The sequence below is a fragment of the Calypte anna genome, chromosome 1, assembly GCF_003957555.1.
Source record: "Calypte anna isolate BGI_N300 chromosome 1, bCalAnn1_v1.p, whole genome shotgun sequence".
Classification (NCBI taxonomy): domain Eukaryota; kingdom Metazoa; phylum Chordata; class Aves; order Apodiformes; family Trochilidae; genus Calypte; species Calypte anna.
In genome coordinates, this window is record NC_044244.1 from 10,387,793 (window position 1) to 10,459,881 (window position 72,089).

At 36.3% G+C, this 72,089-nt stretch overlaps 1 protein-coding gene across 2 annotated transcripts; it reads left to right on the top strand.

The window, feature by feature from the left end:
* Positions 1 to 234: 234 nt before the first annotated feature.
* Positions 235 to 55,347, top strand: HGF (hepatocyte growth factor). Of its 2 annotated transcripts, none has more exons than XM_030457898.1 (18): positions 235 to 397; positions 11,254 to 11,419; positions 15,809 to 15,921; positions 16,507 to 16,621; positions 21,720 to 21,862; positions 23,682 to 23,802; positions 28,392 to 28,510; positions 38,351 to 38,525; positions 40,464 to 40,591; positions 42,037 to 42,139; positions 44,150 to 44,289; positions 46,316 to 46,354; positions 46,818 to 46,914; positions 49,352 to 49,426; positions 50,014 to 50,160; positions 50,758 to 50,864; positions 52,667 to 52,812; positions 54,887 to 55,347. In XM_030457898.1, exons 1-18 carry the CDS (start codon positions 322 to 324, stop codon positions 55,055 to 55,057), a joined length of 2,181 nt encoding a protein of 726 aa, XP_030313758.1. In that variant the 5' UTR covers positions 235 to 321; the 3' UTR covers positions 55,058 to 55,347. The 2 variants fall into 2 exon arrangements, with proteins under 2 accessions (XP_030313758.1, XP_008491337.2); XM_008493115.2 differs by having other exon boundaries at positions 21,735 to 21,862.
* The last annotated feature ends 16,742 nt before the right edge of the window (positions 55,348 to 72,089 follow it).

Sequence of the window (72,089 nt, forward strand, 5' to 3'; positions counted from 1 at the left end):
GGAGGGAGGGAAGGATAGAGGGAGGGATGAGGCGGTGGGAGCCCTCTCCCTGGGCTGCCTGTGGGGCGGAGAGGAGGCAGCTCCTGGGGAGGGGAGGAGGAGAGGAGGCAGAGAGGGGATGTTGTTAAACAGTTTCTTACCGTAAGAGGGAGTTGGGACCCAGATCTTTCCAGTTAATCACACAACAAACTTAGATCATCGCAATAAAAAGCAGATCGGCTCACTCTGCCTCCTCTAGTGACCGGCTGTACACAGGGTCCTTCCGAGGAGCCCTCTCCTCTTCTCCTCCCCTACAGCCGCCGGGGGGGCCCCGCCGGCACCATGTGGGTCACTCAACTCCTGCCCGCCTTGCTGCTCCATCAGCTGCTGCTGCTTCCCAGCACCATCCCTGTGGCAGGTCAGTGTTTCTATCACTTCGCTAGTGACATCCCCCCCCTCCCGCCTTTTCCACCTCACAGCCGCATCATTCTCCCTGTCGCCGCTGTGGTGAGGGTGGGTGCTCGGGGCGGTGCAGCGGGAGCAGCCCCCGCAGGTGGGGCAGGCGGGGAGACCCCCGACACCTCCGGCGCTCCTCAGCTCCTACCTGCCCGGTGGGGCCGGCACTTCGCCCGCAGCCGGCATCCGGGAGGGGGCTGAGGTGCGCCAGCCGCTGGTTCCCGCCCAGTGCCACCAGCTCGAGGAGGGGTGCGGAGCGATGCGGTGCGGAGCTGCGTGGAGCGTTCGGGAGGCAGCGCAGCGGGTCGGGACATGCCTCATTCTGCCTGCTGCAGGGTGTCGAGGGGGCACTCGGAGCTGTCTGGGGACGGGGAGCCCTGGAAGCCCTGAGAGCGGGGAAGGAAACATCGTTTACCCCTAGATGCTCCCGGCAGTTGTCAGGACATGAGGAAACATGTGTCCTTAATTTCCAAGTGTTAGAATAAATTTGAAATAACAGAATTTGACAAGGAATACCCAACGAATATCCAGGACAGTACGTTGCTGAGAGGAAATACCCTTGATGAAGTTCAACAGCATGAGCATGCTATTTCCAGACCGAAATACTTGTAATTTCATTAGACGTTCCCGCTGAAATCCGGGAGGTGGAGGGGGGAAAGGAACAAACAATAAGTAATCAAGTGCTGGAAGCTCTTTAGCTGAATTTCTTTCCTGAAGTGTCCCCCTTGGACTGGATATCTGAAGAGCTAACTCTGTGTTTCTATTGGCCCCCTGGGGAGACGCTTAAGGGAAAAAAAGTTTGCAAAGGTTTCTACAAACCTTTCCTTCCTTCCGCCAACATTGTTAGGGTCAGACCTTTGAACAGACAGAAACAAAAGACAGCCACAATTCAGGGAAAGGATCTGCCAGGAGTGGGTAGAGTGAGGGCAAGCGCACGCAGCGTCTGGGACCTGGGGCAACGCCTTGAGGGCGTCAGGCGAGGTGTATGGCAAGTGATGCTAATGACTCGAACACACATCTTCATTTTCTAGTTTAAAAAAAAAAGTTTTTTGAAATACAGTAGTAAAGTGAAATATTTTGGGATCTGAGAGGCAAGTAAAAAAAAAAAAAAATATCATGTGCAGTAAAATCTGTCTTTTCTCACCTACAGCAAGACTGTGGTTGTGTGGGATGCTGAACATCTCATAAGAGCTTCTGTGTTCAGTCTGCTCAGAGATAATTTTGTTTTTGTGGGCATTCTTAGCAGGTGACACAGTTACAAGAACTCTGCTACTACACTTTTCTGAACTCCTTTTCCATGTACAATGCCATTTACATTTTATGGACATGTGACTGCTCTAAGAAGTGATGACTAGAGCTGGTTAGGAATTTTCTGAGGAAATGTTGGGGTTTTTTACTGGAAAATGTTGACCATCAAAACTTTACACAAAAATAATACCTTTTAAGCAGAAGCTTTCTTTGGCTTGGTTCTTCACCCAAAAAATGAGGGAGAAATTTTCAGCACGAGACATTAACAATAGCTCGTGGTACCTGCTGCTGAGGAACCTTCACCTGCCAGGGAAACTTAAAAAATTATGGACTAGTTTGACTCCTCCAACTTTATTCCATGGGCAAAAGATATAGAAACTGGTCCATAGCCAAGTTCAAAAGAAGCTTGGTCATGCTTACTCTTTTGGTAGTCAGGACATTTTTCTTGAATGAGAAAAAGTCCTTGTTCTCCCTGACTGTAGGCTCTTAGTGCTGGTCTGTAGTTTACCAAGCTCAATGAATATTAAATCTCTCTAATCTTCCAACAGGAGAGATTGAGAGATAGCCTTAGTACTGCCATTATCAGTAGGCTGATGATTAGGGTTGTGCCTTAACCAATGGGTTCTCCAATTTAGGAATGGATGGTTCATCTTGATGTGGAAGAAAATTAGATTTCCAAAACTTCAGAATCTTTCACAGAGTAGAACTTGTTTTCGGGCCAGCTTTCATAGTGACAGTTTCTTGGCAACCCTCTCTTTCTTAGCTTTCCTCCCCCACCCGTCTTAATATTAATCAAACCCATTGTTTGCCTTATGGGTAAGAAAGAGGACTCTTACCACAAGCTGCAATTGTGCTTACCTCGCTTTTAAAAAATATATGAATTTAAGCAATAAGTGTTTAAATTTTAAAATTTAGGCAAGGGGAAGCAAGGCCATTCCTTTATGGAGAAATATTGATTTATTTCTAAACATATATTGTATCTCTGTACAGGATGTTGAACTCTTTTTATTGGGATGTTTTTAAGAAATATCAATATTTAGCAACATATTAATTATTTTTATATGTGAAAAACAAGTGATGAAAACAAAATTTAAAAACAGGAGAAAAAGAAGACTTTCGCTAGTGCACGTCCATACTTCATCTGCTACAGTTCTCTTAGAGCTATTTGAAGCTATACCTAATGATGAGTGGATTTCTTCTGTGAATGGATCTTTTAGGCTTGGAATCCCAAGTCCAAGGTTCTGTGTGAAGACAATGCCCAGTGCTGCCAAGTTTGCTAATACATGTTACATTATATTAATGGATAAAGAAAAAGAGGAAAGTGAAGAAAACTGAGAAATTTTCATGTCAGCAACTTGTCCACACTGAGTTCCTTTTTAGTCTATAAAAGATAAGACTGTGATTGGTGAAAGATCAATGTTCAGTGTTCCTATAGACTACTTGCCCAGCCATTATCAATAGTCTGTAAGTCTCTGTCATTTCCACAAAGAAATTAATCTGTAGATAATAATTTTATCAGGGAGTTTTCTTCCTTTTCCAGATATTCTTATTATTTAGTGTTCTTAGACAGTATCTCCCTAATAATAATATTCTAGTGAAACTAAAAATGACTTTTTAAATCAAAACAAAAAATAGAGTAGTATATTCAAAAGAGTGAGTTTTAAAGATGTATTTAAATTACAGATATATTTTTTCATGAAAAGACTGTCAGCCAAATGGGTTTATTCAAATTTTGCAGCACTTTCTGGAGCTTGAATGATTTGAAGCAGTTGCTAATGAAGATGTGGGAGTTACACTTAGTTCCTATAAATAACTGTTGCTTAAAGAATATAATATAAAATCCCATAGCCATAATCGATGTGTGAATGTTGTGTATTCCTGTGGTCTGCATAGCTAAGTATATTTTAAAAATTTAGCGTGATTTATTCTTTCCCATCCCAGCTGTAGATAATCATTATACTATATACTGTCAACAAAGCAAAATGATATTCTGCCAGTTGGAAGACTGTATTCCTTCTGTTTAATGGAATCCTTTTGGTGCTCAGTGCCAGGGGCTGCTTGTTTTGCTCTCACATGTAATATCGCTCTTACCCTGCTCAACAGATTTTCTTTTTCTATTAATGCCATTTTCATAAGCAGCATAACAGGAGAATATAGAGTTGAAAGATATGAGATTAAAATGCTGCATAAAACTCTGGAAAATTGTGCACTGAAGTAAAGGAAAGCCTCTTATTGGAGAAGCTTATCTGTCATTATTGTAATACTTCAACTGAGGCCAGGGTTGGAAGGGAAATGTGCAGTCTCCCTTGGAGAATGTAGTATCTGCCCTTTGTATCTTTACACTGAACATTAGTTTTCTACGTAAGCATTTTGAACTTTTCCAAGGAGATTTGAAAGTAGGATAACGGCCTCTTGATGGATAAAAGCTTTACATAGGGAGGAGAGGGTTGCCCTGAACACATTACAATTACTTGTGCTGTATGAATGTTGGAATTTTATATTCTCCCCAACATTATTGAGGTGGTAAGTTGAGAGGTAGAGGCTACAAGGCAGCAGGAAGGAGAGAAAGGTCTCCGTGTTTGGCTGGGATGTATGAATAGTAGGAGAAATGACACGATGTGAGCAATGTTTGTACCTTGCAATGGGGAAGTATGGAACTACAAGGAGCTGGGAAGGGGTGAGGACATCCTTGCTGTTATCCTGTCTCTTTTCTGCAGGTTTTGTTAGCAGTAGACTTAGAAGACAATAGAGCTATTCCCAAATGTGGTTAGTACCTACATGTAAAGCAGTGCTGTGTTGAGGCAGAGCTGAGAACATGCTCCAGATTAGTCAGATGTGTTGGCAAAATCTAGCTGCAGGAGTTTCCAATGGCTTGTGAGCCTCCACCCATGCACTGTTTGATGAGCCCAGCTATGCCTGGCAGTTCTTGGTGCTGCTGGCCCAGCTGGGGACTGGCTTCTCTCTCTGTTTCCCCTCAGATCCAGCTCTTCTTACAGCTTCTGGTCTTGGCCAGCAGCACTGTTTTTTTACATACACAACATGCAGCAAAGCTCTCATCACTCCTCACAGGGGCTGTTTTGCTGCCCTCAGAAGTCCGTCACTGTTTTGCCCAAATCCCTGCTCTGCCTGCCTGCCCCTTTCTCTTTAACCCCTGCTCCATGCCCAGACATCTGCAGCAGCTGAGACCCCATCACAAAAGAAGTGCACGTTGTCCTTGGTGTGTCAGGGACACCAAATGCTTGTAAGGACTGTGGCCTCTCAGCCAGAGGTTAGATACAGCAAGTCAGAAAAAACTGCAGACCATTTGTTTCTGCCAATGGGTCCCAGCATCCTGCTTAGCTGATAACCTTTTATTGAAAGAAAAAGAGCTGTCCTTTTCTATCTACCATCCATTTTTAGAATATGCTATCAGTTGTTAGCATTATCCTTAGCTTCTTGAGCTTTCACTCTGACTATAGAAGAGGGTTACAAAAGAAAAACTTTGCATAACCATAAAGTTGAGTTCCAAGGACAACAATATTTGCAGCTGCTAATAAGGGGTATGTGTGCATGGGTGAGTGTGTGGGTGTGCATGGGTGAGTGTGTGGGTGTGCATGGCAATATGCAATGTGAAGCCAATTTCCTGAACCTGGTTATCAACTAGACTGAAACCCAATGTAAAAATAAAGCAAAAATATCTCTATATTACATACCTATATTTCAAGCTACTTTCTAAAAAGTGTAGATATTTCCATAATGCCTCTTTTCCCAAGAAAAGGAATAGGTTTCAGAAGTTGAAAAAAAAATCACATCATCCTCCAGATATCTTTCTCAAAAACAGTTTCATTGTGACAAGCTAAAGATGCCTCCTTAGACAGCTGGTTTTATTTTCATGACTTTCCATCTATACAGCTGACTGTGGTTTTTATGGATATGGTTGGTAAACTTCTTTCACACCAAATTATTGTTTTACATAAAAAACCCCACATTAAACTTAGTGTGGCATCTAGGTTTATTCAACCTACATTCTTTGTCACATTTTCAGAGCTGTTTCAGTTTCTCACTATGCTGGCCTTTCTTTTTTCCCTTCCCTTTTTTTTTTTCCAAATGAGAAGTCATTTGGAAAAGGTGTTCACTCTTTGGCATTCTAGCCAGGAATCTGGACATTTCTGATACTGAAACAGACATAAGGAGGAGCCAAAGTTAATGAAAGTAAGTTAAAAGTGATTGGTAATAATTCTTGTTATGAAAGTGGCTCTTTTTATCAAAGCTGTCTTGCTTTAAGAGAGAAAACTTCCTTACATGTATTTGTTTAAAAAGAGCTTCCTAAATATTCTGATAGTTAACAGTACTTTGATGACTCTATTAACAATTTTTGTATCAAATTTCACCTCTTACATAATTTCTTTTATTACTGTGACCATGCTATAAACTTAAGCATGTGGTGTCTGAAACCATTTAGCAACATTTACTTCCACCATCTGTTCAAGATTTTTTTGGTTTTTTTTTTCTCAGGTTGTTTTGATTTTTAATGAAGTCAGTATACTTATCACACTGGAGCCTGCAATAGGCAATTTACCCCTCATGTTTTATATCCTTTGAAAAGTATTGTCTTGGAAATACATCATTGAATTTAATTAAAATTATGCCTTGAACCATGTTTTATGGGCAAGTTAAACACCTTCTTCATTTACATACTACTCCTCAACCAAAGTATGCTGAGGACTGTTGCTTTATTTCAGTCTCTGCTCATTGGTTTGTCTTCTTACACAAGCTTTGCCAAACACAATTTTACACAGAGAATCAAGCATACTCTCTTTAATTCATGTTTTAATTTCTATACTGAGATAAGCACTCATTTAATATCTCTTATGAAAACATGTTTTCTGACACCATAATAGTCCCTGTTTTTGCAAATTTTTGCTTTGTAAATTTTACTGAAATCCAACATTTCCTTGTTTCTTTTTTTCCATTCAGATATCTTCTTTTTCTTTTCTTATTATTTTTCTTGTCTTTGTTTTTATCTTTCTTTTTCTTTTCCTTTTTTTTTCCTTTGCCTTTTTCTTTTCCTATTTCTATTTCTACTTCTATTTCTATTCCTATTTCTATTTCTATTTCTTTTGGAAAATCATGTAACACTCAGATTTATGTTACTTTTTTTTCTCTAAAATTTTTTCTTTCATTTTTTTCCAAGCTCATTGGGAAAATCCAGTTTATTTTGACTCACCATGATGATTGTTTGCAAAATTAAATTAATAGCTAATCTTATTTTGACGTTCTGACCTGGTTATCAGTTATAACAAAAATAATTCCATCTCTAATTAGTCCATTTGCTAACTGCTCAAGGTCAAGTAACTTAATATAATTAAAAACATTAAACAGAAATCTAAACTGTTAATTGATACTATAGGAAGGGGTTATGTATCTTCTATATTTCTGATATAATTGTATTACTTTATAAGACCTTTTTTCTTTACTGGAAAATATTTTGAAACTCCAGCTTCTCTGAGCTTCCTACAGTGTGTGGACAAATTCCTTCTTTCAATTTTTCTCCCTTCTGTCATCTTGTTTTGCATGTCATTGCACTATTGGGAAAGACTGCAGTTGATTCCTGCAGTTTTCTGACAGTATCTTCCAGCCTGAGGAATTTAGGTATCTTCATTTTCTTGATAATTTTTTTCCTCAAAGATACAGCTTATCTCTGGCATCTTACATATGTAATGAACAGCTGTTCTGCAAGTGTAAAGAAACTCCATACCAAACCATAAAAATTTCATTAAGGATCTTGATTTAAATATCAATCTTTAATTTAAATATATTTATTTTCTAATTTGGAAAATTTGGTATTGAGTTTCGATGTGTTTATTCTGGATCCAAATTTAGAAAGAAATGAATGAAATGAGACCTCACATTATCACAAGACTTCACAATATGTTTCTTCAAGGAAGCACTAACTACTGCATAGACTAGGGTGAAATTAGGAAACCCTGGAAGGTGACATGTTGAATGCATCATAACTCCTCTTTTATAAGAGCTTTGTAGAATCTATGACAAGCCCATAAAAGCAGAGTTCTTTCTATGGGAGACAGCCAATATGCTCCAGTTGTACTCTGTAAGGCTATAATTCCTAAGCCTAAATATACATCTGCATTAGAAAAAGATGGACTGTAAGAGGAGAGAGAAAGAGATTACCAGTGGTTATCAGATAAAGTCAGATAATTTAATTGAAAATTTTGTTGTGGACATTAAAAATAGTTTTTGATCTCATTATAATGGGCAAAGGTTATCTTTAGGCTTGTTCATGTCCTGTATGATATTTTTGTTACCATAACAGTAGTATCATATTTGCTATATTAGTTTTTTACTACTAAACAGCTAATGCAGAAATAAATTACTTTTGTCCTAGACTAAGGCCTGAGAGTTGAAATATGACTTGCTTAGGTATTTGAACTCTAAATGGCCTGAAACTAGATTTACAGTGAATTTCTTGACTTCAGTATAGCTTAGTGTCAGACCTATTGTTTTCACAAGATGACTTTTGAACTGAGATATAGAACATAATCAGGTAGTTTCAGGAATGAGTGGTGTGTTAGCATGGAACCTCAAAGCCCTTTTTGATATTGGACACAGAGCTGAAAGACAAAAAGGGAAGTTACTTTGGTGCCATTTTTCCAGTAGTACAAGGGTTAGAAAATATCTAAGGAGTGGAAGAGATCAAAATAGAAACACATTTTCTGATTCAAGCCTGTTTCTCTAATTAACCAAGGAAACGTCTTAACTTCTATGATATTGAATATTATAACCCCATTGTTCTCACTACTTGTTCTCACCAAAATGCTGCAGAATGATAATTTTCTTTTTTTTTTTATTATTGCTTTGACATGGACTGAACTAACCTAAGAAAAAGCAATGTTGGGATTTTTTCCCCCCAGATACTCTATAGTTTGAGTAGTCTGAGTTAATGCTTCATATCTGAAAAGTCTCAATTATTTTTATTTATTTTGTTGTTAGAATTGTAAAAGTAATGCTTTGTCTTATTCTGGTGGTTCTAACAGTCACACCACAGATGCATTTGGCCCTTTGCCTTTTGGATTATAGGCAAGTCATAGAATGTTGTTGTTTGAAAGCTAAAGTAAATCAGACTGTTATGAATTGCTAAATGCAAGATCAAACCCGTAATCCTCTTTGGACAACTGCTCGGAAAAGAAGGAAAAAAAAAAAAAGAAAGCAGAACTGTGAACCATGTTTTTCAGGCAGAACAGAACTTCTTGAATTTATAATCATATTCTTGCATGCTATCTGGTGAGTTTAAGAAGCTGTTATCATTGGGAATTAAGATAATGACACTTATCAGTAGATGGGAAATGTTAGCATGAAGAACTGAAAGATAATACTTTGATATTTCTGTACAGATTCTTACCTCCACTTGGGATAAAAGTCTTGTCTGAGACAACATAGAACTAGCAAATATGTCTTGTAAGAAAATAGATTGAGAAATCTACCACAAAAGCTTTATAGAAGACATTTTTTTCCTGTGCTTCTCTTAAAGAGGAAATGCAATCCTTTTTGCATTGCTTTTGCTCTATTGTAGATACAGGAAAAAATAAAGCAGCTTCAGTGCAGATACAATTACTTCCAGTAACTGGATGATGATACTTAAGGCAAGAGTGTCCTCAAAACATTTCCCTAAACATGATGATTTCTTTTGGGTGCATGTACACTGCAGGAACACAAAAGCTGAGAATGTTCAAGAGAGTTCATATGAGTCCCTAGCACAACACTAAACTATTAACATTTGATCTTCTAATCAAAAGTGTCTTCATATAATAACAGAGAGGTAAATGAACTTTTTCTTTTTTCCCCCCTGGAATTGTTTGTAGCTGGAATTGAAATTGTGAGCTATTAGGTGCAGGGAAACAGAGTAAGCACCTTCAACAGTTCAAAAAATAAGAGGAATAGGGTGGTACATGAAGATTATTTCATACCAAAAAAATGCAGAAGAGGTATTCTACTCCTTTGATTTTTTTGTTTGTTTGTTTTTCTGTTTGTTTCTAGAGACTGACACTTGATTAAATATAATTTAAAAGTCTGTGGTGTATTCTTAGGTGTCTAAGAGATAACTCACCACTGAGAGGTGTGATTTATCTGAACCCAGTGAAAATGTGAACTCACTGATCAGGATGGGGAACATCCTTAAACCCTCTTTGGCTTTGCAGTATATATTCAGGTCCTCAGTTATTGCAGTTTACACCTATTTAGAGCTTCTTTGCAGAGAGCACAACACAAAAAATTACCTGACCTAAATGCACTCTACACTTGCATGATGAATTATGTATTCTGGATAACCAAGCACTAGGCTGAAGTTTCATATATTTGAAAGACTGGGGCAAAATTATTAACTCCATCCTGAGCATTCATGTTCTATTATTGTTGCAGTTTCTGTAGAGAAAAATGAAAGTACATCTGTGAAAAGTGTTATATGGAAGGAATTTATGTAAAACAGCGTTTCCTACTTTGTAATTTAGGAGGGATTCATTCACCTCACCTTACGTGGGTTAACCATCTAATCCAAAAAGATCATCTGGGATCAGTGAGTGAAATAGTAGAAATAGATCCAAAAGATAATTTATCCTCTCTATGTTACTCATTTGTCGGAGTAGGGAGAATCCCTCTCCTGAAATACTCATCTGCCTTCGCTGGTTATGGAGCAGCCTGGTTATGGAGCAGCCTGTGTTGGCAGACTTGTTTCTATGGAACCAAAAAAAAAAAACACCAAACCACCACAGCAAAAAAACCACATAGCTGACATATTGGGAAAATTATGAGTTTTTCTTGCAAAAGTCATAGACATTTCCTCTTGCACTTTACCAAACATCTCTAGCCAGTCTTCCCCACTCCATTTAGATCCCTTCCTCTGGGCCTTTCAACAGAGACATGGAAACCCAATCAGTGTATTCTTTTTTTCAGAAGTCTTTGCATCAGTGTAGACTATTTCTATGCTGTGGCCTCTGCCTCCCCTTGCCATCTTTTCTGTGGGCTAACAGCTCTCTGTGGGCTAGCCCACTCTGCATGGGCTAACACATCTAACATGGACAAAACACTCACTGAATCTTCACTAGAGCAAGAGGAAGACATTATTTTGTATCACTTTTATGCTCTGCTTCTCACATATTGAGATAAAAAGTTTCCTGTTTTGAGAACAGTTTATCACATCCAGATAGATTCTCTATACTATTTAAATCTTTTCCATCTGATTGTAACTCCACTCTGTCCATCCAAAAAAGACCTTTTTTCATCTTTTTCATACAAAAGATGAAAAACTTTGCTCTTACCATTTTCTAGAATTAAGCAAGTCTGTATTTGAATTTGATTTTGCTATAATTCCTACTATTTGTTTTTAAGAATGGAGATCACCGTCTAAAAACAATTCTCAAATATTGCCTTGTACCTTATTTTTGTGAATTTCTTTATGTTTTAGGTACCATTGTTCATATAATGCCTCATAAATGTTATTTGTATCTAACTAATGACATATTTGATTTTAGCACTCTACAGGTGGTTTTTTTCTACTCTTCTTTGTTTCTTTCTTAGAGGGCAAAGGAAAAAGGAGAAATCCTCTTCATGACTACAAAAAAACAGGAGAGTTGATGCTCATTAAAGTAAACAAAACACTGGAAGTAAAAACCAAGCTTTTAAATACCACTGAGCAATGTGCCAAGAGATGCAGCAGGAACAAAGGCCTTTCATTCACTTGCAAGTAAGTTATGTATCTCTACTATTTTTATTGTTGGCTTTTGTGTCCTAATGGAACCTATATAACTTTCTTTGTCCAAAGGTCTCTCTGTAATTCTCACCAGTGATAGCTTTTACTGCAGACAAACTCAAGAGTGTGCTTTTTGATTTCTGTGATCTTTTTCTGTCTGTCTGGAGATTGTCAGTCTTTTCTGAAGATTTATCTGAATTTTTCTGTCTTCTTAGCTTGTCCAATCTGTAATCTTTTTCATAGCATAGCTCAAAAAATATATTTAAGATGTGGATGAGTTACACTACACTGTAGTGTTCAGTGAATATTTCTGAGATTTTTATGTCTCTTTTAAAATGGTTATTGTCACACATCGCAGCTGCAGTATTTCAGCACCACTTCAGACCATATTCTGTCTTCATTCTTTGCACATTACTCCTGCTGAAATCAATGCAAACCTCACACATGGAGCACAGATATATGCACTGCTGTGGTTCACTGGCAAGTGCTACAAATCAGATACAAAGGAATCAAACCTTCTGGGCTGCACAGTCCTTACAAGTCTATGATAGCTATTCTTCTGCATCTGCTGTCTCTTAGAAACACATCATACAGCTGATTGCTTGCCTGCCTAGTACATATTAACTGCTACTTTTTGGAACAAATACCTATTATTTTTCACATCTATTAGACCTAAATTATCCCCCTGGCCTCTCTTAGTCTAGACCATTAGTAATAAATGAAATGAAATGAATGTAGGAGAACCTTGTGGAGAATGGATGATTTCTGTACTGGTGAGTCCTGGGCTAAAAGTGAGCCTGATCTTGAAACATAAAAAATTTTGAAAATTGCTACAAATGGGAGGTAGACCAAATGTGGTAACAAAAGCTCTACTTTGTCTGTAAAGGTCGTTGCCTGTAATTTAATCCTTCTTTAAGCTTTTAATGCCAGTGTTACAAGATCTAGTTTGCGTTGTTTAGTACTCTGACTATTTATATATGTAAAAAATGACCAGAGTTACCTATTTCTGTTATAAAATATTTTCCAGTCACTAATATTTTTCACATAACACAAGCCACTCCTTTTCTTATTGCCAGACCTTCTACTGATATCATTGCCAAGTGGATCAGGTTGTATTCAATACTGACAAAAATCCTTGAGTTCTGATGGTGAGGAGAGAGGACTATTATAAATTAGGTTCCACAATACAAAAATATTCTGAATGATGCAAAACCTATAACAATTGTGTATTTCAACATCTGCTTAGGTAAATTGTCTCAAGCTAGTTGTAATGACTCTGGATGGTATATTTTGTGTTCTAAAAATAAGAAGTAAGTTAATGTATTTGTTGATTCTATTTTACTTAAATAAAAATCTAGAATGTTTCTGCATTTTCTGTATCTGGGAAGATTCTTGTGGTTTCCCAATTGGCCCTAGATGAGTCCTGTTGTAGTGTGCATAGTTCTTTGATGCTACTGTAAACACATATTTGACATGTGGTCCCTTTTAAAGGAAGAAGTATTTAGTAATGCTTCTTTTTTATCCCTAGGATCCCCAGTCTTTAACTTTATATCAGCAGATGGTTACTACAAGGTGAAATTTGTTGCCAACATAAATTAAAACCAATTACTTTTCTAGTTGCTGTGGGAGCATTCTAAAATAAGAAGAAAAGTAACACAAAGTGGTATTTTAAATACTTGAAATATAACACATGGATTTTTCTTTATTTATTGATATTTCTGTGGCTTGTTTCTGTTGCTCTATATCTGTAACCATGCAAGAGTTCACTACTTGGGTCATAGCACTTATGTTTTATTTTCTGGATGCAAACTCAAATTGTCTAAGTGTTAACATTAAATAAAATAGAAATAGTTTGGAACATAACTTTGACAACTGGATTTCTTTTCTTCCAGAAACTGGTAAAATAGCAGAATCCAGACACTACAGACTTGTAGTGAATCAGCCATGCTTTATTTTCAGGGAAAAATATATTAAAAATTTAAACATTTGTTCTGATTTATTTATAAGTTTCTATGTCACTTACAAGTAAATTGTTAGTATTACATTTGATAATAATTGATCCTTGCTGTTTTAAGCTCTGAAACCTTTTTGTTAGAGCTAATATATGCCCCTTCTCAGAGTGGATTTTTCTTCTTTACCCTTGCTTTCATGCTTTCAGAGATCTTGATCATTTCCAACCGAATTACATGATCCTTATCTAGACTTGTTTCTTTAAAACACTATTCCTAAGATCCCTCATTAAAGCACCCCTTGGATTCACTTGTCTTGACTTTGTAACTCTGCATATTTTCTGCCTTCAATATCAACTTCCCTAATCTGCTCCTAAGCTGTTCTGATTCCTTTGTTTCCCCAGAATTTGAAGTCCATTACTCCCACTGTTTTTGTTCAGTCATCCTTGCAGTTTTCCCACTGCATTTCTTATAGATTAAAAAAAGATAATATGGTTGCTATTTTATTGGCTATGTAGGTGGCTTTTGTGGCTGCATTTAATTCTTTACCTACAAAGCTGTACCTGTCTTATTCTTTGTTACCTACTTAATATCTGAAATGTCTTTATATTCACACAGAACAGGTATTCCAGTGCAGACCACAGAGTTTCGTTTTCTGATCAGAAAATCTACCAACTATCTCAGTACAAATAGAAACAACAAAAATTTTTGTGATCCACACTATCAATAGAAGAAAGTCCAAGAATTTGCTTAAATATGTTGACTTTGGAAGTGTAAAACCCTCCAGATTTGAGTCCAAGAAAAGATTGTTAGGAACTTTTATTGCAGAAGTGGCTGAAGCCAATCTGGAAAGAAACCAAAAGGCAACTGAAAGGCAAAAACTGAAAGAAATGTTTGTAAACAGTGCATTCTGCATTCCCACTTTAGGAGGGAGGAAGGGAGAGGAGAATGTAATTGGAAAGACAGTAAAGGTCAGGGATATTTTTGTGAAACTGGAGTTAGAGGCACTTGGATAGTTTATATTTGAGAACCAGCCAGGAGAGAACAGAAGGCTGAACAAGGGCAGAAGGATGAAGGTTAGCAGGTTGGAAACATTTGGAGTCAACACAGTAGAGAGAGCAGTTGGATGAAAAATCTGTTTGATGATGGAAATTATAATGAAGAGGGTGCTTGAAAGAGAGAAGAGCGGGGAGACTGAATAGGATCTTGTAATATTTTTAAATTCAACAAGAACTCACACAGAAAAATTTGTATGGCAAGTTAAATGAAGATCAAAAAGCTGTGAGTTGAGGGATGCAGTGCTCAGGAATATGGCACAAACAAACTACAAATGAAGGCTGGGAAATATGTATGTCTTTTGGATATCAACAAGTAGAGTTAAAATGCCTTCTCAGTTCAGAATACAATATCTCAGGAGGTTTGGAATGACTGACAGAAATGTAGATTTTATGGTGGGCTAGAGAAAATAATACCATGTCAATGATTTGGTTTCTGAGTCTTATGAAATTAAATTAAAAAAACAAATTTTCAGTGGTTTGTTTTTGTTGTTGTGGTTAATTTTTTTTACTTTTTATTATTATTTTTATTATTGGAATAACTGTTGCTTCCAGTCAGGTAATCATCTGTATTTTTAAAATCCTTTAAAACATCTTACTTACACTTAAAAAATTTCCTTTCAATATGATATAAGGAGAAAAAGGTTTGCACATTTCATTTATAATACTGAAAATAAGTGGGCTTACTCAACTTGATTTCTGTTTGTCTTTTTTGTTCCCCCAAAATCTATTTAGTTCAGCACACATTGTACTCTATCCCTGAAAGCAGTTTAAAAAAAGAGAGAAAAAAAGAAAACCACAACAAAGCAAAACAAAAACAAAGCAAGGGCAAGCTGTAGGTACACTATCACTGTTTAGATTACTCATAAAAATAAAATTAATCTTGTTTTTAAAGAGCTCTGTTGTTCTAGGCAAGAAACAGACTCCTTGTGCTTGAATTTTCCTCAAGTCATCAGTGTGAGACACTTAACTATTTTAGAGGCACATTCTAAGCACTGCATAGATGATGCTTTAGAATCTTTCTTTTTTTTTCCCCTAAAAGCAACTCAACTGGGGATTTACACACACAACTGTGTAACTGCATACACAGCTGGGGAATCACATTTACCTCACTTTTAAAATAAAGGTTTTTAATGACAAAGGAACTCCTAGGTTAGTGTGAACAACCAAACTGGTATTTAATGTAATGGCCACATCAATTTAATTTCTTTGTTTCTTTGTTTTGTCAGCACAGTTGTGAGTTTAAATAGTAATTTGGACTGGTTGTCTGACTTTCCCAGTAAAAATACATCTGATGTCATTGCATGCTCCTTGGCAAACCATGTGTCATTATTATAAACCACACAGAGATTTTTTTCTCATGCAGATTTTCTTTGCAGGGCCTTTGCTTATGACAGAGTTACAAAACGATGCCATTGGTTATCCTTCAACAGCTTGACAAATGGTGTGAGAAAGAAGCAGGACCATGCATTTGATCTGTATGAAAAGAAAGGTAACTGATTTATTTACTGATTTTGTTTTTTCAGCTATAGAGGAGGGAAAAACGTCAAAGTTAGTTAGTGACTGCAGAAGCATCCTGGAGATGGAATGGTTTTATGCACTCTGAAATCTGTATTCTTCAGTTTTATTCACAAATACCCTAGTTTTACTGTCATGCAAATTCACCTACACACTTACTCTTGCTCATTTTTCCATCATTTGCTTGCTTACCGTCATATTCTGAACTGAAACTGTAGTTTACTACTTAAAAGCTCAGTTCTCCGAGTGACTATTATTGACTTAATATTACTTTATTAGCCTCTTTAATGGGTGGGGGACTTAAGTCCTCAGACATAGATTTTTTGGTCAATCACTTTGGAAGCACTGTAAGTAGATGGTTTTCTTTGGGAAGTCAGTGATTGATATCTTGGGGGGAAAAAGGATGTATTAATAATTATGACAATCAGCATTTTTAATAATTAAGTCTTTAAAAGCTATCAAAGATAAATTATTTTCATGTGAAAACTGAAGATGAGCTTTAATCTAATTTTAAATACAATAACCAGATCTCTAATTTTGTTCTCTTTTCTTTCAATAGACTATGTCAGGAATTGTATAATTGGAAAAGGGGCAGATTATAAAGGAACTATATCTGTTACCAAAAGTGGTATCCAGTGTCAAGCCTGGAATTCAATGATCCCCCATGAGCACAGGTAAGAGTTCATAAGCAGAGACAATGAGAATAGTGCTCAGACAGCTTCCAAATAGCATGGTTTGACTTATTAACAGTCAAAGAATTTATGAGAAAACTGACCTTAGAAAACAAAACCTCAGGTGAATTCTTGACATTCCCCAAGAGATGTCTTTCTCCTGATCCCAGAAAATCCTTACCTTCTTGGGCTTTCTCCAAAGAGATCTCTGAGTGCCAGCCTGCGTGTCTGGATCCTTTCCTTTCCTGTGTCAGTTTGTTTAGCTGTTTATATGCTTTTGATCTCAGCTACTGGCAGAAACAAAACATCTGTGTAACTTTAGACTGGGGTCTGGAAGTTTATCACTTTTATCTAATTGACTGTAAGGAAATGGTTAATTAAAAAAAAAAAATTATTAGCAAATGAGGTATATTAGCCCAGTTATTTGATCAGTATAAAATTATTGTGATTATATTTGCATAGTTAGTATTATGTCTCTAATATTTGTAGAATATTTTTAATTCAGTGAAGCACTTACACCAGGCAACAAATACATGGGGAGGACTAAACAAATAGGTGAAATCCTTTCCTGCAGTTCATATGAGCAATATCTAAAGAATGAGGCAGCAGATAGGGAATTTAACTTTTGAGTTTAAGAACTGATATATTGATACATGGAGGTTTAAGACCCTGATGTAATAAGAACTGAAGCTATATATGCTTCTTGATAGTAAACTTAGTTCAATTATATTGGCTAAGGAAAAAGAGAAGAAAGCCAAAATCTTAAGCCCGTAATGGTAAAAACAGATTCAACCACAACAAAGTTTGCTGGATACCAGCAAAAGGACTATGAAGTACTTGCCTACTCTTGGGCCATTGCTCTTAGAACCTTTTTGTATTAGTTTTAGCCATTTAGATGATCAAAGGACTGGAACACCTCTGTTATGAAGACAGGTCGAGAGAGTTGGGGCTATTTAGCCTGGAGAAGAGAAGGTTCCAGGGAGACCTTGTAGCAGCCTTCCAGTACAGGAAAGGGGCCTACAGGAAAGCTGGGATGGGGATTTTCATCAGAGGCAATACTGACAGGACAAAGGGTAATGGTTTTAAACTGAAAGAGTGTAGATTTGGGTTAGATACTAGGAAAAAATTCTTCACCATGAGGATGGTAAGACACTAGAATAAGTTGCGTAGGGAGTTTGTTGATGCCCCATTCTTGAAAGTGTTTAAGGCCAGGGTGGATGAACCCTTGTGCAACCTGGTCTAGTGGGAGGACCCCCCTGCAGGGGGTTTGGATCTTGATGATCTTTAAGGGCCCTTTCAACCCTAACCATTCTATGATTCTATAGTAAACACTTAAAAGAAAAAAACCGAAGTGTCCTCTCACCTGAAAGCTCCCTGGCTACATTTCTGCCTTTTTCGGGTCTTCAGCATCAGCACTTGGTTAGGAAGAGCCAAGCTGGAGATTATTTAATGAGGAACTGGCCTGTGTACTGCTCAGTCCTGTACTGACCAAATCTATCCAGTGTGCAAGATGATATCTTGGAACAACATTAAAAGGCAAAGGATACTTGGATTCTGTCCTCTTATGATGTGTTGCAAAGCTGAGCCTCAGGCTTAAACTTGACTGGACTTGCCGGCTTATAATATATTTGCTGAGGTCTCAGATTTTCCTAGTGGGACCAGATCCACTCTGGACTGTGAATGTATGGTTCTGACAACAATGACCTCTTGATACAATCTTCATCTTTAGAAGTGTAAGAATTTTCAATAACTACAGCTTAAGCAAGAAAGCATTTATTCTATACAGTGAACATATGACTATATAATTGAAGAAAGAAAAGTGTCCAGATAGTATATATTATCACTAAATTACATTTTAATGTACAGCATACACAGTTTTACCTAATACATTTGGACAGCCACTCTCTGTGATGAATTTTATGAGAATGACTTTTTGCCTGCCTTGTGCAATAAGTTTAATTTTTAAAAGGTCACTGGATAAATGAGGTGGCTGCATGCTAATTTTGTTTTTCAACATCAGAAAATATGATTTCATCATCAGAGACTTGAGGGAGATGGGAAGAAGCAGACAGTAGTTGTGTTTGGAACTTGTTACTATAAAAGGCTTAGATTTTTAGGTCAATTCTTCTCAACATCTGATTATCACAAAGTGTCATTGTAAAATAAATCCTCTTTTTCATATTTAAGGGAGAAATTAACTTTACTGATTTTTCTTTATCTTTTTAGAAAGATATAACTTTCTATATAAATATAGAATATAGAATAATGTATAGATATTCTATAGAATTCTATAGAATATAGAATAATGTATAAAAATATAATTTGGTAAATCCAAAAAAGTCTGGAGTTATTTCAGTTCAAAAATAACTTCAGACTTTTTTGGATTTACCAAATTACATTTTTATACATTATTATCCCAGTAGAACCTGGAGACTCCCATATGAAATCAGGGTTTGATTACTTTAATCAAACCCTAGTATATATTACAAGACTATTATTTTTTGGGTGGGTGGGGCTCAGAGCTTTCCATCTAAATGGCTAAAGCCAATGCAAAAAGGGTTCAAAGAGAAGACCAGTACTTCTCAGGATTTTTCCTAGTTTCCATGGTTGCTGCTGTGGTTGAATCTGTTTAAACCATTACTCTTACTGGCTTTTTGGCTAAACTAAATCAGTACACAGTTTTAGGAGTGGCTCTACTTTCCATTTCTGGGTAGGTCTTCACTGGATCTCATCTTTTCCTTCTTTAATAATACTGTTTCAGTACCTGATGAAGCCATTTGTATATGTCGCCCATCTTGAGTTTCTAATGCTATTAATTTAGGCTTTTTAAAATTTAAATATTCTGACAGCATATCTGGCATAATTTGAAATGCCTTTCCCCTATATTTTCTAATGTCTAACATTTCTGAGCAGAAAGATTTTCCAGCAGGGAAATTAAATAAAATATTCTATTATGATTTGACATACTACATTAAAACATACACAGGTTGCAGTGTCTTATCAGAAAAGTTTGCTCAGAGCTGTCTTTAGCTAAAGAAAATTGAGAGGCTTGTATTACAAGATTAAAGAGGAAAAACACAAGCAAGAATTTTATAGGCAACAGTAATGACATAAAAATTATTCTCTTCAAGCACTGAAAATAAGAAAAGCATTTTAAGGAGTACTTCCACATTACCTTGTCTAGAACCACAATGATATTAACAGAGATATTTTCCATTTCAGTTCAAGGGTTTAATGAACAGGAATAAAACATAATCATTATGTCATGTGTTAGAATTTTATTTTTGTTTTTCTCTCTTTCTTTCTCTTTTTTTAAAAAAATAATGTATTCATTTACAACATAGAATTTGCCAAGGACAACATTTGTATATAAATGTATATAAATGTATACATTGTCTGTATAAAAAGACGTTCCCCAGCACTTACTTAATTTCCTAAGATGTGTCTGTAGTCTTCTAAAAAAAAATATAATGTTATACCTTTTTTTGCTCTAGAATGTAGAATATAGAATTCCCTCAATGATTTAAAAAAATGCACATAAAAACAAAACAGACAAACAAACAAAAAATCCACAAAAACCAAACACCTAAAATCAAGTATTGGACATTTTCAAAATAGAAAATGCACTTTTCGTGTGATATTTCCACTATATAATCTACTTTTAGAAAAAAAAACCAAAAACAACAACCTAGAACAAATGTCAAAAATAAATCAATTTATCAAGTTGAATTGCAAGTTTTGCGTGATCCTCTATTGACCAACATTGTAATTAACAAGAAACCTCCAATCTTCATGGCATTGAGCATTACTCTGAATTTAATGGGTTTTTTAACTGCAGTGTTTTAGAGGTTTAAGCCTCACTGCAGTGAATCTGGCAGTGCAGGGCCACTGGGTTTGCCTGCAATATGTAGTCTGAGTGTTGTCACAAGCTCTTGCAGTGACATTGAATAGAACCAGCTCTGGGTTTGGACTGTCTACTGTGGGGTTAGCTATTCCCTGGTTTGTAGGGAAAAACAGCAAGTGTGATTTTATATGTGTGTGTGTGTGTATATATATATATATATATAAATGTATATACACTCCTATGTGCATCTCTACATGTCAATGTGTGTGGGGGGGTTTCTAAAGGTAAGCACATAATTTTACACTCAGCTAAGAATATAAAACCTTGATCCTGGAGAGTTGCTGTATGGTGGGCTATAAAATTATTAAAAGCAAACAAAGCATCTAGCAGTGGTCCAAGAACCCCCAATCTAAGAGGAAAATCTTAAGCAGTATTGTTATTTAGTAGCCCCTTACAGCAAAAGCAGAAAGTGTAGTAAAAGGGAGAGCATAGTTTAAGTCAACTGGATTGCTATTGATCTAATTTGTTGGAGAGCAATGATGAGTGTGTCTGAAAGTAGCAGACCCTAAGGTGACATCAGTGGGGTTTGCAGCAGAACATGAAGCAAGACATAAAGTGGGATCTGGAGAAATGCTGGGAAATGCTGAAATGGAAAGTAATCCATGGTTTTAGGCAGAGAAAGCCCCTCAGCATGGTGTGTCACACCACTTGGTCACACTCACATGTCCCGATGCTCAGCTCTAGCTGTTGCCTGACCAAGAAGAGGTTCCTCTGTTTGTGGGTTTTATGTCCTAGGTTGAAACTAAGCCCAGCTGGGCCTGATGTATGTGGACAACATGCAGGATGACAGGTCTGCCCTGGCAAGGAACCCAATGAATTTAATAAATTTCCCCTGCTTGTCCACAGGCCTTTCCCCTTTGTGTAAGTAACAAGCTCTTGAAAAAGAGTACAACAAGGGCTGGCAGGGATTGTGCTAGTGTCACTGCCTCTGCAGCAGATAGTTGTCTCCAGACACCCGAGGGACAGAGCAAACTACAGGCTAGACAAATTGTCCCAGATTTAGGCCATTGATTGAGTAATCCTGACTGAGGATGAGAATTTGTGTATGAACAGATATTTGGGTGTGTGTATCTGTGTAGGCAGGCTGGAGGGAGAAGGAAGGATTGTGATTATTTCTAACTGTTTGTAAAAAATACTATGATTTAACACCAAAGCTTGCATGCTCTTATACTGTAATGATTGTCATTTTAAAACTAGCTTTTTGCCTTCGAGCTATCGGGGTAAAGACCTGCGGGAAAACTACTGCCGAAATCCCCGAGGGGAAGAGGGAGGGCCATGGTGCTTCACCACCAGTCCTCAGACACGCCACGAAGTCTGTGACATCCCTCTCTGCTCACAAGGTAACTTGGCACAGGTCAGGTGGAAAGCTACATTTTCTCTGCTGGCACCAAGTACACAGAACTTCAATAGCATCAGTAACACTTGCTCATGGACTCTGAGGAAAGAATAGGTGATTTCTCAGCAATAAAAGTAGTTATTAGAGAAAGGAAATTTTGTTATGTTCCAGTACTCTGGAAAACTTGAACGAGTTTTCAGGCTTAGAAAATTTTTTTCAGGTCATGGAGGAGCTGACACAAAGAAAACATGCTGACTGCACAAATGTGACCCTTTTTTTCACTTGTCTACTCCATAGTTAATCCATTAACAATATCAGTATTACAGCTTGACAAAATTATCTAGTGCCACTCCATGCATGTTATGATCAACTTTTCGTCTCCTTTTGAATGAAAATACTCTATGAAGATACTCTATTACAGGATTAAAGCTCAATCTAAGAATGTATTTTATTTTTCCAATTAATACTGTAAATAAGTAAAATTTTTAGAAATCAAATTTTATTCAACTTTTATGTCACAGAATTCAAAAGATACAGATATGCACCATTGCATTTGTTGACTTTTATGTTCTGTTAATCTCCACACTAAGCTTGTATATCTTGCTAATCAGACAATTCAGTTCCAATCAGTCAAACCATTTAAATTCTCAAGATAGGATGCCTTTAATTTTCATGCTAATAAGTCATGTTAAACGGCTATACGGTGGTGGGAGAAGAAAAGGGAGAAAGAAGAAGAGAGAGAGGGAGGGAGGGAGAACATGATTTTACAAGGAGCTCAAAAATCACTTAAAAGCTAACATTTAAAGATCAGTTTAATTGAGCTTCAAATAGAATAAGGCCTGGAGTACACTGCAGGATGAGGACTTATTAGAGGATGTTTTGACTGAAGAGTAAGATCTGTAATTGCATAAATTAGTATTTACTGAGTGATCCTTCCTTACAATTACTCTAATTAGGGGGCACTTGAGAAATATGTCTATAGTTAATTATGGTGAATTCATTTTACATTTTAAGTCTTCTCATTCTAAATTATGAAGCACATTTGGTTCAACAGTGATTTCAAATCCCTTTGGTAGCTTTTGCTCACTTTCCTACCACCCCCCACTTTCCCAAATCAGGGCTGAAAATGTATCATAGTTATAGCTGCCAAAAAAAATTAGTATAGAAAGAAAGAGTATCATATGTAGCTGAAAAGTGCTGGGAATATAAAGAGACACTGTGCTGCACTAAAATTGGGCTGCAGCCATTATTCTGCACTTAAACATGCTGTTATTATACTATCACTTAGAGCGATTTAGAATAATGCATGTTACTTAATTAGAAATTATTACCTCTAAAAATTACTTCTTCATTAGATGTGTTTTTCTCTGTTACTAACCATAGCTTAGGTTAAAAATCTGTTAAAAACATGGATGCCTCTAGCAGCTCACACCTACCTGTCTTGAAACCATGTCTTATAAAGTGATACCAGAGTTAAGCATCTTGATTAGATCTAAGAAATAAAATTTGATTAAAAATAAGATTTCCCATACCAGCCTCACTACAAGATACCACAATTTTATACCTCTCTAGGTTGGTTTCAATTTATAACAGCAGGGATATGATTTAATTATTTTAAATTTTTGGTATATGCTACATTAAATCAGCATAATAAATGTCTAGTTCTCTTTCCTTTCCTTTCCTTTCCTTTCCTTTCCTTTCCTTTCCTTTCCTTTCCTTTCCTTTCCTTTCCTTTCCTTTCCTTTCCTTTCCTTTCCTTTCCTTTCCTTTCCTTTCCTTTCCTTTCCTTTCCTTTTTTCTTTTTTTTCTTTTTTTTTCCCTAGTTGAATGCATGACTTGCAATGGAGAGAGTTACAGAGGGCCAATGGATCACACTGAGACGGGCAAGGAGTGTCAGCGCTGGGATCTTCAGAGACCACACAAGCACAAATTTCGTCCAGAGAGGTAACCTTTCTTCCCCCTCAAGTAAATCCATGTGGTTACAATTTGAGAATTACATGCATTCTGAAACCAGTTGGGCAAAATCAGCATTAGCTCAAGTGAAATTTATGGAGTTCACTAGTTTAAACTGCCTGAGCTTCTGGCCCTCAGTGTGTGCTGTATGGCTACTGTCAAGATGGAGACGTAGGATGTGGACCAGAGGCTGTTTTCTGCAGTTGTGGCTGCATTCCATGGGTGTGTTGTGCAGATATTTATGCACTGCATTAATTGATCAAAATACCCTCCCTAGATTCATTGACAGTAAAAAGTTAACCTCTAATATTTCTCTATATGTTGTTATGCAGCTTCAGTTGGCTTAAAAGATCTTCAAGTAATTACTAAGTAAATAATGTTTTAAAGTAATGAATTTTTGTTGAATTTCTTAACACAATTAGTGAATATAAACTTCCAACACTGTCAAGTCAATGTGTGTTCCTTTTTTGAAATATTGAACATTTTAAAATTTGTAGATGTCTTTCTGTTGTAATCAGGTATAAGTATCCAACTTGTTTGACCAAAAGTGTTTGCCTGGAAAAGGATTAACTGTCCTCTAGCATTTTATGCACATGGTTCTATATTTCTATATATGAAATTTATTTTTTTTTTTAATTTGAACAGAAACACATAATGACAAAATATGAGTCAGAAATGGTGAGACAAATTGCATACCTGTGGGGCTTTTTTCTTGAGGGCAAATCCTTCTGGCCACAAAGAATCATCTACAGTACACTCTATAGAAGGACTTTGTGTGGGAGTATAGGCCACACAGGAAGGCTTCTGTATTTCTCTTAAACTGGATTAGTTTCATTTTAGTTTTACTGTGGATTTTGGATTAGCTGCATTTATATAGTAGAGTGAATAATCTTAAACTCTCAGAGGAAGACTGCAAGAATGAGCAATCTCAAAATGACTGAGACTTTCCACTGAAGGTATCTGTTTATATGTTGAAGTTTTCCACTAAATAACACATCATTTTTATACTCAGAAATATAGGTGTTGGTAGATTTTATAAAATGTCATTGTTCACCAAAACCAGTAAAGATCTGCAGCTTTGGAGTGTACATGCTATAACTTCTTTTTCCTTTTGGCTCACATGATTTGCTTCATGAATAATAGCAGGCTCTTCCATAGTTCTGCTACAACAAATATTTTGTATTAGCATACTGGGACTGAAGATAATTTGTTTCTGAGTTTTGCCATGCACTTGATGTACATTCTAGAATAAGTCACAGAAAAAATTCTGTTTCTTGGGAGTGAAACATTTATAGAATTTCTGGGTATAAATAATAAAAATTTTACTGTCAGAAGGAAATTTCTTTTCCATTAATTTTGAATTGTTTGCAAAATGACTTTTCAAACTGCAGTCTCATGAATGATTCTGCTTGTAAGATTTCCTTCAGAAAATATCTTCTTGAGAGTTTTCAGACTGCAATAAAAATGTAAAATTGTTTCTTTTTTAATTCAAAAGCAATGCATCCAGATTGAATGATCTTTATGTGCTTTTAGAGAATAACTAAGGTTCAGTAATATAATTACCTTAATGGAACGGTCACTAATGGTAGTAGCAATCATACTTTGATCATACTGGCTTTTAAAAATATGGGCTTTGGTTTCTTTGGGTTTTTTGTTGATTTTTTTTTTTAGGTTTAGCATGGTTTGTTTTTTTGTTTATTGTTTTTTGTTTTTTTAATAATAGCAATTTAAGTTGAAAATAATAGAGGTCTGGAACAAATAACCAATTAAAATACAGTAATGTCTGGAGAGGCTATACTATACTATACTATACCATCTAGGAATAATGTGAATAACCGGGAAACCAGGAAGGACCACCTGGAAGGATTTAAACTTATTTACATTTCCAGATTCATTGTTTGTGATGGAGAAAGGGAGGTAAAACTAGTAATCTTTTCAAATGCTTCTGTCTACCTGCTCTTGGGTGATGCTTTCAGTTCAGAGAGAATATATCTCACTTTTCTTTTTTGTCACCTTTTGACTTGTTTTTAGGCATTGGTAGATGCAGAACTGTAGTCTAAAACTCCAGTTCTCTTGTGCACTCCTCAGGGGCAGAATTTTTCCTCAGTATGGAAGGAAGACCTTCAAGGATAATAACTTACATATAGAACAGCATAGAGATACAACAGTTTTCTCCTCCACTGCTCATATTTTCTGCTCAAAATTAAATAAATTGTGAAAATAGTACTTATAACATGGAGGAAAGGAAAGCTGAGAAGTAGTATCCTTCGGGTATCCTTTCATTAAAAGACTCAGATTTATATCTCTTGTATGAAAATTTACTTTATACAGTAACAAGTTTCCAGGCATGCACATCTTTTAAAATAAAAAGAAGGGGAAAATAAATATTGGTGAAGAGTTTAGACACTAAGTTCCAGTAGAGTTAGAGATCAGCATCTGTCTCTTCAAAAAGAATGTGTCATCTTTTCATCTAAAAATCTTTCCTACTCCCCAGAAGCTAAGGAAAAGTCTTGATTTTGACACCAGATGTGTCTGCTACTGCCTCATTTTGACTTGATCACTGAAGTACAGCTAATGTGTTTTCAAGGGTGGAAAATTAAATATGTACAGTTCTGAAAGGTCTTGGAAACCCCAGGCTGCTTGATGGGTCAGAGCAAGGAGTCTGTGCCCAAGTGAGACTAAAAGAGGAGTGTGAAGAGCAAAGGGATGAGTTCTCAGGAAATCTACATTCTCACTGTTGAATTGTGTGGAACAGTTTGAAGCCCTGTTGTGTATGTTAACCTTAATATTTCTGTCTTTAAAGGTATTAGCTGGCCTTTTCTGTAGGAAATGAGGCAGTGTTGTGTGTTGGATATGAAGAAAGGCAGAAGTGTGCCTTAACAATGTGGGAAGGACCAGTGATGAGGAACACAGTAGCTGCTTTTGCACATAGATATACTAGGTAGAAAGATATAGTTCAGGGAAAGTGCTCCAGCCCACAAAGACTTTCAAAGCTTGATCCTGTAACAACTGTTACATTTCTACTTAAGTTTTAGTTAGTTATTAACATATTTTTAAAATATTGTGGGATAGTATCATACATTATTAGGAAGGACAGAGCATACAGTGCTATGGAAGACAATTGGCATATAGAAATTGTCCTATTATTTTGAATGGCTTTTGGGAGTTATGACTGGAGATACTCTGCTATTCCTGGGCTCGTCTTTGTTTTTGGTAGTGCCATGGACTCTCCATTTCTATATAGCATAGAGCATGTGCTGTCAACAACATCATCACTGCACCTACCATCTATTTTTTTGCTATATTGTTAACCTATAAACTCTTTTCTTGTGGAAACCCTGAACACAATTTGTTGCTTTACAATTTCTCTTCTGCCTAGTAGAAATCATGCTACTGCTTCAAGATCTTAAACTAGCACACTACTGACTGCCTTGAATTAAATTTTATGAGGTTTTAATAGTTTGTTTGTTTGTTACATTGTTTTTTAGTTCTGTTTCAATACTAGCCCTGTCCCTTGCATAGTCAAAGGAACCTGTTTTTTTCGCAAGAGTTGGGAGATGAAGTTGCAAGTGCATGAGTTAAAGTCAGTGTGATTGTTTGACATAAAAAGCATCCTAGAAAAAAAGACACTTGTAAATCATATTTTCCTCTGCTTGTGTGAAATACATCTGCTTGCAGTTGTAAATGGTTCAGGTTCCCAGGTAGTTAACTTTACTGTTCTCTTATGTACTTTTCATGTTTCCCTCAGGGGTAAATCTACTTTTTTGGTTCTTTTACAAGCATGCTCCAATAGAACTGAGAAAACATTAATATTTGCATTCACCAGAGGGAAAAAAACCCACAGCTATGCGTTTATCTTCTTTGCTTTACATTTATAGGATTTCCTAAGACAAAATTATGCAAAAAGAACTTAGCTTGAATATCTGCCTGCCCATTCAATGATAGGCAGTAGGAATGTGGAAACAATTACTGGCACAATAGTTTGAAATCTTAATGAGATAAAGTGAGACGGAAGTTCAGTCCATATTTTTCCTTTTTCTCCCTTTCCAATGCTTGAAATGAGGGCATGACCTAGAATGAGCTCTATTTCAAAAATGTAGCTATCATTAGTAACATAGCTATACAAAACAGCTTTCAGTTTGAACTCAGAGCTGTTGCACCGAGGAACCTGTTTTTTTAATGAGTCGGGCATGGCAGACAATGTTTATATAATCCACACTTAATTGGGCTTTTTCAAAAAAAAGAGTGGCATTAGCATCTGGTCATCAGTTGACAGACACAAGGGCAAAAGTTTAGCAATTAGCAGAGTTACCCCATCCGGTATCTTGTGCATTAGCACAGCAGGGAATCGCCTTAGTGAAGGACTGATTCTGCAGCATATTGGGAAAGATATTATTTAATGTTATTACTTTCTAAGAGTTTTGAAGAGTATCTGCACCCATCTCACAGGATGAGACCTAAGTTAATGGGAACTGCTTATTGTTTGCTTGTGTTGAAAACTGTCCTTTAAGTACCTTGCTCAAGCCTGTGCAGTGTGGCCAGGAAGACTTCCCTGACACGTTTCTCATTGTGGTTTGCAGATATCCTGACAAGGGCTTTGATGATAATTACTGCCGCAATCCCGATGGCAAGCTGAGACCATGGTGTTACACTCTTGACCCTAACACCCCCTGGGAGTTCTGTGCAATTAAAACGTGTGGTGAGTTCAAGGAAAATTTATTACTTCCTTTTCCTTCCCAAAATCTGGACACAAACCGTTCAAGCAGTATAGGACCACAGCTAGCTCAGTCATTGCACTTCACTGACTTTTGAAACTTAGTTTTAGTATACTTAATCTGGACAGGAAATAAAAAGTTTTGTGTTCCTTAGCACTGGAATATGTATATATCTTATGAACAGGAAATTGCATTAAAAATCAAAACCTAAAAAAGTGATACAACATCATATTGAAGATCACATGTATTATTTTGTCTGTGCCTGGCATCTGCATTACAGTTTAGGAGTAAGTGCATGCATGCCTTTCCTACTAAGTGCTCTCTGCCAGCAACTGTTCAGCACTTTGTTTTCCTCTTGCACCTTGTGCTGTTCTAGGCCTGAGTTCCTGCACTATGTTCAGCATTGTGCTGAAGACAGAATTATTAATTTCCTCATGGCTTTCACTGTGATATTCAGCACTCCAGTATCAAAGCACTTCACAGGCAATTAATTTCTTTTCATCTGTTAAACTGCAAGATGGTGGCTTTTGCTATCCACACTGTATAGGCAAGGAATTGAATTAAAGTAACATTATGTAAATATTTGTGTATTTGTATATAGTGTATATGCCCACTTTGAGATGCTTTAGTTCAGAATGCTTTAGAGTGTTCTTTGGTAAGTTCTATCTTCAAAACTTCAAAACTTCAAAAGATCCTTCTGCATTTGGTGGTAGCTCTGACAGCTCTGTTCTACTGACAATTAGATGCCTTAACTGAGCAGTACAGGGACAAAGAGGAAAGTAAAACTATTGGACCTTCCTTGAAAACTTGTGTAATTTTTCTATACTTTCATGGTAATGTTGGTGTTGAGGCAGATGGTAGAAGGAAGTGATTTTGGGACATATTTTAACCAGAAAACCAAGATTGCATATATGAAATTTCCTGCCTCATTGACAGCTTGTGGGATCTACAGGTGACAGACTCCTCCCTGTCTCCCATATTTCTCATTGCCATTTATGGGGCCTAATTTTGTGCCCTTAGTGAATTGAATACTCAGTGTAGAAGCAGGATATTAAGGGCAGTCTCTTAATATCTAGGCAGAATTCTTAATTCTCTTTACTCCAGATACTTTGTTTATAACATCTTGGTCATAAAGACAGTTTTTGCAATAAGGCATTACTTTAACTAAGTCCATGCTGTAGAAGCCTATCAGCTTCATGTGTCCCAGCTCCGTGCCAAAGCCCCCAGGAAATAAGGCAGAAAAGAGAAAATTGTATTTTTTATTTCCTGTGAAGTGGAGGCAAAAAGAAGATTCTAAAACTGCTCAATAAAATTTATTATAATGTTAGCTCATGAGAAAGTTGGTTTCTCTTAGATCTGGATTTTAGAATCTAAAGTTACCTTTGTTTTGCTCCTTCAATTTTTGACCAAAATCAAGTGTTTAAAAAAAAATCCTTGAAACCAGATACTCTGCTTTTCGTCTAGCTCTAAGTGTCACTTCAGTGGGCTTATGTAAGTGTAAAATTCATTCTCCTTTGGGAGAAGGATAGAAAAGAATATATTCTATTAAAAAAGAAAAAATAGCTCTTACCTGTAATGGATCTATGTGAAAATTTTAAAAAATGGAGGAGAAAAGTAGTAATAAGCATGAAAGGAGCGGGTTTAATTTGTATTTAATTTTCAGTGTTCTCTGTATTTTGGTGCTATATAAACCAAAATCAACCATTACTAGGGTATCTAAAATCCAGGTAAAATGGATATAGTAATGGGTCTTATATATAGTCCTGTATTTTTCCTAAAATGTTAAGATATATGGTAAGGGGAGGCCAGTGAGGGAGGGGAGAGAAAAGGCTCTGGCATGAACCTTTGTATGGGAGCAGTTCCTACCTAAAAGGGGAAGCATGGGATTCTCTGTCTTGACTTGGGATTCTAGACAAATGGAATTATACCATATTGTCTTCATCCTCCACCAATAGTTGAGGATTTTCTGTCATCACTTGTTGTTGGTTAATGCCAATGTAATGTCTTGGAGTGTCAGTCACTTCCTCTAAAGTAGTTAATTGTTTGAAATCCAAAAACTGAGTAAGAGTCAAGAGGTCTGGAGCAGCCCTTCTACGAAGATAAGCTAAGAAAGTTGGCATTGTTCAGCCTGGAGAAGAGAAGGCTAAAGGGAGACCTTATAATGGTCTTCCAGTAACTGAAAGAAGCCTGCAAGTAAGCTTTGGAAGTTCATGTAAGGATAGGACAAGGATAGCTTTAAACTGAAAGAGGGTGGATTTAGGTTAGACATTAGGAATTAGACATTAGGAAGAAGTTCGCTCTTCACTGTGAAGGTGGTGAGACCCTGGCACAGGTTGTCTAGGGAAATTGTGGATGCCACCTCCCTGCAAGTGTTCAAGGCCAGGTTGGATAGGGCTTTGAGCAACCTGGTCTAGAGGAAGATGTTTAACCAACCCAAATAATTTTATGATTCTATGAATACTTCACTATGCAGAGAAATTGAGTTTATTCCTCAGTATCATATGTCATTGCAAATCTAGTATAAGGTAGCTGAAATTGGCAAAAATCATGCTACTGTAAAAATATGGTCAATTTTCTATTCGGGTAATGTCTGGACTCAGGTTTTTCAGAGACAGAAGAAATTTCAGAGGACTACTCCTTGTTTTGAGCCAGGCACCCATTAACTCACACCCACATTGAAAGTCTTGCGTGTGAATTTCAGTACTTCTTTATGTAATTGTATCTAGAGTTATTGATAATCTTTGATTAAAAAGTTCAGTCTTTTCCTCATTGTGAACATGATCTTGCTTAGTTCTATAACTGTATCATTTCAAATTTTTAGTAAATTCTTTAAGGTATAAATGGTTCCTTTTTATTATTTTATTTATTTATTTTTTGTTCCTGTTTTGTTTTGTTCTAAGCTAAACTGTTTTTCCTACATTTCTCTAGTTATTAGATAATATATGAATCATATCTAGCATACTAGATCTTTTCTTTCCCTTTGGCAGAAGTGTTTTTATTACAAAAAAAATATTCCTAAGTTACAGCTGAGTGTTTCACAAATGCAACTTTTATAAACCTTTATCCTTTGGCATTTCCTGAGATGATGTGTCAGTGTTCTGAGGATTCACATCTGGCTTCGTTGGTCACGTAAGCTTAGAGTTCATGCAACTTTCAGTATCTGCAGTCTGGCCTAAGCTTTATAAAACAGTTGGGTAGAAGATCTCCTGCAAACTACTGTATCGTCTCTGTCTACCCAAGTCACAATTACAGTCCTGAAGACAAGGTAATCATCAAAATGACATTTTAAAGACCCCACATTTTAATGATTTTAATGTTGTGATGAAAGCTTTTTGTCTCATTTTTAGGCAAAATCTGACTGAATTAACCAGGAATTCTTTCATCTTCAGTTAGAAAGTGTATTGAGATCAGTAAAAAATTCACATGCAAAACTGTATTTTCAGTGCAGAAAACTATATATCTTTGAAAATTACTGAAGCAATCTGTATGAGGAAGAATACAAAAGCAATGATCTTAAAAGTGCTTAATCCAGCAGATATTTTCAAAGTATGTTTAGCACAGGCATATGGCGTTGTCCTCTACATGAGATGTGATGCTGCTCAGTGCTTCTCTTTATAACCCAGAGGGGGGATTCATTGCTGACATTACTGTTATATCACCAGCTCAGTGACCAGAATGCCAACACAAAACATTGAAGCACTGTTTTCAGTTTTCTGTCTTTCTTGAGGCGCAAAGAAAAACTGTTTTCCCACCTCCTAGCAGGGACCCCAAAACTCTAGGCCATGCTGAGTCTCAGTGGCTGCTCTACTTTCTGAAGCTGTGGCTGTGTGTAATCTCAGTACACTAAAAAAGAGAACATCTTAATTTTTATGTCTTTGTAGCTTTGTGGTTTGGATTCTCACACAGGTTTTTAATTCCTGTGCTGAAGACTGTTTATATATTTTACAAGAAATACTAATTAGAAGAAATGCTTTGCAAATCCAAGTCCTTGGAGCTGGCACAAGAACGTAGGTGTCCTCTCTTTGGGGGAGTGACCACAAGGCAGCATGATGCTTGCGGCTTTTGCTGCATGTCATGAGTGCTAGTATGCTCTATAGCCAAAATGCTGACAACAGCTCATATACAAAATTTTCAGCAAAAAAGTCAGTGGAAGGAAGCATTCAGAAAATAAATATGTTTTTAAGACTGAAGAGACAGGAGGGCATTGTAACTTTATTTCCAAGCACAGAAGGCAGCATAAAACATTGTGGCTCTCAGCCAGGGCTGTGAGAAAGAGATGACAGGAGCAATTAGGGATTAGAGATGGCTCAAACTGCAAAAATTGGATCTGTATTAAGACTTCAGGGACCCCAGGACTGGTTTGAAGTTGCTCACATATGTGTCTGTGGTTTTGGCTTGAGATGATTTTTAGTTAGAAGAGAGGATAAAAGGACAACCATAACAGCAATAAAGAAGTGTAGGATGAAATGAAGAAATTGAAGAAGTGACAGCAAATTTGAAAACAGAAAATAACTGTTACTTTGGCATGAATGAGGATATGAGCTACAGGCAATACACTAGTGGGGAGATAATACTCCTTTTCCTTTTTTTTTTTTTTAAAAAAAAAAGGATAACTGGACTTCTTTGGATGAGCTGTAAGACTAACAAAGAGATGCAGAGGCCCAGATATGAAATTATGTATGTCAGTCACTAGGGAGCTGCGAAACTTAATGAATTTATTATCATAAGGACAGTGCTTAGTTGATTGCTCACCTGATTTACAAACAATTCAGTTGATTTTACCATGGATTTAGCTTCTTCTCTCTGTACTAAAAGGCAAAAGGCAGGGGGGACTGGAATGCATAAAGCCAAGGGAATTACATGAGGATCTGGGTTTGATGGGAAAGAACAAGCAATGAAACAGGAAAAATGTGAGAATCTAAGTTGGAAATAAACCATTGCAGTGTGCCTACAAGCTTTGCAAAAGCAAAGAATCACCAGTATTAAATTAATCATTCTTTAGAAGCAGAGACTCCAACTGCCCATTTGAATGTGAACTTCTGATTAAAGTTATTTGTTGAATCACAGTATGTAAACAAATAAAAGTACCACTCAGTTTAAGCTTAATATTTATGTAAGATAAAGTTGTTTATAGAAAGTAGGCAGTGAAAAGCTACTGATGTTTAGCAGTTAATATCAAGTGTTACCTTCCACCTCACGTCACATTGAGGCATAACAGAGGTTCAGCATTCATTATGTATGTGAGGGCTTACATACCCACATGTGAAGGTCTACATTTCCTCACAAAGAATTCTTCCCTGATCCTCTTCATCATTTCTGTGATAGCTTTGAAAGTGATATTTGAGAGTTCTGAACCTGGAGAGATCCAGATTTTTTGTAAAAATGCATTTAAAGTAAAAATTTTTTGGCTTTAAATCCTGCTTGTAGATATTGGAACTATCCTAAAAGATCTCTTTGGGCTTGTGAACGAATGAACTGTAGGTGTGCAGATTTCAGGTGACAAGGATTTCTTCAGTACTGTGAGCTTGGGTCTAAGTTATTTTTTCACTCTCTTACATGTTTTTAATGAAAAAAAACAACCCTAGATATCTGCAGGGTTCTGTTTCCATGTTTCATGAACTTTGAGATAGTGCATTGAAGAAATCATGTGGAAAGAAAAGACCTGCCACCATCATACTGCCCAAGACTGTAGATTGTATTCCTTGAGGTAGGAATGCCTGGAGGCAGTGTAACTAAATACGAGCAACTTCTACCCATGACATCATTCAAGTTTCTTACTAGCATTTGCAGAACTTCATGGTTTCTTATTTAATGGGGGTTTTCCTGTGTTTAGAACACTTTTTTTGCTGGGTTAGGCACCGCTTGTCTTTTAAAATTTACTTTTTAAAATCTTTTGTTTACAAATCAAGGCACATTTTCCTTTTGTTGACTGACGCACTGGGGAAGACATTGCAAGAACATAAGTAAGGATATTCTTGAGGAACCAATACAGGACTCTGCTTCTTTTCAAACTGTATCTTTTTTTGGAAAATACATAGAGTATTACCATGAAAGAACATGAATACTTCAGCAAAATCCCTACCTCCTTTTAAGTCAGCAAGAGTTTCACCGCTGACCTAAAATTTGTGCTGGATTTTCACTGGGACTAGACAGAAATAGTACTTGAACTGGTTGCTTCAGCTGTAGAATGACTCAAGGCTCCTGCTGATTCCCTCATGCTGGCATTACTGTGAGAACCAAAACTGAGAAGACTGTCTGTGGCTTTACACATCTAGCTCTGGATGTTTCATCTCTTTACTTAAGCCCTCTATGAATGCATGAGCTGGCCTTTATTAACAAAGGTATGTATTTTTAAGTATCAAAATGAAGAGGGTTTATGGGAAAAAGGAAACCTTTGCAGTATTGCAATTTTGTTGGGGACTTCTGAGTAAACATGTGAAGGTGGAAATACTACTAACAGGAAATTTAGTATCTGTTTCAATACAAGTATCTGTCTGAATTACATGGTTAATTTGACTAATCCAGAACACACCAAAAAAATTACAATGAATTTAAAAAGTAACAAAATGCTACTAAATAGTTACCAAATTCTGTTCATAATGAAGTCTTGGACAGGAATAAGAAGTTATATTTCATTAAAACTAATAAATAATTGTATTCTCTCAGATATTTTTGTGATCTTCTTGTAACAGTACTTTTATCTGAGTTCAGAATTTTTAAAACTGAACTGGAACTAAGGAAAAAAAAAAGGCCCTTCTAATAATGTATCTGTTTGCATAAAAAGAACTGCTTGTTGAATTTAAATTCATTTTATAGCTTAATGAATTTCTCATTGGAAAGAGCCCTTGGAGTTGCACTACATTTTAGAGTAGCTGCTGGGATAAAGACAGGATTCAGCCTTTCTGTATTCTTAGCTTTAGCTTTACTGATTTAGTTTGTTTCCACCTTGTTAGAAAACTGGTGTGTGTAGTCTCAGGACTCTTTCAGGAGTGCTCTGTACATGTGATATTTATGCTTGGAGTTATTAAACTGAAAAAAATTGGCTATGTGGGTGACAAGAGTAATTAGCCTCACGAACAAGACCAATACTGAATGGAGATGACTATTTAAATTCTAGGCTTAGACAACCTGGACACTCCTTAAAGTTTGGCAATCATCTTATTATTGGCATAACACCTCTGCAATGCCTGGTAAGCAAGGCACCATTCCCCATGCTTTAGCATGTCCCTGTGTTGATCCAGCCCACCTTTCACTACCATGAACAGCAAGACTGTTCTCTTTCTGCCCGATTGTGGAAATCACAAGCCGAATGAAGAATTTGTTGAACCTTTTTTGATAATTTTTGAGCCGCCGTTGACACTCAAGAGCCAGAATAAGACAGGTGGTTTCTGAGGGCACAAGCCCTCAGAAGTATTTTTGAGTCTCATTTTTCCTGTTTGAAAATTAGGTATATGTAGGAAATGCGGGTGGTATAGCAAGAGTCTGTGGAGGGTTCTGTGGACCTTTGAAAATGATAAAAGTACTTTATTAATTAAATAAAAATGTTTTATTGATGCTCTTTGTCACTCAAGCTTTTATTGAGAGCTGCCACAAAGTGCTAGTAGCAGGAATCCATCACACATTGCAGATTTTGAAATAATTTCTCTCTTAGCCATTATAGTCTGTCTTTTTTCAGTTGTGGCTTGGCTGTGCAAGTATTCATGACACTGTAGAAGACAAGTTTGTCTGGTTCCTTTAAATAAGACATTTTGACACAGAAAAATTGTAAAATCTGATCTACAAATAGAGGTTACTGTCCAGACACATAGTGTAAGCTATAGTGATGAATGGTGTAGATGGATAAGATTTTTAAGAAAGAATCCTCTTCAGTATGACTCATAACCTTTCTTAAATCAATTCATGCATTAGCTATTCCTTTCAGGTTTTTTATTTTAAAAAATTCAAACACACCAATGATACACAAACACCATCCTAACTACTCTCTTCCTAGTATGACCAAGTGCAGAATAAATGTACTATACAACACATCGCTTTCATTTTTAACAAAAGCATTGACTATATATTTTTTAAAGACTGATATGTATTTCAATGTGGTACAGAGATCTTCAATCTAATCAATTTAGAAGATATTTTAGAATATAATTCCAAATTGTGTTCATGTATTGGTGATGATGAAGAATTGAAATATACAGCTATGTATTTCTATTAGGTGTATAAATTTGTCTTTTTGTTGTCCAACTATTTAAAAAAGGGATAGTAATGATAAAAAATGTAGTTACTAGCTGCAAGCCTGTTTGATGAATCCACTAGAAAGGGAACATTTCCAGCCTATAGAAGCCTACACATGATACTTACAGTTCCAGGTCCTTTGGACTTTGGAACAAGCCTGCAACTCACAATCCTATTAAAACACGACAGCTTTGCAGACAAAGTAGCTTGGTAAGGTAGGACAGGAACTTAAATTGGCTATGAAACACTGATGTAAAAGCATCAACCAGATGAAGACAAAAAGGCAACTTATCTCCAGCATGGAGAAATGCATAATTCAACTGCACAACTTGATGTTATCATCTGACAGGGAAGTGATCTTTAATGTAGAAGATTAGACATCAAATCAGCCAAACCCATCTGTTATGACATTTGGTTTCCTTAAGATCCATATTTTCTGCAAGTTCATACAACTGGCTCAAGATATGAGGAATGAACTACAGTATGAGTAACACACAAATATTGTTCTTGTCACTGGACCATTTGAAAAAAACTAATTTTAAAACTTCATAAAAATTATTATTACTGGCAACTAATACTTTTAAGGTAATTAGTAAGATTAATCTTGTTAACAATGACAATTATGAACAGATGGGCAGTTACAAAGATATTATGTTGGGAGCTTTTAGGGACATTGTAGAAGTGTTGCTCTAACTCTAGTGTATTGAGTTTTCTACTAGTTTGTATATATCTGATGCAATATCTGTGCCATTAATTTGTAATTATGAAAATTGCATAAGAAGTAAAAAGAGACTTTCAAGTTATGTGAATGAGTCATTTCAAAAACCACTGTTTTTCTGAATTTAGTTCAAGACAACCCACACCAGGATGAATGCAGAGTATATCAACATCTGTAAAAGATCTTGAGTCTGATGAATTTGTTAGTCTTTAAAACATGTGTGTCTCTGCAGAGAATACTGATCTTTGATTTCCAAAAGCTGGGGGGATTTTTTGGTTCTGTTTTCTTTTGGCTTTTTGTTCCCTCTGACTATAAAGAAAAGAGAAACTTCAAGAAAGCTTCAAGGGGGATTTAGCAAGTTACTTTATAATAGGTTTTATCTTTTTTTTTTCCTTTTAATCTGCTTTTTTTTTTTTTTTTTTTTTTTTTTTTTCCCTGGGAAATCTTTGGAGCAAACTGAATGAGTTCTAATCCTGCAAACATGTATTAACATAATTGACAGCATGCACATGGATGGTCACAATTTCATAAAGCTAAGTGAAGGAAAAAATATTTTCTGAGCTGTACAGGGTAACCAAGACTATCTCCACCTGCAATGGTATAACATAGACTAGGTGTCTCTCTAAAAAAAAGCTCATGATTTTGCAGATTCTTTGCATGAACTAGAGTCTTTGGATAAACTAGTATGAGATCTAACAATTATTTTAATAACATAATGTTATGAATGTGAAGAGGAGAAAATAATTCTGTAAAAGACTGGCAATTGCAAAAAAGAACTTAAACTACCAAAACTTGAACTGTAATGTAGAGCTTAAACCTGAAATCCTAGTCAGGTTCACTCTTAAGAAAGTGAAACAGCACTTCTCTGGCTTTACAGATGAAAGCATCGTGAACAGCACGGAGGCAGCAGCTGAGACATCAACCTGCATTCAGGGACAGGGTGAGGGTTACCGTGGCATGGCAAACACCATATGGAGTGGAATCCCCTGCCAGAGGTGGGACTCCCAGTTTCCTCACCAGCACAACATCACTCCTGAGAACTTCAAGTGCAAGTGAGTAGATACATGTGGGTATTACTGCAGTAGAAAAAGACCTTAGTTTTCACTTGTTTAGAAATTCATGCCACCAAAGTGCACCATAAGATCCTGTCCCTGCTCTGTAACAATATGCATTCACTCTACTTGTTGATGCTGTAAACCACTTGTATGTGGGAAAGTAAGTTCTTCAAAGCTCAAAATATTAGCTGTACAAGAACTTGTGTGAAACTGTGAGGCTTTAATGAACTTTTTCTGCAAGCATGTATTCACCAATTTAAATGATTGTGAAGTGTATGGAAATTTTCCAGACTGGGACGTAAATCTCAATTAGTGCTGTTACATTAGTATTGTTTTATTTTAAGGAGGTAGGCTTTTAGTCATGGTTTGGTTACTGACATTAACTTAATATGTCCAGAGTGTAATTTCCTTGTCAATACTTGACATTTATAGTATTTGATAACACTTAGTTCAGATTCTATCTTTTTAATCCTCTTGCTCTCTCATTACTAAATATTCTTTCATGAACTGGACTTTTATTGGGAGGACCACTGTTTATCTAACTTTTCTATACAGTTCATAATCTCCAAGGTTATTATTAATCTACTTACTGTAGACAATTAATCATGCTCTTTCAGTAATTTTTTTTTATTGAGCATAAGAGGAAATTTAGCTGATCAGAATGGACCCAAAACCCAGTTTGTACTAAATGTCTATTGATTTCTAAATAACAGCCAGGGCTTGTGCTAGAATTTAAGAGTGTAAATCTTTCAAAGTAAAGAAAATATTCCACTCTGATTTTGGATTATCTCTCTAACAATATCTTTTTAAGTTTGTTGTCTTAATCCCCTCACTACTATTGTTCTGTTGGCAAATACTGTGCAAATCAAGTACTGTGCACTGCAGCACACCTGCTGAACATGTAACAATCATCACTAGAATGGAAAACAGGGCTGATCCTGAGCCTCCTCTGTTGATTTTAGGCCCACCTTGAATTTACTTGGAAGTTAGTACTTGAGCCTGCTCCCACAGGTTTTTCTCAGACAAATCACCACTTAAATCAATTTGCACTATGCCTATGCAACACTGCTTCAGGATTCAGCCTTTGTGCAGTCTTAGCAATGTTCCTGGCAGTGGAGAGAAGCTAACAATATTTGGTCTTCTTATGCTGCCACTGCTTGAGAATGTAGCGATTATTCAGGTTAATAGCTTGAGTAAAATTAACAGAACTGCTCGTACAACTGTTCAAGACTCACATAAGAATAAGTATTAGGTCCATTCTTTCCATGCTCTGTTATCAAACAGACAAAAAAATTCATTGAAATCTGGAGATGCACAGAACATGGCAACAACTGTCAGGAAATGGGAAAATAAAACTTATATTTAAGAGTCTTGACTGTTTCATGCAAGATGTGAGACATTTAAAGATGTTCCCTTATGACTAACTTCTTCTTTAAAGGTAACAGCTGTATAGAATTTTCACATGCCTTTTTTTTATATAATCCAAGATTCAGTTTCTTAAATGTATCACTATCAATCTACAGGACTGCTTCTCTAAATTTAGCAGAACTACTCAAAATACAGGGAAATTAAGCACTTGAGTAACGTTTGTGTTTTAAAGAATTTGTAATAAGTTGCAGGTGTATCCTGTCAGCTTGCATGCAAATTTTGATGGAGAATAAGCTATATTAAAAATAATGTTAATCTTCAAATGAAATCTTCTCTTCAGACAAAACAGATCCATTGAAAATTAATTCCCATAACCATAATTACAATTACTGCATTTTCATATACTCTGTGTTCTTAATGGGTGCTCATGTCCTTGCACTTGACACTGCTCAGTAGAAGACAGACCTTAAGGAGCCCATATTATTGCTAATTCATAATAAAATGCTATAGAATGCATCAGTGCTTTGAGCTTAGCCCTGCTGTGAGCTAACATATTTATTTGTATAGGGATTTGAGGGAGAACTACTGCCGAAATCCAGATGGATCTGAATCCCCCTGGTGTTTTACCACTGACCCAAACATCCGTATTGGTTATTGCTCCCAGATTCCTAAGTGCGATGTATCCAGTGAACAAGGTAACAGAGGGAAGGGTGTTAACATGATTATAAATGAATGCTGTACTGTTCCAAACAGCAGATAAACAGGCTTGAAAACTGGAGAAGTTGGTCTTAGTACATCTGTATTACACCTGTGTAATTATGCCTTGGATTTTTGCATATTTGGGATTCATCACAGTGTAAATGAAATTCATTTTTCAGTTCGTGTTTCAGTTCCAGCAGGGAGGCTGAGCAAAGATTTGTTATTTGGTCTGTTCTTTAGACAAGGTAAACCTATGTGATGTTTTATATTGGATTGACACCTGGCCCACTGTGTAACCTTTCTTAGTTTGAAAGGCCTTTTTCCAGACTCAGAGGATTTCCAGGTTCACAATATTTTTCTCATGGTATATGAGGCCGCCACAAAATATTATTTTTTTTCCGTATACTCCTTTATCTAAAAGAGCCTGGGTTGAAAAAAGAAACAAACGTGGGACCTCCTGTATAGCCTCTTAGTTTCAAGCTGTTGCCTTGGCTTGTAAATGTCACTTAGTCTTCAGGCAAATGTTTTTTTCCCCATGAAGTTTTTCTGTTTCTCCAAGGAGTAGAGTATCTTGAGAACTGATATAGTGGTAGAATAACATGAGGCTAAAAACCTCTCAACCCTACATCGAGCATCATTACAATCTCCAACTTTAAATTTTAGCAAGTTTTTCTCTTAAAATTTCAGATAGTTTCAGTTGTAATGATTCTGTTAGAGGAAGGATTAAATTTTGAATTTCATTCTCTTTTTTTGTGAAGTATGATATCAAAAAATAAAAATATTGATGAATATGAAATTAAATACTTTATACAAAAAGATATTTTAAAAGTGATTATTTTAAACAACCCTTTTATAAAGTATAAGAAAGACTTGTGATAAAAGCTCATGAATTAAACATGACTTCTGCTCGAGTGAACAGGCAAGTCTTTGAATTACATTAAAATTAAACGCATGTTGAATTTTTTTGGCAGAACTTAGGTCTAGAATTATATACAGCTATTAGTATCCAGAATCTACACAAAGAAAAGTTGTTTCAAATAGGCTGAGAGTGTCTGATTTTTTGAGATGGGAGTAGTAAGGGAGTATTTTTGCTTTGTTTTGTATAAAACATCTCCTGACAATTTTTAGAATATTCTGTGTAACCCTTATAAATTAACCATGACATATTTATGAGAGAATTTTTCCCATTTTATCTAAGACAAAATTTGAAACTCTAGTGTGCTGAGAATGCAGGTGCCAAGCAGGACATTATGTATCTAAATTTGAAAACTTTCACCCATTTTCTATCCAATTGATTTATACTGTTTTCTGATTTATGCTGTATAGTATTTGCTGAATACCTTTATCTTACCTTTAATTACTTGGCTTTCTGAGGGAAAGGAAGAGTTTTCGATGTTGCACAATCACTGTCCACTTCTTTTTGTCTCAACATTCTATTCAGATTGTTATCGTGGCAATGGCAAGAGCTACATGGGAAATATATCCAAGACAAGATTTGGGCTTACTTGCTCCACATGGGACAAGAATATTGAAGACTTACGTAGGTGTGTACACATGAAACAAAGAGACATGGTTCAGTGAGTCCTGAATAAATACTGCCTCCAGATGGCATCTATTTTTATTTCTGCAGTGATTCTAAAGTAGACCCTTATGCCTTGGAGCCTTAGGATTTTTTTTTTTTATTTTTATTTTTATTTTTTAAAATTTTTTTCTTCTTGATTAAATATATTACGCAACAGGTCTTTGTTCAGCCTGACCACTAATTGCAGGCTCTGGAGTGTTTCTTAGTGTTTAGTTTACTGGCCTGGTTTACCCCATCCTTGTCCTTGAAAGTTATGTTCTCTTAGAGGATAGCAAGAATACAGCAGGAAATATTTATCTCATCAATCTGATTTCATAGCTCATGCTGCTTCAAGCAGGAGGTTAGACTTGAAACTACCAAGGTTCCTTGCAGCCTAAAACTGAGTCTAGAGACTACTGTTGAATGATACTGTCATCAAATACCATTAAAATGACTTGCAGTTTCTGTTGTTTATCATTACTTTGGCTTCATATTCAAGTAGAGGAAATGGCAAGTTACTTTAATTTTTTTTTTAAAGTAAAAATGAATCAGCACTAACTACAAAAAGAAACTGTGACTCTTGAAGACTTTTTCAGTCATGCAAAGATCTTCAGTATTGTCTCTGATGTTTCAGAATTACTGATTTGTATATCTCAGGAATGACAAGAACAAGAACTTCCAAGTATTTCACAAAAGCAGAGATTTATCAAAAAAATTGCTATGTATGAGACATTACAAGCCCAGATAGAAAAAAATTTGCTTTCATTTTTCCTTTAGTTTCTGAATTTTATGTGATTGTCTATATTACTTTTGGTATTTGTTCTTGAGTTAGCACTCATGATCACCAGAGTCATAATACATGTTAGCCATTGCCCTCTGGAATTTTCCTGTCCCTGCTTCCTGCTGCTGACTTGGTGACCAGTCAGGTGAAGGCATGGAAGTCATCCAGGCAGTCTTTGGAAAAGCTGCATTCCAAAAGGCAGACTTCAGTTGACACTGTGTGGAACAACCAACCAGACTATGTGGTTTTTTTGACACGCAGTGACAGAGACAGCAGAGTTATTCTCCAGTGTGCCATCCATGTAAGGGAGGCAGGTTTAAGATCATGACTTCTGAGAGCTCTGATACGTCTTCAGTTAGCTCAGAATGAGACAGCTTGAGTCTACTGGATGCTTGATGCAATTACATTCATATAATCTTAAGCACAGATAATCCTTTTTTTCCTTAGACTTTCACATTTTTCATCTTGGAACTTTTTTGGGGAGTTACCTGTCTCACTTTAGCAGTTGCTCTGGTTACAGGTGTGCTAGCAGCAGCATGTATGGTTGGCATGTATGAAAATAGCAGTGCAACTGTAAATCAGGAATCTTGTGTGTTCCTATCTGACAAGCCAGAAATAAGCAGCTTTCTCTGCTTTGGATCATCACAACAATCTTTTACCTTTAATGTGCTTCATGCAGGTCTGCAACTTAGGTCATCTATCACTGCGGTTTGTCTGAGTCATCCTTCTCCTTGCCTGCTGCTTGGTCTTGCTAAATTTCTTGTGTCTCTCTTTTCTGAGATTCATCTTTTTGAGATGATTCAGTGCTTCCTTGTGGTGTGAACCTGCAGAGAGATTCACAGAGCACAGAACCTGTGCTCCCAGATATGCTTACAGAGTGGTTGAGGGCAACTCAGACACTCTTCTGATCAGTGTAAAGATCCCTCCTCAGAATACCCATAGTTTTTAGCTTGAGTGGGATATCTAGAAACCTCCAAGCTGACTGGTGAACACAGTGCTTAAAATACCAGCCAGAGGAAACTTGGATCCAGAACCAGCAAGTTGTTGATCCTCATCTTCCCTTTGATTTTAATCACCCCTAAACCCTGACCTGTAGGCTTCTCAATGAGCTAATATTATAATGTGGAGCAAAGCAACATTTAACCTCTGAAAATCTGAGCTATAGTATAAAGCTTTTCAGTGCTTTGATTTTTTTTTTCTCTTTCCCTGTAGGCATATACAAATATTCAGAGAACCAGATGTTAGTAAACTGAAGAAAAACTATTGCCGCAATCCAGATGATGATTTTCATGGTCCCTGGTGTTACACAGATGATCCTCTTGTTCCCTGGGATTACTGCCCTATTTCTCGATGTGAGTACTTGGTATGCCTCAGGCATTGTTAACTATGCAGTCCCAGTGAAGCCACAGTGTCACATGCATATCCATACCTTTCTGCTGTCACTTGTGGCAGCAGAGAATGTGTAATTCTATCAAGATCCAGTTGTGAATGACTGAGAAGGAACAGACAGGAACTGCTTGTGCAATATGTGGACAAGAGGTCCTTTTCCTTGACCACCTTGGAGATTACAAGGCTTACTTATGCAGCAGGAGCACAAAAGGGCAAATTTTTCCAACAGATCTAACTACTGAATTAGGGCTGGACAAAGAATTGTCTAGTGGTCAGAATGCTGGCCTCAAGAAACCCAGGGAGAGTTATTTTTTGTACTAAAAGCTTCATATTCTCTTTGTGTGTTATGTATTTCTGAAGTTAGGATAAATCACTATAGATGTGCTGAAGTGTATATATGCTATATAGATTAGATTCCGCCTTTGGATCTTTATGGAATGATTTAACTTCTGGCAAGAATTAGGACCATCACTCCTCCAAAGTTGCATGTTATTGTCTAAATAACTTAAATAAACAGAATCAAAAATCCTTGGGATTTTAGTAATAAACTGTCATTTAGTGGAAAAGAAGATTTATGCTGAAAATGTGAAATTCACATTTCTGTTCTGACTTTTTCTCTTCATTCCTTATCCATTATTTACTCTGCTGTATAACCTGAGAGAACATTTAAATGGTAAAACAAGCTTTTGAATATTTGTCTGTAGTCTCGAGAGGCTAGGGGATGATGTTACATTAATTCCTAGCAGCAATCTGCTACGTTTCCTCATAGTCTGAAGTGCAGCATCTCTGTGAGGTGATATTTAAAGTCTCAGGTGACATTTTTGCATCTATTTGAACAGTAAACAAACTGTGCAAAAGGTTCCTTGTGGCAATGTAGATAAAGAACAACAGATGAAGAAACAGAAATATTTTTCACTCACTCTGAGTTTATTATCTGGATCTATGAATTTCTGAGGAAATATTAACAGCAAACGTTTTTAGGATACATGGCAATGGTGAGTATTATGATTTCTGGTATAAAACTCCAGAGCTAGAATATATTTTAAAATTTTAAATTTTGTGAAGTAGTATGAAACTACTACTGGCTCAATCAGGCACTAATAAGCTGCTTACCCAGTACAGATGAAATGCTGGCAGTTCCCAAAGTACTTAATTGCCTTTAACAGGTCTCTTCAAACTTCACTATATGTATGCTTATATGTATACGCACCTTCATGCACATATACATATGCGTACATATATGCACATGCATATAGATACATATGGAAATTTAACTATGTACATAACTGTATACTTTTTTATATTTCTGTATTTCCTTAATGCTGGAAATCTAGTTAGATGGGACTGTCTACATCTTGCCCGTGTAAATTTTCAGAAACTATATTTGCACCTCTAGCTCATAGTGATGGGTCACTCTGCAGACCTCACTGAAGGCAAAAATTTTGAACCAATTTTAAGCAACCTTGTAACACTATTTTGTCTTGGACTAGGTGGAAGAATCAAACCAGATTTTGGGGAAGACATTTTGATAAGGATAATTTTTTGGCTGATAGCAACATAAAAAGACTTTTGAAGTTTCAAAGGTTTTTAAAGACATCAGGAATTTTCATTAAATCCTAATTGGATTTAATCAAATTACTGCTATAGTTCCTGAAGTCTTATAGAAAAGCTCCAACTTCATATTTCAGCATTTGTTTGTGTAAATGAACATGTAAATTAAACCTGAAAGATATCTCAGTGTATTCAAGATTCAGCCAAGATGAAAAATGCTTGAAACTACCACTGCAAAATGTTCATTCTATTGGAATGAAATTCTGCCTTCTTATTAATTGTTACCAAATTGTGCTTTTAAAGACCACTAAAGAAATCATTGAAGTTTAAATCTTTGTGAAATATTAAATTTAAAGTGTGCTATTTCCTGTTTATTTTTATTCTATTAAGTTTCTAGATGTGTTTTAATTTTGTATTATGCATGTCTTATGTGTCCAGGCGAAGGTGATACAACCCCTACTACAACCACTTTGGATGGTAAGTATGAAGATGTACTGTGCACTGCATGTCCTGTATCCTCTAGATATTTCTTTCAGATAGGGAAATAAGAGAAAGATCAGTTAATGATACAAAAATCATACACCTTAGGAAAAAATGTTTTCACAAGAAGAAAATGTAACCTAGCTTAAGTATGCTAATTTATCTCTTACTGTCCTGTCTTGCCAGTGGTGAGATATGATAATGATTTTCAGTTTGCTCTCTAACTATGTAAATCTCCGTAATAAACCAATTTAAATATATGTATTTTATATTCCCTATGAATATTTATACAGACTGACCCAGATTCACTGGAGTAGTTTTGATGCTCTATAAATATATTTCATTAGCACAGGAAAGTTAATCTGTAATAAATATTGACCTTCTTGTGGTCCTTATGTGCGACTGTACAGGTTTCCTACCACTGTTTTTAGTAAAATGTGATCTCTGGACCTGCTTTCAGATACTGTCATTCCTTGTGCTTCTACAAAACATTTGAGAGTTGTAAATGGAATCCCAACACAAACTAATGAAGGATGGGTGGTTAGTTTGACCTACAGGTAACTATCACTTTGCTGAGAAGGACAATATATCTACTAGGATATTTGTTTTGGAACTGTAGACAATGTTGACCATAATAAGAATACTGTAGATTGCAGTTAAATCCTTTAAAAGCATAAAACCAAAATTTCTGGAACATCAGGGTGATTCCATGGTATTCATTCTATCACTGAATCGTTTATGTATTCATTATCACTAACACATGAGCTTGCAACACCTTCATAAGATTCTGCTCTTTTGATAAGCTACTGCAGACCTTTTCTTAATATTGGCTTAGCATCCAGCATTAAACTGTCTCTTTTAGAGACTGTTACACAAAACTGAGCTTCATAACAATATTTTCATTTTTACTACAGTGTATTTAGTTATGAGGTTCTGGATTCAGGATTTATACCCTTGTCTGATTTAGCTTTCAGCTGATATCATTGCATGAAATTGAAATGTATTCTCTATTAAAAAAATAAGTGGGAGCTAGAATGAAATCCTTTCAATTCTGTAAAGATTCCAACATGTACATCTGGAAATATGTTTTACAGTATGGCAGATTTTACTTTGCTTCTGTGTAAAAACCAGAACATGGAATTACTGTTCTGTATATTCATTACTCTGGTTTATAACTCTTCATCTGAAAGTGTGAATCATTAATAAGATTATAAGAGTAGATATATCTCATTCATCAATCCTGGATCTTCTATCATTGAAGAAAAGAAAATTATTTTATTTTAAATAAAATAAAATAACAAAACACATTCATTGTCTGCTGTTACATAATTAAGTACAGCTCAGTGCTATTAGCTTATGATTTTTTATTATGTTTTAAGAGCAGGTTGCAAAATAGGTCTTAAATGGAAAACTGAGGAAAAAGAAAAGATTAGAATCCTGTTTTTTATATTGCTGGAGAAATTCTGGGGGTCCTTTACATCCTTGGTAATCTTTGCTTTTTATGATTTCCAATCAGAACTAGAACTTTTTGGAAGTGTAGCAGATGGTCCAGAAAGATGTATCTGGAGGAACATCACTCTCTGGAAAAGTTATGATTTCACTGTTTTTAAAACAGCCTTGACATTTCAGGCACTTTTAGATTGGTAAAATGAATTGCATTTCAGTGCCTAACATCTAAATAAATGATGTTAAGATAGCTGAACCTGGATTTTGTGCTATGCAACAAAATTGCAATAAGCAGATGATGTTAAGTGATTACAGATTCTTTAAAAAAAAAAAAAAAAAAAAAAGTTATTCCAGTAGCAATTTTTTTTTAAAATATTACATGTGGACATAAAAATTTAGTTTTAATTTGTATTGTTACCAAGGAAGCAAACAGAATGTTTTCTGAAAGAAAGTCTTAATCACTTCAAGACTTTCTGAAAAATAACCTAATTATACACCTCAAAACTGAATTTCCATGTCTAGGTGGTAAAGGCTTAGGAATACTTAGAAACTTGTATTCATATCTAGCAACTAAGTTCCACCTCTAAGTGCTAAATTAAACAATGACATATATTGTTGTATATTTGATCCAGATTCTGTTATCAGGTAAATTTAAGTGTATTTGGATGAATTTCATCAATTTCGTGGAATCACCTTTGTGGCACCTTTTTTGCCACATATAAATAAGAAGTTTAACCTTCCTATGTGTACTAGTCAAGCTTCTAAAGAAGGTGATGCAATCTTGTAAATTCCTTTGAAAAATTAGTGTTGCAAATACAATATACAAAAACACATTTATACTCCTGACATTTTAATAGTAAAACAAGTCAGAATCTCTATTTTACAAAGACTCCAGACATTTTGTTCCTCAACCAACCTACAATTAAAAAAAAAAAAAAAAAAGAGGGAAGAAAAAAAAAGAAAAAGAAAAAAGAGGCAAGCATCTGTGTTATTCTGCTGTCTTTGAACTCCATATAGAGTCTGGGCTCCTTCCAGCAGTTCTTTGCAGAGCTTTGAACATTTGTATGATCTGAATTCATAAATGGTGAGATTTTTAAGCTTTTCCCAAATTGCTGACAATTCTGATTCACTTTCCAAAGAGCTGCAGAAAATAAATGCGATTTAAAAGGCACAAAGAAGGAAACTAATTAATCTGCATTCCACAGTAATCTTTATTTTTGAAAGAACTGTCATGCTTAATTGCTTTAATTTTACTTGATATATTATGCTGTAGGTTTTCTATAATCACATGTAGGATGTCATACACTGCAGATTGTTTCCAACTGAAGTATGTGGGTACAGAAATCTCATAGGGCTGGTAATCAAATAGGAACTCTCCACCCTGAGGTCAATGCTTTGAGTAATACCCACATGAATAATGACTAAATGTTGTTTACATTTGGTGGCAGTTTGGAGACTTGTTTAAATATTTCAGTCCAGTTCCTATTACAAAGAATATCACGTCTTGTTTTATTTTGGGTTTGTTTTCTTTTTTTTTTTTTTCTCCAGAAATAAGCATATCTGTGGAGGTACTTTGATAAAAGAAGAGTGGGTTCTAACAGCAAGGCAGTGCTTCCCTTCTCGGTACAGTACTCTAACTTTGCAGTGTATACATCTATTTTCAGGAATTTATCAGCACAACACTTCTTCAACTTGAGTGCAACAGTTTTCCCTCCTGTTTGGCTTTAAAACTGCTTTTCTGCTGTAACAGTCCCATGGGACCTTGGTATTTTCAGTTAGTATTGTTGTTAATCTAGAAGAGTTCTGGCTATTTTACTTACAAGTATAAATATATTTTCCAAGTTCAATGCTTAGACAATTGTTTCTTTATGAAAATCTCATGTTTCTGCTTAATAGTACAGTATTAAACAGAAAACTTGGGCAAATCTTAAAAAGTTCAAAGATTCACCCTGTCCAAGGGTCTAAACGCTTGGATACTGTTAGGAAACAAAAATTAGATTTTAGTCACAGTTAAAGATGGAGTTATGTAGTGCCTTCAAACCAAATCTTACATCCAAGCATGTTTATTTTGGAATAGCAGTTGGCAGCAAAAAAACATTTCTAGTGAAGAGCATTACTTAACATCTTCTAGCATAATTGTATTAAGCAGAGCTTTTTGAGTTATTTTGCTGCATACTCAACAAAATTCTAACCAACTTTGCCTCACTTAGGTACAAAGATTTGAAAGACTACAAAGCCTGGCTTGGAGTTCATAACATAAAGGGAAAGGGAGAGGAGAAGCATAGACAAGTTCTGAACATCTCCCAGTTGGTATATGGCCCCGCAGGGTCAGATTTGGTCTTACTGAAACTAAGCAGGTCAGTAGCTATTGCCTGTTCCAGGATTTTCAACTGATGAATGAGAATCTTCTTAAATGTTTTCAGATTCAGTTCTCTACTGTCTCTGATGCTGCAAATGATGTCTCCATGGAGTAAAATTTCAGTTGTAATATTTTTTACTTGATATACACAGAAATGCAGGTTCATCTACCTTACTCTGAAAGCAGATGTTACTTCTAAAGAACTCTGCCTACACTTTTCTTCCTGGTCACTAATTTAAGCTTTTTTGTACGTTCGGTAGTATGTGGTTTTAATTTGTAGAATAAACACCAGATTGTAACTGAGATCCTTGTGTATATATGAGCTTTCAAACTTTTTCCATGTTAGCAAAACTACATATTCAAATGAAATGTCATCATTACTTACTTTTAAGATGAAAACCCAAGTTAAATAGCATAAAAGTGGTGACAGCATTTCAAGAAATCTTTTGACAGTTAACAGCTGTAGCACAAAAAGTAGGTAGAAGAATCCATCAAATTCTTTAAGGAAAGGAATTGGCACAGATTTTCATTGCTGTGGTCTATAATAGGTTTCAATGTAATTTTAAATATGATACATTTTGTTTTTTCTTTTCAGACCTGCCATATTAACAAATTTTGTTGAAATAATCCGATTGCCCATTTCTGGATGTACCATTCCAGAGAAGACCAGTTGCAGTGTTTATGGATGGGGATACACTGGATGTAAGAACCTATTTTTAAAAACTAAATGAATACCTTGACAGCTTACTTCCTCTTGTCATTCTAGGTGAGGCTGATGGTATTGCCTGATGCCACGGTTGTCCAATATTTTTTGTTATAAAATGCAATTTCATTTTTTTCTGATTTTGTAAATCCTTGAGCATTTTATCTAAGATCATTTGAGATTAATAGTCCAGGCCTTTTTTATTTGTTTTGGTGATTCAAATGTTTGAAAGAATGAACCAGAGAAAACCATTGTTCTGCAAGCTTTAAAAGACTGGCAGAATTGGTTTGTTGAGGTCTAACACTTTTGAAAAATTCCAACTCATCTACTTGATGCTTTCTGTACCCCAAAACAGCCTGCCCTGGGGAAAAACAAGTACAGAATCCTGTAATAAAAGACTTAAGTAAAATACAAAAAGCCAATGAATTAAAGATGCTCTAACTCTGGCATTTCCTAGCTTTTGAGTACTTGACTTTGCAGCCTTACTAATGTTTGGTAAACACAGTTTTTGTGAGAAGTTAATATAAATATATGGAAGAACAGACATTTATTTAGTCTGGTAAATACTATATCTGGCTAATTATGTGTTGATGATAAAGTTAATAGCTGCCAGTTAACAATAATTACTCTAATAGTTATTGTGCTCAGATGTCATTTTGCCACAGACCCTGAATAAATAGCAGAAATACACTCATGCTGCCCTGGAAACAGAGAAGAAACTAGATTTTAATTCTGAGGTTCTCTTCCTTGTAATGATTACTCTGCATTTCTTTGTGAGTGGCAAGTAATCTGTACCAGCTCTGTCCTAAATGACTGCCTTTGATATTCCTAGCAAGGCCATATTGGGCATCCTATGGGGGCAGTGGCTCTCTGTGGGACAGGGAAGTCAGGCTAGAGCATGGTGCAGCATCAGAGGAAAGCTTAGCTTTCGAGAACTGATAAGGAATTTGCAATGTTGTAGAGTTATGTAATACAGTATGTACATAACATCTGTCATCCAAAGACTTTGTACTATATTTTATGTGCTACTTAATATAATCCTCACAGCACTCAAGCCCGGGAAGGAAAAAGTGTTACATTCATTTTTTTAAGAAAACAGGATAATAAGTCAGTGAAGAACAAGCTTGGCATTTTCTTTTGATAGCTGTGCAGAGAATGGGCAAGTCCAGGCCCTTTATTTATCTTCACAGCTTGTACAGACTTGTCTTTTGACGTGTAGAGCAAGAGCAAGCTCCACAGGGCTCCTACTTCCTGACCTTCACACTGATGAATGGAGGTTGCAGAAAGCTGTGTCTCTACCCTTGCAGACATAAAGTAATTCAGTGCAGCTGAGCCAGCAGAGAATGAGAAAAACTCATCTCTTTTATAGTAATTTTCATGTCACACATCCTTCCCTTGGCCATGGCAGGCACTGTTTGATGTTTACTCATGTTTAAGACAAGGAGCAAAATCCTGGTTCCACTGATGGGACTGACAGCTTTCTTAGACTCATTTGTTCTGATTTCTGTGAAGTGACCATGCAGGCTGGTGGGGAACTGCAGAGTAAACCAAATTACCTAACCCTTTTGTTTAAAACAGCAACAAAAAAACATCTCCACATAAACTCTTGCAAATCTCATTTGTAGCAACTAAAAGAAATCCAAAACACAAATGCATGATAACAGTGAGGATGGACAAAGATGTGAGAACTGGAGAAAAAGTGCAGCAATGGTAGTTACATGATAAGTTCACCTAGACTGCAACTTCAATTATTGTTTCCCCCTAAAATAGAATAAAGTTTTAATTCTCTTTTAAATCCTAGTAATTAACTATGATGGCCTTCTCCGGGTAGCAAACCTGTTTATCTTGGGAAATGAGAAATGCAACCAATATCTCAAAGGGAAGATCACTGTGAACGAGTCAGAAATCTGTGCTGTGGCTGAAACCATTGGTGCTGGGCCTTGTGAGGTAAACATTACATCTCCTAGTACATTCTTAGGAGCCATGATCCTAGCTATTTCTTACCCCAAAACAGTTTATTAGAAATTTTAAATAATTGTTTTCTCTGCTTTGAACTTGTACAAAAATATTTTAATCTTTTGCATGATTCGTGTTTCTAGAAATGTATTTTCTGACAGGGTGCGGGAAGAGATTCCTTTGCTTCAATTTCTCTGTCCCATCACACCAGTAAGATTTACATGCACGTGAAATATATGAATAAGCACTTTGCTAGGCAGAAACAAATTTTTATTCTATATTATAAGGGCTAAAGTGGGCTGTGTGCTAGCAACAGCAGTGTATTATGACCAAGTAGAAAGCAAAAAAAGTTGGTGCAAATTTAACTGCTTAGATGAACGCTTGCATGCAAAATGTAAAAAAGTCACTGCTCAAGGGACTTGATAAAGTTATGAAGGAATGAGAAAGATCCTGAGGTTCAGTAGTAGTCAGAAGGCTTAAACATTGGTCTCCCTAATCCACCAGGAGCAACACATCAGTGAGCACAGAAGTACTTCAGTGAAAGAAGTCTGATGCAGGGGTTTTGCTTGGTACTGGTTACAGAAAGATACTGGGTTTTGAGTGGAAATTCTGCCTGATGAGATGGTGTCTAAAAGGAAGGTGGTCATGAGTATTATTATGCATTTGATTTCTTCAGTAGAATGGTTTCCTAATAGTGATGTTAACCAATCAGGAAAATTTTCCCTACCCAAGGGTACTACCAGACTATGAATAAACAAGCTCTTCATCAGGTTGAGGCCTCTCCCATTTATTAATGATATTCCACAAGATCATTTTGTTATTGTACAATATACTCTTCAAAATCAAATATTTATTCATAAATGAGCCCTTAGACATGTCAAGACTTATAAATGAAACATCTGCATGGAAGTCTGCTGGGGATCCTACACTTTGTTTTCCCCTGCAAGAAGAAATGGACTGAATTAGTATTAGCAATCAGTCTTAATCATTGCATGGTTTCCTGCTCCCTGAGTTCCCCTTTGAAGCTACTTTCCTCAGCAGAAAACAGACAGAGAAACAAAATCAGATTGGCAGGTGAAACTCCACTCCTGAAAGTGTTTTATGAGCTGCTCTGATGGTACTGACACAGTTCATTGTCCATATGGGAACTAATCTGCAGTCAGTCAGCAAAAAAAATCCCAGACCAAATCAAGGTCAAGCATTGTTGTTACTCTGGTGATCCGTAGAGAATACAATGATAATTGCCAGCTTTTATATTTTGAAAGTGTCTCTCTGAAAAATATGAACATTTACTGTCTAATTTTGTTTTAGGTTCAGTGTACTTTTTGCCTGCGTTAAAACTGCAGTATCTGTGTTCAGGTCCTGAATCCATCCAAATTACTGTTTCAATCTAATTTTATCTGGATTTATTTTAGTGCTAAATAATACCCCAATATGAGTTGACCATACTCCACATTTTCACACAATGCATGTACTGGTGCATAGCTGTCTCATTCACTCAGAATTTTGCGAAAGTATTTTAAAAAAATATGTCTCAAAATTAAATCTACAAAATAATACCTTTTATCATGTTTGAGATCCCCCCATAGCCTCCTACAAGGACACACAGATTCTCAACCTAGAGCTTTGTAAGATGATTAACTGGCAGAAGGATATTGACCTGGCTCTGCCACTAGTTTTTGATACGACTGTTATCACAATGGATTCTTTTCAATCAATTCACTTTCTACTCATCTGTTTTATATGCACATAAACAAATGTTATACTTGCAGTAGGTAGCTAAAAGAGGAGAATAAGGTCTGGTATTCTGAAGTGACTAGAATCACACATAAAGATGGATCAGAGAGTTTAAATTGTGTATCTCAAAGGTCAGCCTTGGCATTGGTTTGCATAAATTTGAGTTGTGAAAAAGATATTGGAAGATGTTAGTAGGTTTTTTTTCCCCTATGACAAGAATAACTCCACTGCCTGTTCATTGAGCTAGGTCATGGCCAAAAGAAACCATTCAGTAAGGATCTGTGTCTTGAGGCATATTGAGAAGTAATATTCTTTATTTTTTTCATAGAGAGATTATGGTGGTCCCTTGGTTTGTGAACAGAACAGGCTGAAGATAGTAGTTGGTGTCATTGTTCCTGGACGAGGATGTGCCATTCGAAATCGTCCTGGGATTTTTGTTCGGGTCTCATATTACTCCCGGTGGATACACAAGATTATGATGACCTACAGAAAACCCTGAAAAACTCAGCAACTTCCATTCCAAGAAAGGTTTTGGACAGCATGTAATTAACGTGTAATGTAAAGATCAACAATTTTTTAACTACTTGATAGTCAGACTTGTGGAGCTTCTTTTAATATTTATGTGTGGTTTTGGTCTTTTTGTCTATCAGTGTTGTTTTATAAATGTTGGAATGAGCTACAGTATATGCAACTATGGTGACATATCTCCTGAAGATACTTGAATGGGTAAACAATTTTGCAAAGATATTATTACTGGATGATAAAAGGTTTTGTAGAAATTGATCATATGACCTCTTTTATGCTGCTCTTCAGATTATCTTAGAAGGAGAAACAAATTATAGTTTTATTTAAAACATCTTATTCTTTCTATGAGCCATATATTTCTCTTCATACATGACAAAAGACCTACTGAGAGATATATGCATCTGTCAAGAAGAGCATATATGATGACATTTCTTGTCTCCCTTTATGAGAGTTCAAATATTTCAATATTTCATTAACAAATAAACTCTTAAGAAATTAATCTTTTCATTATTGATGGACTTTGACAAGCCTGCCATAAGCAGAGTTCCCAGAGAAGTCAATATGATTTCCTTGTTCACAGTACTTATGGACTCTACTTCTGCACTTGATTCCTTTAGTGTGTGTGTGGTCTCTTAACAGATATCTCAGAAACCCTTTTGGATGAGGGAGGAGATACAGAAGTTGATTTGTTAGAAAATTATCCATCATTTATTTAAAGCTAGTCCCAGAAATATTTGTGAATTTACAGTGCAAAAGAGAATATTCAACAAGATTTGAAATGTTAATCCTGATTAGCTGCTAGCTGACTTTGGCCTCTAAAATAAATTTCAGTCAAATATGCCCAAATCTTTCTCTACAGACAAGTGTTAAAAATTCAGTTGATTGTAGTTATTTCATAAAAGTAACTGTATTTGTAACAGGAAAAAATAATGAAATGTGCCACCTGGCTGAGAGATTTAATACTGAGAAAAGTAAGCTATACCTTATAAGTCTTTCAGAGACTTAAGATCTTTGATAAAACTTAACCTAGATTTGGACAACTTATACCTTTTTAATAATTCCTTTCAGGTTAATGCAATTATTGTAGAGATTGATGTGATCTCATATGTAATACGGAAAACATCTCCAATAGTTTAGTAGCTTGTGTTTCCTGCCTCTATGTAGAACCATCATTTGCCTTAACATTGACAGGGAAAGAGAGCAAACATTTAGGTATTAAGTTGTGTGGCTGGAAGTATTACACAAATAAGTTGTTATAGGTGGTACCAATTACCTTGTAATTTTTGGAAAATGTAAGCAACATATATCCAACTGTTAGTTTTACTACTGTATATGCAATTGCTTAAGTAACTGCACTGTTACTTCACTCGTGACTATGTAACTGTAAATGTTTCCACCAGCAAATCCTACAGTATGTGAATCACATCTAATTGCATAGCCTGACATCATGGTGCAGACATATAAAAGGAGATTTCTTTCAGAAGACCCATGGTTGAATTCTGCTCTGGCAGCACTTCAGGGGAGCTGACTTGGGCAGCAGCTCTCATGTTGACTCACCAAATTGTTTTCTTCAGCAGTGCACTTTGACTTCAGTGGGACTCAAATATGCTTACATGTCTTGGTGAACTGGGACGAGTTTCAGCCGATGCTTAAGTGGCTTTGGCTTGCTGAGCTTTGTGTCAAGCATTGAGCAGATTCTACTGGCATGTAGGAAGGAGTCTTTCAGCGAGCAGAGCTTCTGAAATTCCTCTTGATGTAAATAGTCTCTTTGGACAAGATAGATCTTCTCTGCACAGTGGATCTGAGGTTGTGGATGCTGTGCAGATAGGCTGTTTCCATCTCTGCTGGCTGCCTCTGAAGGCTTTGTGTTTCTGTTGGGCTCACTCACTTACCAGGCCTAAAGAGGGCAGGATTTAGCCTGTTGTATTTACAGTTAATTATTGCCATGTACACGAAGTGTGTATTCTTTCTAAGTATATGCTGACTATATCTTACTGAAAGGATTAACTTTTTAAGAGAAACTTTTAAAAAAACTCCAATGACTTTTGTTTTCGATCACAAGTAGAATGTGGATAAAATGTGTAATTCCATGTTCACTCTTTGTATTCTAAGAATTGTTATGTGCTCACTGTATTATAGTTGCAGGCATTTTGTTATGTCTATCTAAACAAATCAAATCCTAAAATATTTTAGTTGTAAGCTTCTGCTGTGCAGAAGACTGTGATTTTTATATATATATATATATATACATATATATATATACGCACATATATATATATATGATAAAATACTGTTTTTGTTAGACAATGTGTAAGGATTTTTACCTGTTTGTTCTGGGCAGCACCTCAGTAAAATAAATTGTGCTGAGTTGATTCTCCAGAACTTAACATGTTTGTATGCACTTGCTTATCAGGGGCTCCTGTCCTCCCTGTCTCAGTATGGAGGGCACGTGGGACTCTGAAAAGCAAAGGAAGAGAAGAAGAATAGTTTGCAATTATGAATTTGTACTTCATTTATTCCTGCGAATATTTCTTGTTGGTACCAATGGTACCGTACCAGGCAACTGTTATAACTACAGAATTCTCTTAAGAAAGGATACTCCTATAGATATTTTTTCACTATTCTAACATTTTTCTCTCTGAAATGACAAGGGAACATGATTCAGTGCCCATCTAAATTGCTGTAAAGCCTCTTACTAATTTCAGTGGGATCTTTACATTGTAGATATGGTTTTGTTCGTGTTAGAATTAAACAGTACAGAACTTAAATTCTTCACTGGCAACATTTTTTAAATGTATTGAATTTCATCCTCATTCTCCTTGCTGCAAGTAACCCTTGGTTACCCGGAGATGTATAATAATTGAATACAAAATTTTGGAACGAAAACCTGAGAGGTGATTTTGTACTACTGAAGTTAGTTTGACATAATTACAGTTTTCTTTGGGCATGGAACTGGCTGACACTTCTTTCTTTTATTACTAAAAACATTTTTCTCTTAAAAAGCTTTTTTCCCTATATGTTTTTCTCTCAGAAACCTCATGACCCTCAGAGAAACTGTCACTCTCATTAGGAATGTACTGATCTATATTCTTGCTTCTATTGATGAAATCTCAAAATTCTCTGGGGCGTTCTGCAAACCCTTGCTGCAACAATGCTGATGTACTTGACAGAGCTACTCACCTGAGGTAGAGCTTTTCAGATGAGGGTCCACATATGTCTCTGAGGGTCAAAATCTACTCAGGCAAAACATCCCTTGAAATCAGTGAATGTGATTGTCAAAAGACCAGAGGCTGAAAGTTGCTCAGTGCTTTTCCCTATGTCTGTGCACTGAACAACATGCATCCTTCTACACCGAAAAGCATCCAGGTTCTCAACTCCACAACAACAGCAACAGGAAGTGAGGCTTTATCCCCATCCTTCTAGAAGGCTGGCTGTAAGCCAGCTGACCCCCATGGAACCTGCATAAAACCTATTGGATTGGTTCTTCGGCCTTGTTTCCTTATCAGTTATTTTCTTCCTCCTTCATGTGCACTGGTATATTATTGTTTTATGAATGTTAGGGCTGCTGGCAGGAACTAACATGGCTTTTCACCCTAAAATTTTGCAGTGTTCCTTTTTAAACATACTTTTGGGCATTTATGTATGGTGTTTCCTTGCACAGATCTAACTGCAGGGAGCTGCCTGTGGAATTCAGTGTATGATAAGAGTATTTTTTCATATTTAAATGGAGAAAATAATGCTTCCAGTTAATACAACTAGCTGAATGCCTAATGAAAAGGGAACACCGTGGTTATAACTTGTATTACAAATCTTCTGTAATTAATGACATTTCCATTAGTTAATAAAGTTGGTATTTTTGTAACCTTGCTTACTCTTATTATTCTTAATAAAGTTTTTTATAAAAAACAACAACTTAATTAGCATTATATTTCTTACTTAAAGAACCTAGATTTGGAACCCAGTTTCTAGGCAAAGCTTTAGAAAAATGAGTAGCTCTCAATTCTAATGTCACTGAAGGATTTAAGTTTGCAGAGTAAGGAGGACAGGTATTTTAAGACCTTCATGTTCCCAATAGCAGTATTGCATTTAATATGAAAGATAGAGCCGTATCCATGATGTGATCCTGCTGAGTCTCCCCATGAGATTCCTGTTGAAATTTGGCACTGAGATTGGCCAGAGAGTATATATTACAGAGTATATTTGCAGTGGAAAGGATGTGCTTAACCTAAACATGAGGTTTTGTCTCCTTTCCATTTCAATACTCATGAGAGGGTTAAATTTTTAAGTATTTATTTTAATGTACTTTACATCTTTGAAGAGGGCTCCCTTCACTGTGTCACCTCAGACTAGTGATGGTACATAAGATGATACAAAGGGAACCACAAAGCTGCTGCACTTAATATCAAAACCAGCCAACAGCAATACCTAGCAAAAAAGAAAACAAGCAAAAAAGGAAACACTCTAGGATTCCTAGCCTCTCTGGATTAGTACCTTTGTTCAGTTGAAAGCTGTCAAGCTCCTATAGCATCATGGTGTTCTGGCTTGGTAAGCTCAATAATGGACACAACTTCATTACTTTTTTTTTTGTTATCCTGCCAAAGTTTAAAAGTTCTAACAATTTCTTAAATTTTTGTTATTTTAAAATACATTTCCTAACAATTCAAGCTATATTAAGTGAATTTTTCTTCAAATAAACTAATGTGCAAGGTGTTTGAAGTCTGATCTTAATTTCCCATGCTAAAGACTTGGGTTTTTTTGTAGTTCAAAGACAGGATTTCCAAATTGATTCATAAAATCATTCGATTTTATTAGGAACTACTGAAATCAATGGGAAACCTACCAGGAATTTCAACCATGCAGCAATGCTTCCAACATTATAAAAAATCTAGAAACGACCTGTATGTCAAAACCATAATTTTCTACAGTTTTACATTAAAAGTGTTAAGGAATTTTAGGTGACCTTATGGCTCCTGGGAGCCATAGGAATTAACTGCTAGTACAGCAATTTGCACAGCAAGGATCTATAAAGGGAGGATACTGCTTTCATATTGCTTTCTGTTATGGCTTTATCTTTTATGATTGCAAGAACACTGTAATCTGCAGATGATAAATAATGGAAAACCACATTGATGCACAGTACTTGCTTTCTGCTCTTTGTTACTTAACAAGCCTCGTGTAAACAGCACAGGCCATTTAGTAGAGTTCAGTGGAGTATCTGCTTTGCCTTCAAAAGCACCGCTTTCTGGACAGCTATGTTCCAATAAAAACCACGTGCAATAAATTGGAAAGAAAACAGCTGGAAGGAAAAAGGCAAACCATAAAAAATTTATTGCCACAGTAAGCCCTACAATGAGCAAATATTTGTTTTATGTTGACTCAGTTTTTATAATGTAGTATCTGTGGTGTGAAAAGCTGCAATGTAATACCTTAATACCTTTAACTTTCCTAAAGGTGATTCTCTTTGGTTCAGGACCCTTCAGAAGGTGCAGTGACTTCCCCACACAGGCACAGAGGATGAGCAAGTTGTGCTTCTGTGTCTGAAGACCTGATGCTTCTTGCATTGAAATCACTGTCAAAAGTCCATCTAGATCTAATGTGTAGGTCCTAAATGCCCCCTTTGTATCCCTTAGACCTTGTCATGGGGCTGTGTCACACCCTCCTTAGTCAAGCACTCAGGGCATGTTCCTGACTGCTACTGGGCAGCAAAGGAGAAAAGCCCATGGTTTACTTCAGACCTGGGCATCAGGTTCTACTGCAGACAATCAACTTCGCTCAGAGTCTAAATGAAATTAAAGACTGGTGGATTTATTTTCTATTGAAATGATAGACTCATAGAAAGTTTTGGGTTGGAAGGGACCTTTAAAGGTCATCTAGTCCAAACCCTTGCAGAGAGCAGGGTTGCTTAGAACCTTGTCAAGCCTGACCTTGAATTTCTCCAGGGGTTGGGACCTCCACCACCTCTCTGGGAAACCTGTTGCAATGTTTCACCACATCTTTTTTTATTAAAATACTATTAATTATTAAAAATACATGATGGATGAAATTATTGTAAATGTAGTTTTATACATCCTTCTTGGGAAACCCATTCCTAGTGCAAAACCTATATCACTTCAGAACTAGAGAGATGTTGGCATTTACTTGAGATATCTCACATGGTGTCTGTGTAAACTGATGTTCTCTATTGGGTTCTTTGACAGATTATACTGGGAGAATAAACAGTGCATTTCATAAGAGTTTATTATAAATGAAGTGAGAAACACAATATAAGGGACACATATTGGATTAGATAAAACTCGTGTAAAATACAAACAAGAGTATCGTTCTTCTCTCCACTCGAGAGAAATTGTACCTTGAGTAATATACGAGCTTATTAATATTAAATTAATTTCCAATTATACTGACTGAAAAATTTCCAGATGGTTTTCTTTTCTTAAGGATTAATGTCAACATGGTACACAGACTGAACAAATATGCGCTTACAACAACATTGCTATTACAAACTGTGTCAACAATAGTCTCATGTCTTGGGTGTAAATATGCCATCTGCTGTTCAGCCTTGTGTTTACGAGTACCGTAACTTCACATAGCAGTTACAAAACTGCCATCAGTTTCTTCTCTCCTTATATTTTATTTATGGTTTATTTTTTAATTAGATAAAACCTCAGAAAATTAATGCTCATGCTCACAGTAGTGTAAATTGTGTAAGCTTTTCATTAAGTGGTCACTTTAAAGACTCTGTTTTTCATTGCTGTGAATCTTCATGAGCCTGCTGAGTCCCAGTTTTTGCCTAATCCCAGAGTTTTTTGAAGTCTATTTTTCTGCTGGCAAAGTCCCCACAGGGCCTTAATTTTTTCCTGTTGAACATATTCAGACTTTCTCTAAGAAAACCTATAGGAGTTGAAAACTCATAGCAGTCCTGGAAGATTCATACACCAACCTTCAATGATTTACACATTCCTGGGTTGCCACCGAATACCTCACCACAGCAAAAGGAAGATGTGTGTGGGCTAGATGGTTTCTACACATCCCTATCAGTGTGGCTTGGGTATCCCTAGGGATGTGCTCCACAGCCAAAGGCTTGATGGGACTGAGCACTGAAGTGGACATACAACCAAATGCACATCACACCCACACAAATTCACTCAGATGCCTTCATGATGACATCTAACCGACTAATTCAGATCTTCTTGGTCTACACAGACACTTCTGGAAAAGTTGTAACCTGGGATTTTCTCTATCCCCCAGCACTGGGCTAACTGAAATACCTTAGTATAGGAACAAGACAACCTGAGAAGAACCTTTCTACCACCAGAATTTATCCCACTTTGCCTGACAGCCATGAACAGAAAGGGAAGCTTAGTGGTGACAGCCAGGTGTATGAGTTTTTCATATCCTGAATTTGCACATTTGTAATGGCAAAATTATGTTAGTGTAAGGCCTGAATTGTGAGAAGTCGTCTTATGTGCCCCAGCTCCTTAACCCATACTCTGGACTTGCTGGTTCCAAACCAATCCAATCACTTCTGCAGTGACATCATGTCTATATAGGGGTTTTTTGTGTGTATGAATGTTCATGTGTGCATATACATATGCATCCACTCTGCCTGAAACAATGTAGAAACTCTGGCATTGGTGTTTATTGTCCTGAGCACAGACAGGTTGACCTGCCTGTGTTTAGGTGGCTGTTCACTGGTTTGGATTCATTGTCATAATTATAATCTGCATATGAATGCCTCAAAAGTGAGAATTTCAAAAGCTTATCCATAGCTCCTAAGTTGCTCAAACCCTCTCAGGAACCAATAATAATAATTTTTACCTATGCATCTAACTGAAGTGCTGCATGGGCCTTTGGAGACCATTCTGGATGCTTTTTTTTTTCTTTTATTTCAATTTATTTCTGTTAGGTATCAGCAGAGGTTGCCTTTAATGTTAGAACTGCCATAAACTCAAATATTTTCTCCTGTAGAAACCTGCTTCCTTACTGAGCCTCTTTCTAGGATGTTATCTTGACTAATTTGGTTCAGAGTCTATTCTAAAGTTTTGGATATGTTTTCCAGGCTGACTTCTCATTTATCTTAGCAAAGATGCTGGGCTGTATTTCTAAACATGAAGTTCTTCAATCCCCTCTGATACCACTTAATGTTAACAATATTTTAGTTCATAAAACTCCTGAACATTAATTCCTTAGCATTAATTACTTTAACTTTACTCTGAAGTTTGTTTTTTTATTTACTTAGCCCTACCTTCCTGCTTGGTTTATACACGTGTTTGAAGAAAGAAAAAAAAAAAGGAGGGAGGGGGGGGGGGGAGTGTTTTCTTTTGCTGGCTTTTGCATTAGAGCCACTAAATTCTCTTATCAGTATTTTTTCCCATCATGACATACAGATCTTACCAACTGCAGGAACATGTCAGTTTTATTGGTATGTCTGACAGAGAACAGGCTGGTTTCCAACTGAAGTCCATTTGTTTTCCCTCCAGCATGCTTGTGTGTCTCCCCTGGCTCCTGTTCTGTGCAGTTTCCTCCAAAGAGGTATTTCCCTGCCTATGTGAATATGGATTGGGCATTACATTTCAAAATTAACAGCAACCACTGTTATAACACCACTCCATTCTTCCCATTTCCCTGACAAATTCTTCAAGATTGCAAAATACTCCTTACCTTTAAAGCAGTTTCTAACTAAATGCAGGAAGGGATCTGCAAAGCTTCTGTGAATTTGGGCTTCCAAAACTTGCAAGAAGACACTGCAGTTAGGCATAAAACAAAAGCTGTGGATGTGCTTCCCTTCTAAATAATTAAATATAGTCTTGACATTTCTGTATTCTTTGGAATGGATATTTCAGACACTGAAGAAGAGTTTGTGAATTCCTTTCTTGGATTGAACGTGGTGAGGCAGTGATGTTTGAACAGGCTGTAGCACAGTGTGATCCAAGGGATTCCTCAACACTGCTGACAGACAAGGACTACAATTCTTTTTATTCTCTACTGCTTTTTTTTTTTTTTTTTTTTTTTTTTTTTTTTTTTTTTTTTCTTATTTTCTTGTTCATCTTGTTTGTTTGTTTGGTACTTTATTATTCTCTTTTAATGCTGACAGGAAGAAAATAAACAGGGAAGAGTAGGGCTGGTGCAAGTGTTGTGTTTGAACTGTCTGCTGGGTGAGATTTATGGTGTGCTAAGGACAGATTTTTGGAATGTTCTTCACTCCTCTCTTGAAAGTTTTCTTGGCCTCCTTAGCTGTCTAAAGATGCTTCACTTTCTCTATTTGGAAAGTGCTTTCCTCATTATCTTCTTCGTACGGGTGGAAGTGATGAAGTCACTCTTCCCCCTTCTCCCTTCCCCTCCTGCTCACACTGATGTCTATGTCCCCAAAAGCAGATTCAAAAACAGTACTGAGCACTTCACTGCAGGATGTTTTCCTTCTCCAAAATACAGAGCAAAGAAGTACTTGGGCACGCATCTATTGAAGAAGAAAACACAGTAAATGCACTCAGTGGAATGGCATTTCTACAACATTTGCCTTACTCTCTCTGGAGACCATGCCTGTGCAGACAGCTCTGTGCTGTGTGAGAGAGCAGAAAAGGAACAATCACTGTGAAAAATAGATTAATTGTTAGAAAAGACTGTTGCTCAAACAGTAGGTTTTTGATTGCTCAACAAGATGGGCTACTGCCTGCACGAGTAGGGAATTGATTCCTGGCTTAAAATAGAGAAGTTTCATGGAGCCAAATGAAAAGGTTAGAGGCTACCCTCAGGGTAGGAGTGAGAAAGCAGGGGAATAAATTCAGGTCACAGCCCACAGGAGCAGCCACGGAGGAGCTTAGGAACCACACAGCTTCTGACCACAGCTCATGACCCCTGTTGCTGTCAGGTCTTTTTTTCTATGGAGGATTGACCTATGAGAAGAAATTCAACTTTGAGGGAGAAATCCCAGCAAACTCTACTGGAATCACTCAGCAGCATGCCACTGACTTCCCTGAGATTAGTCCTCTGCACATGGAGCTAGTTTGGTTTGTTTTTTCTGTCTGCCATAGGCAGATTGAAAAAGAAGCCTGAACCAGTTTATGTCTGTATCTGAATTTAGGCACTTTTTAAACTCTGATTTAAGAGAGGAAGATCAAAGAAAGAGAAGTTGTTTGCTTTTTTTTTTTTTAATGTTCCCTTTTGGGCCACATCCTCCCTATTGTGTTCCCAATATCACACATCTATTTCAGAGGTAAATGTACTGCATACAGAAAACACACCAGCCCCTCCAAATGAGGAAATATAGAGATTTCATTCAGAAAGTCTCCTGTTAAGGCACAGAGTCTATAAAAACCACACCAAGAGAATATTGTACTCTGCGGTAATTTGTTAGTAAAGCTGACAGGAAACCAAAACTGAAAGGATTCTTCTGTAACTGCCAACTTGCTGTAATGGAAGCCAGGGGAAATATATTTATCTGTTTACTTGATTCGGAAGAAAGAAACCAAAACATATTTTCCTCCAATAGTAGAGGGCAATTAGGCAGTTACTATTCAGTTATGTGCTAGACTTCTTTCCAGGCCTTTCCTGATATTTTGTCTTACATTCAAAACAACTAAAATATCAGCTCTTAGAAAGAGAAAATATATCATACAGCATAGAAACTAAAAAGATCTTTGAGTAGCCCAGAGGATGTTGTCCAGTATTTCACATTATTGAAAATTATGCTTTTGTGGATTATTTTTGTAGAATAAAGATTGCATTCTACAATCTGGCACAAACTGCAGCTGCAAAGATGGACAAACCATTTAAAGGTATGACTCATTAGGCTTGCCTTCACCTCCAAAAATTTTTTTAATTCCATTGAAATAAATAACATGAACTACAATGGATCTGATTATAGGAGGTTCTGTCACCTTGTCTAGGACTTACAGCAGTAGATGTTAAGTCAGCTGAATTGTATAGGATGGAGACTACTAGCAATGTGCTATTAAACATGATCTCTGTAGCTAAGATCTATGTAAGAAGCAGTTAAATAGTGATTTGAAGAATAAAAATAAATCTGAAATATTCCAAGGTCAGGCTCAGCAGTGGCTTTAGTATTTGCAGCATTGCTCTGATGATACAGAGCTGCCATACATTTCTTCAATTGCTGTTATTTACAGCAGTTTTGTACTGCCATGTAACAATCAAAACCAGCTGGCAAACCTTATCAAAGATATTTCATTTGATTAATTCTTCTGTGTGGGTGGATGCAGTGCTGTCTGTCAAATAATGAAAATAAAAAGAATTAAGATGTAGTTCCTTGAGACTGCTAGCTGCATAAAGCTTTTATAGCAGGAAAAGGGCAAGAATCAAAATTGAATATTATTCCTTACAGGATATCTTTGATGTGACTCTTAAGATAATTGCTTTTGTGGATGTTGCATGAGAGAAAACAATTTATAGTGGACAAGATAGCTGAACCAGATAATTAATGCTTTAGGTTTTCTCCAATTTAAAAATTCCACAGCAGGAACCATCATGCTTGTAGCAAGAGATGGATCTGTACATGCTGTAACCATGCTGTGGTTTTTTTACACTTTTCATATTCAGTTATAATACTCAAAGTGTGGAGAAAGAATTTCATGCACAGATTTTGTGACATTATCCTAAATATTGAATATACCCATGGTAATTCATCCAGAATAGGTGGCTCTGCACCTTCCGACATATTTAGCAATGTAATATCAACATGAATATATTCTGCTGCAAGAAACCTCTTAGGTCCTCATGTGGAACCATAATTAAACACGTTTCATTTCAAGCATAAACTTAAGTCCCATTGACAAGTACCTTCCTTTGGAGACACCAATAATGTATAAAGCATTGTGACTTTGGCTAAATGTGGGTAAGGATTCGAGGGTCAGATAGGACCTGTTTATACAGTAGCTAATCCAGGAGCACCATAAACATAAAAAAGACTTCCAAAAGTTACGGAAAAAATGCTAATGACTCCCTTTCATTCCTCTTTTTTTTTTTTTTTTTTTTTTAATAAGAGATTAATTTGACTTTCAAAGGTTTAACAACTGCAACTGCATAGGAGAGGACACATTCAGCTTTACTTATGTTTGTCTAACTCCTTTGAAAATAGAAGTGATGTTGTGGTTTAGTCTTCGGAGTCTTATTAGATGCTTTTGCACAGTGGAAAGGTAACAAAGAGAGAATTTTCATACGGTTCCATTTTGATGGTATTCAGTCTAATTACTTCAGAGTCCTCAGGGAGCACCTTTAACTGGCCTTTGCTCTGGAGCTGAATTGAAAATGTATATCTCAGCAGCATCTATATTACTTGTCTAGACACATCTCTTAGGACTGAGAATTAAAATGACAGACTGTAAACCAGGTCCGACATTTGTTTGATAGAATAGAGAGATATATTTATAACATTATGATGACAGTATCTGATACATGCTCCATCTAAGATTAGACCAAAGCCCAAAATATTCACATATGGCAGGGTCAAAACCTCTTTTTGATTATAGACTAAAGGTATACATGTATATGTGCAAAAGCCCCAGATCATTAAATTCTAGTCCATTCTTGAAAGGAATTCTGAAAATTAAAAAAGACTTGAAAAGTACATTTGAAAAATGTGCTACAAATGCCTAAGACACTGGAATTATTTGATTAAGATGAATTATATTCAATAAATTATCCTTAGTTGTTTATCAAAGCTCAGCTCCACAGCTCTACAAACCAGGCAACTGGTTTAAGATTAGCATGCAATATTTTTGGACTAAAAATTAATGTTGTTGATGAGTGAGGATTCACATCGAGGGCCTTGAGGACATGGTCCTCCCTAGGGGAATAAGTTCCTAAATAGATCTTTGCAATGAATGCACGTATCAATTCTTTATTACCATAAAACTTTTTTCCTTTTTTTTTTTTTTTTTTTTTAACTGACAAGACAGATCATGAAACTTGAATTTATTAGAGTTATATTCAATTCTTGTCTCTGCCTCGGGCTTTTCAATTGTCACTTTATCTTAGACTGTCTGTCTAGACTCTTAGTGCGCTCATGGCCCCATCCCCAGGGAGTTGCCTGATGCAGAGCCTGGGCCTGGCCTGGTGGGTGGACCCCCCCCACCCTACCCTGCCCTGGCTTGGGAGGGACAGACCCTTGCTGATGGGCCACCCCTGGGAGCCCCTTCACACCCCTGACTTCTGGCTCAGGGAACCATTGTCCCTCCCAGCAACATGACAATACTGATTCTTTTTTTGTTTTTTTTTTTACCTAATTATAATACTTTTTCTTTTGGCTTAGTGGAAGAGGTACAAAATCAAGGACAAAGCTTTCTATGCTCCTCCCTGCTGTGGTCAAGGTTTTGTGCCTGTCAGCCTGAATTGCTGGGTTTGAAATGAAACATCCTCCACATCTTTACCCCGGTCAGAAGGATAGCTCTTCAAATTCCTTTTTTTCCTACTAAAAATCATTAATTGCCAGTGGGCAGATTTTTTTTCAAAATGGAAATCAAAGACTGCTCATTAGGAAGTGTGGGAAAATATTGGCTACAGATTCCTCAGTAGAAGGTTTCATTTTAGAAATGCTTTCCTTTGAATAGATAATTTTAATCTGAATCCATAATTTAATTCTAATGAAAACAACTTACTTCTTTGGAATGTGAGCAATTAGTTCATTGACAAAAGTTTATTACAACTGTGTTAAGTTTAATGTGTCAAAATACTATGTTTTTCTGCTGAATCCTCAAGAGACCAAAAAAAGATAATTAGCAAATATTGCCTTTCTTTTACAAAAGAAGACATTGGTGAATCTGTGCTTCTATGATTGAGATTTTTTTTTCTATCTACTTACAGCATTAATTTGAAATGAAACATGAAAAACAGGAGAAAACCAGTATAGCTTTCAGAGATGGCAGATGAGAACCTAAAGACCCCTAAACACTTTATATGTGTAAAAACACAACAGACTATACCTTTGTGTTGGTTCATCTGCTTTTCCTGAATAATATTTTATCAATTTGGGAATTATTGGCTAGTTGTGAATTTTTTGTATTTTACTGGAATGAACTGTATATCACAGTTCCAAATAAATACATTATATAAAAAAAGCACCTACCTTTCCTCTAGATTATCAGATATGAAGATAAGAATTTTAAGTTCCTTTTAGAGAAAAAAAAATTCATTGTCACTGTTGGCTTTTTAACTATTTTTTCTCTTTTAAAGTGACAACTCCACCTATTCAATATTAATATTTAAACTGTGATAGATATTTCAGAATCCTGCAATATTTTCATTTCACATCAGGCTATTTTCACACAAGGCTTTCCAGAATAATTTCCACAGTGTTGAATTAACTGAACGCAATAGTTGCTGTACTCACCCCAGGAAGAAAAGTTTAAGTTTTTTACATCAGCTAGGCACAAAAGTTTTGAACATGGAATAAAGTATCCAAGCTGAATTGAAAGAATAAGGGAAATTCTGAAGAGGTAGAATGCAACTAACATTGGAGGTTGGCAAAGACATTGCACAGTTTAACACAAGCTGTTCTCTAATACCATAGTGACAGTTTCATACAAATGACATTTTGTGAGTAATAAAATGACAAATACATCATTAAAATTAGAGACAGATTGCTAAATGGATTACATTGAAAGTATCTTGGTTTTTTCTTTCTTCTTCCACATGCATATTTCATTTTGCTGAGAAATTATATGCCAATGCTGTTCAGATTGCCAGGTCTTAAAATGAGTTTTAAAATTCATTTCGTTTTACCACGCAAAAGCTCTCTCAGGAGAAGAAATTCAGCATTTACTTTGTTAAGTATCCTTGAACAAATGAGCCCAGGCTCTTTTCTCCAAGGTCTTAGATATATGAAGTGCCAAGGTCATGTAGGGCCTTGTTCATGTATAAAGTAATTGCAGAACAATGACAGGGCTTTTCTTTATGGATGATCTTTCAAAAATAAGATCTTCTCTAAGGCTTGTATTAGAGCATCAAAAGCTGTTGTTATAAAGCTTGGTCTTAGACTATGTAAATGACTAATACTTTGGGGGGTTTAGAAAAGGAATCAGTCAAACCACATTCACACAGGCAAATAATACACAAGGCAAAAGGAAGAAACTCAAACAAAACAGACTCCTGTAATAAAAGAGGCTATATGGCTGGCAGAACATACCTTTTCAAAAACAAATCACACAGCTGTCTAGAAGTTGTATGTGAAAAGAGTGACACAAAGTTTTCTTATGGGCTGTCAGAATTCTATAGTATTAAAATATAATTTTCTTTTGGGTCTTGGGCTCATTAAATTTTGGAAGTTTGTGTTTGCTCGTTTTTTTTGTTTGTTTCCTGCTTTTTTCTTTGTTTTTTTTGTGCTTTTTTAGTTATAATTATAATTAATTGCAGGGTAATTACAGGTTAGTGTCTTTCTTACCCTATTGAAATCCTCCAGGAGTCTGCAGGTTTTGTAATACGTTTTTATAAATGATTGGATTGCAGAGTGCTTTCTCAAGTGTGACTACAGTATGCCTATAGCTCATGCAATTGAAATAAACAAGACCTTTTTCTGTTAATGAGGAAATAAAGAAGTTTCATGTCTATGGATTTCTCTCCCTTAATTATCTTCCTGTGTGGTAAGACTAAATCTGCCTCACGGAGCAACAAGGAGCACTAATGTGAGTGGTCCAGGGCTGTGTGTGTAGACTGAAATATGGCTGTTTTGTAGACTCCTCCCCTTTCTTTAAAGTGAATTTGATTAAGGAATTCAGAAGTTGTAAGAGAAAGACCAACAGTGAAGAGAAAGACCTGAACAGTGAGGGTTTGACCAGGAGCCAGACATGCCCCACCACTGCAAATCTGGACATCTTCCTATGCTGCAGAGCCACAAACATGGTTCAGGTCTTGGATCATCTGATATCTGAGGAGAAGCTGAAGGAGGTGAGGTAGTTCACCTGTGGAAGATGAGGATAAGGGGTATCTTATGAGTGATTATAAATACCTCATGGAAGAGTGTGAAGAAGACGAAAGCAGACTCTTTTTAGTAGTATTCAGTGATTGAACAAGAGGAAATGGGCACAAACTGAAATCCAGGAAATTATATTTGAAGATAAGAATAAAACTGCCACATTTTTATTGTGAGAGTGCTTGAACATTGGAAGAGGCAACCAGCTATAGGTGTCCCTGCTTTGGGAGGGAGAGCTGGAAAAGATGACTTCCAAAGGTCCCTTCCACCCTCAGCCATTCTGTGATTCTGTTTCCTTAAGAAATCCACCTAAACACACACACATATATACATATTTATAGACAGTCTTTAAAATATCTGTGCAGCTGGTTCTTGCTCACCCATTCTTGTTCACTTTTACTAGAGGTTACTCCTGCAAAGCCCACCATTTGTAGAATACACAGAGACAGCATTCATATGGTTAAAACTTGTCAGAAATCTCCAGATATGTTAGAAGAGCTGTATCTTCACCTGTCAATGATTTTTTAATCAAAGTCCTCTTTTAAGATAATACTGAAATATCTTTTATTAGGGAAACTAACAGGCATCATTTATTTTTTTTTCTTTCCTTTTTTTTGTAACTGTTTTCTGACAAAACCTTAATTTAGATTGTGGAACTTAAATATGATGATGATTATGGCAGCATGTAGGAACAAAATTAACTCACTTTAAAACTGTTTCTGTCTTTGATGAATTTGCAAGCTATTAAAAAAAAAAAGTGAAAGTCCCACCAAATTAACCAGGAGGAAGTATATACAGGAAATATACCCATTTTATACAAACCTGGGATATTTACTGGCTAGGTAGATACCACTTTTTAAACAGGAATAATTATCAGACTTGGCCAAGGCATAGTGTTTGTAATTTTCTTCAGGTTTACATACGTCTTGGATCGAGCTGTATGAAACTCTTCTTACGCCAAGGCACAAGTGAGAGAAACTGCACTGCAAAAAGTGATCCCTATAACTGATCACAGAAGGTTCTGAATGACTCTTGTGAAGGACTAAGGGCCTTTGGCTTTAGCTAAAGAAAAGTACAATGCAGGATG

Coding starts and splice junctions, on each gene's coding strand:
- HGF (XM_030457898.1), top strand. CDS start 322: ATGTGGGTCACTCAACTCCTGCCCGCCTTGCTGCTCCATCAGCTGCTG. Junction 50,865..52,666: donor TGGATGGGGATACACTGGAT/GTAAGAACCTAT, acceptor TTTAAATCCTAG/TAATTAACTATGATGGCCTT. Junction 52,813..54,886: donor TTGGTGCTGGGCCTTGTGAG/GTAAACATTACA, acceptor TTTTTTTCATAG/AGAGATTATGGTGGTCCCTT.